The 72,089-nt window shown below is 39.6% G+C and overlaps 4 protein-coding genes across 5 annotated transcripts; 2 read left to right on the plus strand and 2 right to left on the minus strand.

Annotated features, from left to right (window-relative positions):
* The first annotated feature begins 18,039 nt into the window (after positions 1-18,039).
* On the plus strand, positions 18,040-31,755 carry LOC121874536. Its single transcript, XM_042378703.1, has 6 exons — positions 18,040-18,222; positions 23,612-23,674; positions 25,324-25,422; positions 26,137-26,265; positions 26,796-28,432; positions 28,845-31,755. The coding sequence occupies exons 1-6, from the start codon at positions 18,162-18,164 to the stop codon at positions 30,381-30,383; spliced, it is 3,528 nt and encodes a 1,175-aa protein (XP_042234637.1). The 5' UTR covers positions 18,040-18,161; the 3' UTR covers positions 30,384-31,755.
* A 7,916-nt stretch (positions 31,756-39,671) lies between these two features.
* On the plus strand, positions 39,672-48,102 carry LOC121874537 (glutathione peroxidase 7-like). The gene is made up of 4 exons (XM_042378704.1): positions 39,672-39,967; positions 41,942-42,026; positions 45,580-45,759; positions 46,219-48,102. Exons 1-4 carry the CDS (start codon positions 39,836-39,838, stop codon positions 46,425-46,427), a joined length of 606 nt encoding a protein of 201 aa, XP_042234638.1. The 5' UTR covers positions 39,672-39,835; the 3' UTR covers positions 46,428-48,102.
* Positions 48,103-54,295: 6,193 nt separating this feature from the next.
* On the minus strand, positions 54,296-59,995 carry LOC121874538. The gene is made up of 2 exons (XM_042378706.1): positions 59,824-59,995; positions 54,296-56,405 (listed from the first exon to the last, which is right to left on the minus strand). The coding sequence occupies exon 2, from the start codon at positions 56,237-56,239 to the stop codon at positions 54,722-54,724; it is 1,518 nt and encodes a 505-aa protein (XP_042234640.1). The 5' UTR covers positions 56,240-56,405; positions 59,824-59,995; the 3' UTR covers positions 54,296-54,721.
* Positions 59,996-64,230: 4,235 nt separating this feature from the next.
* On the minus strand, positions 64,231-72,062 carry LOC121874539 (wax ester synthase/diacylglycerol acyltransferase 5-like). 2 transcript variants are annotated; one of them, XM_042378707.1, is made up of 9 exons: positions 72,043-72,062; positions 68,794-70,079; positions 68,474-68,608; positions 67,628-67,736; positions 67,021-67,148; positions 66,486-66,639; positions 65,843-65,987; positions 65,460-65,623; positions 64,231-64,871 (listed from the first exon to the last, which is right to left on the minus strand). In XM_042378707.1, exons 2-9 carry the CDS (start codon positions 69,726-69,728, stop codon positions 64,794-64,796), a joined length of 1,848 nt encoding a protein of 615 aa, XP_042234641.1. In that variant the 5' UTR covers positions 69,729-70,079; positions 72,043-72,062; the 3' UTR covers positions 64,231-64,793. The 2 variants fall into 2 exon arrangements, with proteins under 2 accessions (XP_042234641.1, XP_042234642.1); XM_042378708.1 differs by lacking the exon at positions 72,043-72,062 and having other exon boundaries at positions 68,794-71,342.
* Positions 72,063-72,089: the final 27 nt, after the last annotated feature.

Genomic DNA, 72,089 nt, shown 5'->3' on the forward strand with positions numbered 1-72,089 from the left:
AACCTGGACAAAAGTCTACAGGTCATTGTAATGTTTGTCCAATTGCTCTTCCAACACTGGTGATCTCGCTTTTATCTTATACACCATAAGCTCATTATCCACTGTGCTAGACAAGGAAATACGTATCAAACCGCGTATTAGTTTATGTCAAAGTAATGAAAAGGAAAACTAATCAGAGACGTGACCGATCGCCCAAGCGGCTAACGAGCAGATCAGCGGCGAAGAGGATAAAAGTAAAAGTAAAAAGTAAGAAGAAAAGATCAGAAACGTAGAAAGTGGAAATACATTCACGGGATATCAAACACTTTAGCTTTCGTGAAATTATTATCATTATTATTATTATTATTATTATTTTGCTCACGTTAATCAGGGTAACTTTTGGGTAAAATCGTCAGGTTAGTCTTACTAGAAACACCAGGTAAGAAGTGCTGGGTGACGGGAAAATACTAAGTGGGACTTGTGACCAGAAATATTAAGTTTGGAGAGACATCAAGCACAAAGGATAAATGACCATGAACTGACCAGACTGTCCAGGTCCAGGCAGCCAACACCCAACATCCGGGAAGTAACTAACGGTAACCCTCCCACACAGAGTCTTGCTGGTGACTCACACTCTCCGGCTTAACAACCAACTGAATGACTAACCATGAACTAGCTACGTGATGACCTGACAGACTTACTGATTAGATGCGACATACATATTTTACACAGTTGCACCTGTAAACTGACTCGCTGATAACTAACTGGCGTCTTGATATCTTAACATTTAGACTAATGTTGATCTTATTATCTTAGTACATTAATAATTATTAATGTAGAGTACTAAGATTTAACAAGTGAGATCTTCCCATGCGTGATCTAGCGCAGTAAATACACTAATCACGTTATAATTACTGATTCATCACAACTGATTTTTTTTATATAAATAGAACATCTGATAATATTACTGAAACAGAGACTGACTGGTGACTTAAAAGGTAAATGTAGAGTAAATATAAGATGTAATGAACAAAATTCAAAAGGAATACTGACGAACACGTTGGCAGATGTTTTCATATTTTGCCCGAGTGTTTCTTTAATTTAAAGTAAAATGTGATAAAAGACGAAACAAAATAAATGAAAAACCGAAATAGAATAAATTACGCCTACGAAGGGAGAAGGAAAACAGAATTGAAAACTAAAAAATGAACACGCAAACTGCAGATCAATCTGACAAATCCACACAAGTACAGCAGAACTCAAAATGGTTAATATACACAAAACAGGAGAAATTACGTGTCCAGCACAGAAATACATATACACAACATATCAATAACAACTCATATTCATTTCTTATTTAAATCGAATGATTATTTAAGTTGATAATTTCATTGTACTTTAAGAAGAAATCGAATATTGGTATTCTTGTTTACCCATCAACCAGACGGTTCCCAGGCTCATTAACTGTTTCAAACGTAAGACAAGAAAGCAAATTTATCTTATCTTGAGAATGATAACCCACAGTAAGTGTATATATGTTTTACGAGTACTGAAAGCATCAAGAAATGGTGATTTGGGCATGGTTTTGACATTTTAGAAAATAGTCTGGAAGTGTGTAAAAATAACACTGTTTATTGCCTCAAAATAGAATTAATCCAACTTCAGAAACGGGTACCTGATATTACTATCGTTGTCTGAACTTTCTTCTCTCTCTCTCTCTCTCTCTCTCTCTGGATCCTGTCTACCGTGAAGGACCATTTACAATCAACAATGTTAAGATCTCTACAACACCATGCAACATACAGTATGTCTCCACGTCGCCATATCTGTTTTCTGCTGCTCATGAACCCCACGAAGTCATCGTTGTTGTTTACAAACCTTTCCTGAATCATGCACAATGAGCAGATCCATTAATCTAGCTCCTTGGCTGTACACTGCAAGACTCAGTATCCACTTCCGGATCTTCTAGTTTTACTTTCTTTATCGTTGACAGTATAAAAAAAAATAGTCAAACTGGTCTTGAAGTGAGGTACGACAGTATACTGAAGCTCTGGTGGAAATGTGAATGTCTACAGTAATAACCTAACTTCATCAGTCATCACTTACACTCACCGACTCTAATCCACATAAACTCATAACAAATTGACTGATATGGCGCTTTTTAATATTCCTGTGAGATACGTTACATTTCTCAAAAATAAATGAATCATTCAACAGTAAGCAACAATATAACAAAATTTTTGGATAATACAGTATACGCTGAATGCGTTGGCAGATATTCCTCCCCATCCCAGGGTACAATTTCTGTAAACGAATAAACACGCCAATAAATACTTCATACTCGGAGTAATTTTTGACACATGGAGGATCTGAATATAACTGCGTCAATGACAAAATAAAAATAGTGACAACCATGGTGACGTCAGGCTGTGGCGTACCTCGGCTAAATTACTTGACCGATAAAAGTTGCTCGGCGGGATCGACTTCCGCTCCAACAAGCAGAAAGGGAAAGTTACTCTGGCGTAGTTTCCCTTGGCTTTATTGCCTACCTGTAAAACGGCTATAGGTTAATTTGTTTATTGGGCTCTTTTATTAATAACGGCTAGCTCTCTTTCACTACTGCTCAATTTAATTTATTTGACATGTGGATTTAGAGCCAAATGTCACCATCATCAATACTTTGTTGCATTGCTATATTACCATCGAGCTAAAGACACTGAGAAAGTTGTCCCAATCATCATACTTAAAACAATACATGTCAGCCATCATTTCCTTAGTCACTCATTATTATTATGTCCTCATTAGTGTAAGTTTAATTAATAACACTATCGCATCTAATTAAAGTTAATGCATTACACTAAAAGATGTTACAATGTATTACTACGCTTCAACGCCTAATATCTTTACGTGTGCAATGTTGTTCCAATGTATTTCTGTGCTTTAAAAACTATAGTCTTTAATTTCATACTCTAAATACATCCATACTTTACACATCAGCTTAAACAATTCAGGGAAACAAATAAGTTTAAAAAAAAGGTACCTGTATGGTATTTGCATCGACTACAGACCTAAAGACCTTATCATCCTAAATATTGGAAAGAAAAACGTAATATTTACAGTCAGGACTTCCTAGTTATGCGGTCATACACTTTGTTGTATAATGAAATCTTTTACATACAACAAACTACTTTAGCAATTTTGAATGGTATACCTTGAACCAACAACCTAACGATAACTAGTTTACATACTTTACTTCAAACTACTTAACGATTCTTAAATAGCTTACACATTGTTAACCTCAAACTACAGTACTTAGTGATCCTAATATTCTTTACTTAAGCACAAGTTACTTAATGACCTAGGTTAATTCACTAAAGATCTCTTAACGATACTGGATAGTTTACTTCATACAACTTAACAACCTAACTTACCGACTTTTTGTGTAGTGTACTTAACTAAACTGCCTAAAAACCCTTGCACAGTATATACATCAAAGTACCACATTACGCTTTGATAGTTTACCCTTAAAAAAAAGACTTAAACGACCTTTGAGTAGTTCACCTCGAACAAAATACTATACTGAACAACCTTGGACCACGTTCCAAATTAAACTTGGGTAGTTTACCTTCAACAGATGATCGGTACTCGGTGGTTTACATATGACAAACACACGAAAAATGTTGATTAGTTACCCTGAGCAAACTACCTCACGACCCTGGACCGTTGAGCCACAGACCATTAATTTGTTGTGCACTAAACTGTATATGCTTCATAATTATTTAGTCATTAATGTGGAGTTCCGTCCATCGGTCTTTCTCTAGCCATCTTGTTTGTCTTCCTCTCTATCTATCTGTTTATCCACAGTAATATACACAGTATCTACTTGTACCATCTATCTTTTTATATCTCTCTGCTTATCTCTTTATCTAGCTATCCTTCTATCAGTCTCTCCATAAAACCATATTTGCATATTCATCTACTATACTATAGGACTAGGCGTGTGCCTGTCTGTCTGTTCTGGGCAGCAGAAACGGCACAATCGTTTTTCATCAAACTTGGTGGAAAAATCTCAAAAAATTCGTAGAGTGGAACAAACCTGGTCCCATGTCGATGGTTTCTTTAGGAAGGCATTAATTAACCATTTTATTTACGATGGAAAACGATGCAAGTCTAAGGACTTGGCGCACCCTCATTCACTGTGCGCTGGCCAAGCTTGAGCGTTCAAACTTTCACTGGGCACGAAGGTGCCCGCGATCACTTGTTTTATCTATTCAACTACAGAATCTTCCTTTTCATCACTCTAACTCTAATTGCTTATCTATCTATCTATCTATCATGTCCCAACTAAATGAGAAGAAAGTTGAAGATAGAAGAAAATGAGAAGTGAGAGAAGCCCCTCCAAAAGAATCAATTATTACTCACGTTATCCGTTCAAAGTAAAAAGATAAGAGAAAAAGTAAAATATATATATTAAATAATTTTCTTTTGATTTAAGAAATACACAATGACATCCACAATAACAGACTTGATAATAATGCAAATATAATGAACTGTCTTTGCTAAATGGTCATGAATTTTCAATACAATCATTAACTGATATACTGTGTGTGTGTGTGTAAGCTTCCACAACATTGCCCAAGTACCTCACAAAATAACTATGGGTCCAAATTCCCACTTTAGCGGAACCCACCTCCCCTCCCCCCCCCACCCAGCTACGTAAGGTATTTAACAATAAACTTTCAATGCAACTCAAGCTGATTCTGTTCACATTATTAACTGGTGTAATACTCTCTCCTGGGAAAATTGCTTGGAGGGATTTTGTTCACTGGAAAATTGGTTATCTAATGTTTTTTTGTTTTTTTGTTTTTTGCCCAGTTCTAAATTGCCTGAAAGGATTTTGTCCAGTATGAAAATAGTCTAATGACATTTTGTCCAGTCAGAAGTTTCTATAATATGATATAGTTTGAAGGAAAATAGTCAGACGGGGTCATGTGTGAGCGCCCTTACATAAAAAAAGAAGGCGCCAGACCGCAAGGCGAGGACTTGATCACTAGGCTACCACCACACGAAGTGACAGTCACGCGCCCAAACAAAACATTCACTAGCACTGCTGCCCTATACTTTCACTGTCACTCTTCTGTTGATTTCCAGTGCACCATTAATGTCATTATCATTTCTTTATGCATCACTCAATGAAAAAATGCTCGTCATTATCCTTTATACATTACATTCAGTTAAAATCGTCCAATTCACTTAATCAAAATATCATCTTCTAATTATTTATCCCATCGTCACTTTCAATTAAAATCATCCATTTAATTATTAACCCTTAAATACATCACTTTTAATTAAGAACAAAATAAATTAATCATGACCCCTTTATACATCATCTTCGTTATATGGAACTAATAAGATTATACCTTTGTTCAATACCAGTACTGTACAATATTAAAGACAGGTAGTAAGGAATATAGTAAGTGGAGGTTACACTGGTCCTTCAATAACAAGGACATTAATGTATATACAAACAAACAACAAGAACTGATTCGTAAAAAGACAAGATTAATTAACATTTTACACACACCAACTACATGTATATAAACGTTGCGTAATAAAAGCTATTCAAACTAAAATTACATAACCCAACCAACCTATTTAATTCCTAATAAAAGTAATAATTAAAGACGTGTTTACCTTTTCTTATCTTCATCAAGTTCTAAACAAATCGTTTAGCGTTAAAGCACGACATACACATCACATCGTCTTTGTACATACCTATAATGAGGACAGGTTGCAAAAAAACAGAAGTTACAGTAACATTTACAAGTGCTTAAAACAAGTTTATCAACCTTACTATGAACTTACAATACATATTTATTAATAAGAATCAACAATTTGAATATAGTTTCAGAGCCTTTATAATTAATATTACATAACAGAACTGGCAAGCAATGTAAGGTGTTAGGTCACACCATTATGTACACGTGGAGAGTTTGACTTGTTATCTCTTTACCTTTCAGTCATCTCAACGGTGAAAGATGCCTTCAGCTGCCCCGATCCAGGGATGGCACTTCCGATCTGCAGGGTAGAAAACGCTGCCTCTACTACCAACACGAGAGAGAAAAAACTAGTAATATCGCTCTGTACAATCCTTTCAATACGAGTGAGTTACCGAGCAGAAGTTGTAAGCACTGCACACTAGCGAGCGTCACGTCACGGAAGAACGGGTGAACACTCTCGCTGTCTGTATACAAACTGAGGAGTCTTCAGGCCCGTGCGGCCCCGACACCTCGCCAGGTCCTCCTCCTTACCCAACCAACAAATTCACCCTGCAAACTACAATTCAAGAGATTCGCGAAAGAAAAAACAAAGCATAGCGGACGATATCTCTGTTTATGTACTCTAATAGTTTACTTATCGTAGGATTACAAATAAAGAATTTCAGATACACCCAGATGGTACTTTAACTGCTAAGAGAAAACATTTCTTCTACGCCTGGCAGCAGAGGTGAGAGAATCATGTGCGGGAACCCTGCTTTCACTGGCGCCAACCTGAAGGTCGGCTGATAAATTTCTGCTCGACGATGCGTGCGTTACGGCCGCTTGGGTTAACCGGAGAAAGGACTCCTCGAGAAAAATGCCTTTTGGAAGCGTTATATTTGGAAATTAGAAAATTATCAAACTTGTTTGAGGTGATAGTCAGGGGAGGCACCCGCTGACTGCACGGTACTGTAGATACTGAGCCTTGTTGAATTATCTTATCCCACCGTTCAGTCCTACCCCCTTCAGGTTACGCCTTCTTCCTCCTCTCACTCCTCTCTTAATCATTTTCCTCTTCGCCACTTGTCATCTTAATAGGCGGTCAGGTGGTAAATCAGTTCTCTGTTACCCACTGTTGGTATGTTCTGTACTAGGCGTGTACTGTACCTGAGCATGTGCCCGTTTTGGTCAAGTCTGAACTTGAGTTCACACTTGGTGCTGTCATAACATTCGCAAATAGTTTGTCCCACGAGTTCACGACCTTCAGTGAGAAGTTGCTTCTGGTTTTCTATGCTGGTAACTTCCTTACCCAGAGACAATGACTTAGTGGAACAACCATCAACTAATTTCCTTCCTTACCCTCCTAATCTGAGTTCCTTAAGCAGCCAGTCCTCACTGTTGGAGTTTGTCGTATTGGAAGCTCACAACGCTGCGGGAATCATCTCAAAATAAAATCTACGGTTTTGTCTACTCTCTCTCTCTCTCTCTCTCTCTCTCTCTCTCTCTCTTCATCCTTTGTACATCATACTGCAATTTATCATGATTAAACACTTTAACACACACACACACACACACACACACACACACGAATATAATCGCGTTAATTTACATATGCTGTGTTCTGAAGGAGCTCGTTATAGGGAAGCTAGACAGATGAGAGAGAGAGATTAAGAGAGATAGACAGGTTTATAAACAGATCAAGAGAGAGAGAGAGAGAGAGAGATAATTGGGGGATATTAATGTAACATATAGACAAACGGACAAATAGAGAGATATATAAAAATAAGAGATCGCGAGAGAGAGAGAGAGAAAGAGACAGAGAAGGGGAAGGAGTTTTAGAAATACGACAGAAGGCGAGTAATAAAACAAGATTATGAAAAGAGAGAAAAAGAGACAGGGAAAGGGGAGGAAAGGGCAAGAGAGAGAGAGAGAGAGAGAGAGAGAGAGAGAGAGAGAGAGAGAGAGAGAGAGAGAGAGAGAGAGAGAGAGAGAGAGACCATAATAAGATTTCCAAAATATGAGATAAGACTTCCAAATTATTTATTACTTGGAAACTCATTACAAAACAAACCTTCCTGGTAGACATCACAAAGAAGAAGACTTGTCACCTGGGTTAGGATTCACAATGTTACTTATGATGATTATTTCTTGCAACTGGAGGTAGAAGAATGCAGTTTATCTTTGTGTTTCAGCTAAAGTCAGTCAGTTACGAAGCTCTCTGAATCCTTATCTATAGTATTTCCAGTTCATCTTGAGAGTGTTGAAGTCAAGGAAGTGTATCATCATCACCACTATCACCATCACTACCACTATCACCAGCACCATCACCACCATTACTACTATCAACCAACACCACTGCTATTATCATCAACATAACTATCACTCCCATCAACAACACCACTACCACCATCTGCAACACCATCACCATCATTATTACCAATACCACCACCATCCTCACCAACATCACCATCAACACCACACCACTACCGACACCTTCAACCACCACCACCACCCTCAACCACAACTACTACCACCACCACCATCACCATCTTCCGGGAAGCAAAAGAACCTATCAATCACACAAGCACGTCAAGGTTTCGCGTTTTTATTCACTTTTTTTTTGGTGGTCATGAAGCGAGCGACCGTGACCCTATCTGCTGACACCAACGCTGGTACACCACCACTCCTCAATCACCTCCAAGACAGGTGGACCAGCTAATGAGGCGTTGATTGGATATCTTTACCTGTCGTCTCTTGGTGTTGTTTATCGGTTAATCACTTCGTCAGTTAAGAATTAGCAGAAGAATCTGACTAGTTATCTTGATTAGGGGCTGGGGGGGGGGTCGACGAGGTAGTAAAGGTACTGTCACTAATTGGCCTCGATGTTTTACAAGGCTACGAGTGAAAGGATTAATTCAGATGTTGATTGAATGCAACATCTGTGAGGTCTAGATCACACCAGGTGTAACAAGGTACGGGAGGAAATGGTGATGGAGGGTGGTACAGGTGGTGATGGTGATGGAGGGTGGTACAGGTGGTGGTGGTGATGGAGGGTGGTACAGGTGGTGGTGGTGGTGATGGTGATGGAGGGTGGTACAGGTGGGTGATGTGATGGTGATGGAGGGTGGTACAGGTGGTGGTGGTGTGATGGTGATGGAGGGTGGTACAGGTGGTGATGGTGATGGAGGGTGGTGCAGGTGGTGATGGTGATGGAGGGTGGTACAGGTGGTGGTGGTGATGGTGATGGAGGGTGGTACAGGTGGTGGTGGTGATGGTGGGATGGAGGGTGGTACAGGTGGTGATGGTGATGGAGGGTGGTACAGGTGGTGGTGGTGATGGTGATGAGGGTGGTACAGGTGGTGGTGGTGGTGGAGGGTGGTACAGGTGGTGGTGATGGTGATGGAGGGTGGTACAGGTGGTGGTGGTGTTGATGGAGGTGGTACAGGTGGTGGTGGTGGTGTTGTTGATGGAGGTGGTACAGGTGGTGGTGGTGGTGGTGTGTTGTTGATGGAGGGTGGTACAGGTGGTGGTGGTGTTGATGAAGGGGTACAGGTGGTGGTGGTGGTGTTGATGGAGGGGTGGTACAGGTGGTGGTGGTGTTGATGGAGATGGGTACAGGTGGTGGTGGTGGTGGTGGTGGTGTGATGGAGGGTGGTACAGGTGGTGGTGGTGGTGGTGTTGATGGAGGGTGTACAGGTGGTGGTGGTGGTATTGATGGAGGGTGGTACAGGTGGTGGTGGTGGTGTTGATGGAGATGGTACAGGTGGTGGTGGTGATGTTGATGGAGACAGGTGGTGGTATGGAGGGGTGGTACAGGTGGTGGTGGTGGTGTTGGATGGACAGGTGGTGGTGGTGGTGTTGATGGAGGGTGGTACAGGTGGTGGTGGTGGTGTTGATGGAGGGTGGTACAGGTGGTGGTGGTGGTGTTGATGGAGGGCAGGTGGTGGTGGTGGTGTTGATGGAGGGTGGTACAGGTGGTGGTGGTGGTGTGATGGATGGAGGGTGGTACAGGTGGTGGTGGTGGTGTTGATGGAGGGTGGTACAGGTGGTGGTGGTGGTGTTGATGGAGGGTGGTACAGGTGGTGGTGGTGGAAGGTAATTATCTAAAGGAACTTGATGCCAATGCTCCATCGAACAATTTAATTAACTCTTCTCTTGATAAAATTAGGGTCTTTGAGCAAGACAATATTTATCAAAATGAGGAGTCTGATGTGCTCTCAGAGGAGGGAAATGCTACCTTAGTTTCATCTAGTGTGGTCTCTCCTTGTACTGAGAAAATAGCTGCATATATAGCTGGTTTTGTTTCTGTGAAATTTAAGAAATATTTGAAGTGTGAAGCGTGTTGTTGTGTACCATTTACCCCAAATGTTGATGAAACTCTTGCATTAATCACTACGAAAAACAAAGGGAATCTATCAATTCCAACTAAAGATGAAATTGCTATATGTTGCTTATGCGAAAAGATATTCAGAGAAAAAATATTGCTTGCCAGTAAAAATACCCCTATGCAAAACTGTCAACATAAGATTGCCACAAAATGTTAATTTATGTATTTTCAGAGTTCCCGAATAAAACTATATTCCCAGGCTTGGCCATACACATGTCAGCAGTGATCCTCTCAACAATCATCGTGTATTGCTAATCAAAGCAGTAGCTGAGACCCATCTACATGTGAGATACACATACTGTATGCAGGCAAACAGTTCACAGCACGAAACGTATCTCTTAAAGCTGTCAAAAGTAGAACTAGCATGATTGAGTTAATGTTGTTCAGCGGAATCTAATGATCAATCTGCAAGGTCAAAATGCAAAGAATTCCCCTGTGCTAAGGGTACCAGGTTCGTGCCATGATGAGGATAATTGATGCTAATGATTAGTGTTGTTCATTGAAATGTAGTTTTATTGTACTATTGTATATAACCAATGATTGAAAATAAAATAATGGCTTCACTTAATCACACAGGGATGCTATGGATGAGTGTAAACAGTGCAAACCAGTGTCAATGAGGGTCACTCAGCCTCCTGGCGCGCGACCAGCCAACACAAAGATGACCGACGTGGGGGAGAATTGGCTTCAGGGAGCGCGCGGCATGCCGCCTACACCCCTTATACCTCCATGGTCAGAGGTCATTGGTCAATATCTGGGGCTACAGGGTGGCATTTTCTAATTAATAAAATATGATGGAGGAGATTAACCGACCTGTCCTCCCTGGCCACGCTGTTTTACTCTCGTCCAACACGACCACCAATCACTCAGTCGTTTGGATGACATTTATTAGCCTAGTAATATGACAACAAAGAACTATTTTCCTATTGGTGAAATTTTTTTTTCTTCAGAATTTGTCAGCTGTAAGAATTTGATCTCGTGAACAGTGTTTAATAAATCTAAAACTTGAAGGACGTAAATTTTCTTCACTTTGACCTCTTATAAGATCTCGGGTGTACAGAGAAGGCGTAATCAACGGCAGTTAATAACTTTGGTTATTTTATTCAGCCAAAACATAAAACAACTTAAATTTGATGAATGTAAAGGGTTTTCATGCAATATTGAAGAAAATCTCTATATTATTATTATTATTATTTACCCGACCCTCCACAAAGAGAAACACGTAGATGTCTCTACCGTGTTCGTTCTTGCCTCGGGTCGTCCCAAGGCAAGCAGCGGACCAGCCAGTTAACAACCTGCCCGAGGTGAAGGGTACAGGCCAAAATTATGGGGTACAGTACTTTCTTGCTATTGTAGCCGTGGGGCATCAGCATATGACAAAAAAAGATGGTAGACGAACTTGAGTTTAGTCCTTGACGGTGTTGAGGTCGGTGTGGAGAGAGAGAGAGAGAGAGAATTTAGCTGCATTACAGACGATTAAATCATGCTCCCTTTCTTCAGTATCGTCGGGGCAGAATGCACAATATGACTATCGTGTGTAAGTGACGGTAAAGATATAAACACAAGGATGGCCATAACTCGTTTGTTTTACTTAATGTTTTGAAACGATAACTATGGAAGAGGAGCATTGAATGAAAATACAATGTAAAGATACGAGATAAATGTACAATAAGAGATTTAATAGCAAAATTATCTTAAGATGACATACTAAAAAAAAGTATTTTAATTTTATTTCCCTCTCAATAGCACACAGCGGTATTTCAATGCTGAATCTGCGTTAAAACTTTATTACTGTGTCGATTCTATATTGAACACCTCTCAAAATTCATAGTTATTTATGAAGGGAAATACAACTTAAGATTTTTCCCATAATTTAAATCAGGTAAGAGCGTATCTTTTGTTTATTCTTATAAATTAAGATACCTATTAAATATAATTATACAGGAATATCATCAACACTAACTTACCAAGTATAATCTAATCTACAGGTAGTTACACTTGTTTTTAAGGTAGCGAAGGAATTTTTTAATTAAATATGTCAGATTTATCATATATGCTCTTACTTCCATATGACTATAACAATAATAACCTTGTCGCTAGTGTGTAGAGAGTTGACACAAGCAGACAATAGTTTTGTACAGCACCTCAGAAGCACGACACCTACGAGAGCAACTGTCTTGATGTTACTTCCTGGAGAACATTTAAAATCTACAACAGATGTTGAGTTGCGCCCAAATTACCCCAATGTATATATTTTCATTCTCTCTTACATTTCTTTAAGATGTCAAGCACCGCCAACACGAAGGGACATAACTACAAGCTCGCAAAGTTATCATGCAGAACGAACATAAGGAAATACAGTGCTTCTTCACACAGGGGCTGGTAACCCTATGGAGCAGTCTACCAGCCCAAGCTGTGGAATCAATAACAGTACTGGGCTTCAAAATAGCCCTTGACAAAATTATCAAGAACACTGGAGGGATCCTACAAGGCCACTGCCCTCCTTCCCTCGGCATGGCCATCTCTAATGGGTGACCATTAGGTAAACACAGTACATAAGGTGTTCTTCACTTTCGATAAAACACCAGACAAGTATTAAGTCAAGATGTCTTGTTCACCGATAGAGACCATGATTATGTATTGTTGACGTCACGGAAGCAAATGAACAATTGCAAATATAGGTGAAAAGCCCTCGTGTCGAATAACCTACAGTGAATATAATACCTATTGTCTGTGCAATAGTCAAGAGGTGCCAGTTTGCTTACAAATATTAGCTCGTAGTTTTTCCCTCTTAATCGGAGACGTAAGAGTGCATTTAATTGAGTCACTTAAGCTACGACAGAGATAGATAGACAGACAGTGGAATAATAAATGTATATATGGAAATATAGACAAAGCTGATAACATGGATTTAAGGTCGTTCATCAGATAAACAGCGAGAGGGAGGTTAAGACGACCTTCTGGGGTCAACTGACGGAGGTTGGTACTGTGGCTCTCGTGATCTAGGCTGTCAAAACCTATCATCTGGGAATCCACTAAGATGAGTCAGCTAAGAGAAGGGCAAGGATAGAGAAATTTTCTAAATTACATGCTAAAACTTTTTAGATTTCCTATATGCCGTGTTGGCGATCAGGAAGTTATCATTTGTGATTAAAAAAAAATAAGACCCAGGGTTTTCAGGGTTTAGAAAAGTTAAACGGAAGGACTGAGAAATTCCTGATTGTATCTAGTCCTGTGGTTGATAGTGTATGATAAGTACCAAGGGAGCCTCTTGTATACATGAAGGTAACTTACAAATGTGTTTTAATTTATTAAAGAATCGTTTTTACTTCAGTCATTCAATGAAAGCTTGCTGCTCTCACTGAAGAAACACACACATACTTACACTTCATGCATATGAGCTATATCTCAGTCGCCTGTAACGTCGAATGTATAAGATATTGTGACTATCAGGCCCAAGAAATCGTATATAAGTGGTGTCAGTAAATGCATTTTTTTAAACCACTAAAGCTAAACACTTGACCTATAAAAATTAAATGTAATAGAAAATTTTAATTTTCCCTGAATGGTTAGACACTCCCAGTTTGATCAAATTTATCTACTTACACGAACGAGCTCGCAAATTCTATTTGTTTTTATTACATAAATTTCGTGTGATCATGAGACAGACGAATAGCTGTATGCTACGTAGCAGTCAACTGGGTACCAGTTTATGACCCAATTTGTTAAAAGGTTTTAATTAATTAATTAAAACTTATTATTTTTATCATTATTATTTTTATTTTTATTCATATAATTACCATATCTACATAGCTGATTATTTCACAGCATAAGAACGTAAACAACTCCAGTATCTAACAACTAATATTGGGAACAAGATCTTCAAATCAATTATATATGCAGTAGCCAACAGATCCTCTGTAGACTGTCAGCCAGAGGAACGACACTCAAAAAGTATCACAAGGTTACGCCCTAAGATCTCTGCAGCCTTACCCGTCTCCGGGAATTATTGGGTTCAGTATGGAGGACGGCCTACAGCTTCCTTGTTGCACTAGCCTCCACTACTCTCCCCTTGTGTATATAACCCCACCAATCCTTAAACTCAAGCAATCAAAAGCGTGCTTACAAATGGACGTTGGATGAAGGACCAGGCACACTTTAATAAACAATCCGTGTTCTCGATTTTTCTCTTAGTAAGTGACCAACACCCCTTCCCAGCGCCACCTTGTATTTTCTCATTTGATTTCATGCGAATCTCAAGCACGACCCTGGGCAACCTAAAACCACAGAATCCGGACAAGTTCGGAAGGGTTTCAGCACTGGCTATTTCCTGAAAATTTCTTTCTTTAGTGTAGTGTAAATATTATTGTGATCAACTGAACAATTTCATGAATTACGAGTATAATAAGACCTCTGCTACAATAAATATTCTAAATGATCACTTATCTCAAACTCATTTAAAACCACTTGTTGTAATAATCAATATTAAATAGGGTTTGTGTGAACGGAACCCAACTTCCTCGGCGAAGAGAATTTTTTTTTCGGTATGTGATATCTGAGGTATAGAAAGGCCAGCCCTAGGTCCACCTAATCATGTACTACTTTCCTCAAATCTAATTTTCGTAATGAAATTTCCTTTGGAAATTTTCACTTTATGAATTTTAACTATTCCCGGATCAACTGAAGATTAACCTCGTTTATTCCACCTGATTAAACACCCTGACATTCTATCAGGGTTAGATTAGGCAATATTCGGTTAGGTCAGATTTGGTTAGGTTTGGTTTGGTTAGCATAATGGCATTTAATCATCAGGTGATTAAGTGGAAGATTAATCTTCAGGTAATCCACTTCCTCTACCCGTTCTAAATTCTTTGTTTATCTATCCTGCATCCTATTGTTTTCCTCGCCTTTCCATGTAATACCTTATTATATACACAGTATACTTATTCCCCTGTGATTTCTGCATTTATTCTTACTGTCAGCATACAGAGCATGCCCAGTACTTGCCAACAGTTCGTAACAAAGACGTGGCATATAACCCAAGCAGCTAACGAGCGACCACTGTCGAAGAGGATAAAAGTAAAAGTAAAAAAGTAAAAAAGTTTGACTATAATCATTCAAAGTAAAACTTAGAAATCCATGTAAAATTTATTAGAAACGTCCGTAACTAGGCGAGTTTACCTTAAATTGTTCATCGTTTTCTTTTATCATATAGTAGACAGCTGGAGCTGGCTCAGGAACATTTGCTCGTAGAGTTCGAAGCCTCGGCTGGAACTTCGGTGGCCATTGCTTCACATCTGCAAACAATGTGAAAACTTCCTGTAGGCAGAGTAAAATGTGATTTTTAAAAATTATGAATCATATGAAGAATTTCCCCCCCCCCCCACCCCAGGCTGATCTTCATATGAACGAGTCTGGGGAGGATATTCTTCCATGATCACTGGGGACACAACAGGTGGCCAAGACCTCACCAGTAGGTTAGGTTAGGTTAGGTTCTTCATTTATACCTGCAGGAATTTATGTGGCGTGACCGATTTTATAATAATGCTTATGAGAATCTGTGTACTCATATTTCTCTTCAGTACCCTATGTGATGACAAGTTTAATAAACTATTCTGCATATGTTGTATTTTCTCATCCTGATTTAACTAATATATTAAATAAAAAACTTCAGTAACAAAAAGTAAAGAAGGAAAACAATGCATCACTGAAATAAAGGGTGGGGGGATATTCTGCACATGGGAACTTGTGGGGGGGAGATTCTTCAGTTGGCAACATTGAGGGGGGGGGGGATTCTTCATATGATCAAATATTATTTACAGGTGCTTGCAATGGACACAAGTACTGGGGCTTGAGAAACTTAAAGGAAAGAGCCCAGAAAAATAAGCAAAAATACCAGATTATGCAGCCATCATTTTTCCGAAGGAAATTACACTGCAAGGAAGGCAGCTTCTAGGCTTTGTAAAAATGCATGTCCAGATATTAACCTCGGTTTGTATTATAATATGTACAGTATGTGAACTATCAAATATTGCAAATGAATATGTTTGCACATGTATATGTCTATAGATTTTATTTTATTCACATTTATATATTTATATATTTTGCGGGAAATAAGCCATAAAACTATTTATGTATATCCTTCACTCCCAAAATACTGACTGCTACTTATGATTCGAAAAAACAATGTAATATTTTATATTCTAAAGCATAGAAAATGAATTGGCATTCAGTTGACTTAAATGAATACATTAAATAGGACATTTATATGATTCACACATAAAATATGCAAAAATGTTCCAAACATGAAAAAAAATTAAAGGGAGTAACCAGTAACTTATTACAGTATAACATAGCAAAGTGAACGACTAATTTATACATTTTATATGTATTATATGGAGAAAATATAAAATTGGTTATATAAACATATCTGAAGCATATTACATATAAAAAATTAACACGTTAGCAACCGTTAAAATGATGCTCCGTATAGTGATGGGCCAGCTGAATAGATGACGCTGTCAAGGATTAATTTCGCACATCTTTTTAATAGTAGGGATAGTCGCTGTAGTGGAATTCTCCCCTACAAACGCTGTTTGTCGCTACCTAGCCGACCCCACCAATTCCCCAGTGTATGCCTCGTGGTCTAGGTCAACCAGCGCCGCCATACACCACGGAGCGGGGGTCAACTGCTAAGCCACGCCTACCCCCGCTATTTAAGACCTGACCTCGTGGTGATCTGCCTCTCCTTCTACCTACACCAACCAGCCAGCAACACCTCCTCCGCCTGCCTGGCGGTCCTCTCTCCCGCTGGCGAGCATGGCGACCCACAAGCTGTCCTCTGAGCGTCCTCACCAACCAGCTCTCTCTACATCACGCTTGTAACCATGCTGCCTTCCCAGCACCAAGCTGCATTGTACATCCAATACAACATGTATATAGAGAGCACATTGTGAGTTTCCTTTCTCCATCCCATCCTGAGTGTGAACCAAACAATTTCATACCCCACATCGCTTTCCTATCTTTCGTAAAGTTTTCGCTGCTGGGTAGACAAGAGGCAAATGGCGAAAAGAAACTTGCCCTTAGTCTCACCCTGCCCGGGGATCGAACCCGGGATCACTCGTTTACGAGGCCTGCAAAGTGTGACCAAGTCTCAGGTTGCTGATCTGACTTTCTGCTGCCTCATTTACACACACTTGCAGGGTTTCAATTGTTTCTCTTCCCATTGACAACACAACATACATACAGTATATTGTTTCTCGCTCTTGATCTTTTTTAAATTTTTGTATTTCTTTATGGTTCTTAATTATTATTATTATTATTATTATTATTATTATTATTACATTTTCGTCCCCCAGGCCCCGATGTGGGTCAGTGACCTGTGCCCGGGTGGGCTAATCCCCCCCCCCCAAAAAAAACAACTTTCTGGTGTCTGCTGAGTGTCCACGCATCTGATCCATATAATAGTTCTTGCCATATAAAGCCTTTCAGCAGCCTTTTCCTCAAATTAAAATTAATGTCCCTTTTCATTACGTCTTTTTAGATTATTGTGTTGTTTTTGCTTGCCCTAGTCTCGTTTTGATTTCTTTGCCATCACAGCAAATATTACTTCCCAAATACACAAAAATTTTCGTTTGTTTAAGAACCCTGTTGCTTACCCAAAATTTTAGTATATTTCCAATTAGGAAACAACCATTATTTTCGTCTTTACAATTACAACATTAACTCTTAAACCACATTTTCACCCCTTTCCACTAATTTGTTAAATACATTTTATATTGACTTTTCACTATATTACTTGTGATAAGACGTTGACTAAATAATATAAATTTATGTGTACTACTTCACATGAGTGACTCGGAGGCTTCGAAAATAAGTTCAAATCAATGATTCGAAATCAAGTTCGAACTAATGTTGTGATGGGCGCCTGAGAGCAGTGCTGTAGCAGTAAACAAGTTACAGAACAGTGTTCCCAGTAATCAAATCGCATTATGATTGACATTTATATACTAAAATAAGTAAATTCTAACAATTTAATGTGCATGGAACACACTATCATGGCCGAGGAAGACTTTGTCCATTTCGATGAGGGAAATGGTGAGTGGACACTTGTTTTGGATTCTTTAATATTCAGTGCCGGATTAACCATGAGGCACTGGCCTCGGCCCCAAATCCAAACATTCTTGAAGTTGAAGCGTATAAAACATGAACTTCGTTCAACCTAGCAAAGTCTCAATTTTCTGTCTCGTATGAACATTAAATGTGTTATTTTGCAGAAGCTTAATATTGATGAAATCATTGATAAATTTGGGTATATTTTGTTCTTGTTATTTATATATACCTTGAGGGGAGGGGGCCCCAAGTTGATCTGTGCCTCAGGCCCCTATTAAGCTTAATCCGGCCCTGTTAATATTGAACTGACATATTACTGTACATGTTACAGCTGCATTCTTTTTTTATTTACATTTACTTACGAATTACTGAATCATTGTAAATTGAAAGTAGTTGAATTGGTAATGGGGTATTCTTAGGTTGCCACTTAAATAATAGCTTGTTTTCTTTTATATTTTCACCAAGACGTTAGTTACTGTATATTGTACAGGTTTCAAATCTGGTGGAAGAGCAAGGAATTCATTATTTTAGGATTTTAACCCCCACCAGAAAGGGGAGGTCTGGGGAGTGCGAAGTTCCCTCACTTCAGATATAGTTCTTGGGTTCTGTGGCAAGGTTAGGTTAGGTTAGGTTAGGTTAGGTTAGGTTACATTACATTACATTAGGTTAGGTTACATTACATTAGGTTAGGTTACATTACATTAGGTTAGGTTACATTACATTAGGTTAGGTTACATTACATTAGGTTAGGTTACATTACATTAGGTTAGGTTAGGTTGGATATCTAAATACAGGGATGATTCACAGTAAAATTTTACTGTAAGGAAAAACACTAATCTGAATTTACTAAACTTTAGATGCAGCATAAAGGCTGGTAATATTTTGAAGGGTAATACAGAACTGAAATGGCTACCACCAGAAGTTGTTCTATTTCCTTCTTTTTTTTCGCATTTTCTTATTATAGTAAGCATTTTAAAAGAGGCAACAAGTTTTTAAATAAATTAAAAGTAGTTCTTTTTTTATTATTTTTTCTCTTTCTACAACAATAAATTATCTATTGTGGGCAAGGCATGATGGATGAGGGAAATTGCAGAGCAAAACACGGTGATAAACTGAGCATGACACTAATATTATGTTTCTACTTGCTTTTTCCGTAAATAAATTAATTATTTACCATAAACTCTCCTCCGAAAAATCAGCTTAGTCAGCGCATGTTGTCATCTGCTTAGTTTGTTTACAACCGACCATCTCGGTCCAAGCATACTTTCATGTCCACAAAAAAAGAGAAAAAATCACCATGACGCTTCAACAGAGTTGCTTTCATTGGTACCAGATATCAAAATAAGTACGTACTTTCTATTTAATATGGTGGGGGTCCAATGCGAGGAGCCCCCTGGCTAGGAAGTTAGGTAAAGTTAGGTAGGTTTCTTTGGTTGGTTAGGCCAGGTTCTATTAGGTAATAGTAAATGTTGCCTCTTTTAAAATACTTACAACTTGGTATAATGATAAGAACATCTGTGAAAAGAATTTACGAAATTGAACAACACCCTCTGGTGTTAGCCATCTCCTCCAGGATTACCTTTTGAAGTTGCCTTGCATGGAACTTTATATTGTTTGTTATATAGGAAGATAGAGAAAAAGAATTCTCTATAGTGTTTCCGTTATAATTATATAGTTTTGAGTTAATGTGACTTTTCTGTTTCACTTTAACACAATACAAATTAGCTGGATTATCCTTTGTTTACTTATTACTCAGCCAATCAGCAGAAGTCTGGATGTCATGTGATTCTCGTGAGCAAATCAGCAGAATTTTGGATGTCACATGATATTCGTGAGCCAATCAGCGTAAGTTTGGATGTCACGTGATACTCGTGAGCATGCACAAGCTCTGGAATTTGAATTGGGTAGTTGCAAGGCAGCATCTGTCTGTGAAGGTTGCTCCTTGGTGGATTGGCGCATAATTCAGCGAGTGTTGGGAATGAAGCTGCAGCTGTTGACATTTTAACAGGTCACAGTGTTCTCCGTTCTATAGTCAATTGTCTGAGGTGTGATTCAGATTGTCAGTATCGTGATGATTGGCATACTTGGTATTGCAGTAACAGACAGAAAGCTCTATAACTGGTCATTTCCAATGTAAATGAAGGTAAATTTTTTTAAAACATGATGAAATATCATTCTGCCAAATTCTAAAATAGATATACTAGGCCTCACCATTTCCTCTAATATGTCATGGAAGCCACACATCCTCAACATTGCTAAAGCTGCCTCCCAAAAGCTGGGAATGCTGTACAGATGCCATAGCTACTTCACTCCTGAGCAGTTGCTTCAAGTATATAAGGGATTCATTCGTCCTAACTGCTCTCATATCTGGGGTGGCTCTTCTTCTGTCCAACTGTTAGATAGGGTGGAATCAAAAGCATTTTGTCTTATCAACTCTCCTCCTTTAGTTGAAAATCTTTCTTCCCTTTCTCTTCCCCGCAATGTTGCTTCACTCTCTCTCTTTTACAGGTACTTTAACGGGCAGTGTTCGGTGGATTTGGCATCCTGTGCACCGCCGGTAAGACCATGAGCTCGTAACACACGTCTTGCCCGAGGTGCCCACCGTTTCTCTGTGGATGTCGGTCACATTAGAATAACCCATTATAGTACATCCTTCTTTCCTCACACAGCCAAACTGAGGAATTCTCTGCCTTCTTCTATGTTTCCACACTCATACAATCTGTCTCACTTTAAAAAGCTGGTTTTCCAGTACCTTTGTGGTGTAGATTAGCATACCCTTTTTCTTTTCTATTTTTAATATCTTTTAACTCTTATTTTTTGCCCCCCATTGTGGGTCGATGACCTGTGCCCGGGTGGGTTATTCCCCGTAAAAATAAATAAATAAAAATAAAAATATTCCATAGTATTTTCTTTGCGTGGCAACTTCAAAATATTTACCTAAAGGCTTCCTGACTCACTCGTAGAATAAAGAAACAATATCAGGGAATTTTTTTAGAATTTTACCTTAATTCTCTTCACCACTGATCGGCTCATTAGCCACTTGGGTGATCGGTCATGTGTCTGTTAGGCGCTGTTGGCAAGTACTGGGCATGCACTGGCACCTGAATGTATCAGAACCTGCTCCAGTGCTTGTCAAGTCTGGTCTTGAAAAAGGTCACACTCAGTGCTGTCACAACATTCTCTGTCAGATTGTTCCAAGAGTTCACAACTCTCACTCCAAAAAAGTTACCCCTCACAGTTTTCTGGACTTGCGGCTTCTTCAATCTTGAGCTGTGACCCCTTGTGGGGCGAGCGTCAACCGACTCCAAGTAAGGACACTCGACTGAGTAGTGCCCCTTGAGATGCTTATATACCTCAATTAGGTCTCCCCTTGCCCATCTGTAGTATAAGCTAGGCAATTTCAGCCGCTCTAATCTCTCAGGGTAGCTGAGGTGCTGAAGTGCAGGCACAAGTCTGGTGGCCCTCCTTTGGACATTTACAATCAACTGACAGTCTCTAGCATATCTCGGGGACCAGACAGGGTGACAGTACTCCATACGGGGAAGCACCTCACTCCTGAAGATCATTACGAGAGATGGATCGTCTAGATATCTGAACGACCTTCTTATACGACCTAATAATTTAGTTGCCTGATTCACTTTCTTCTTGCAATGGCCTGAGAACCTCAGCTCATTATCAACATACAGTAGGCTCTCGCCAATAACGACTTCCACAATAACGTTTTCGACAATAACGGTAAGTTACAATAGACACCCATTTTCAATAATAACGTCTGGATTCTCTTGAATAATGGAAATTTCGCGGGAAGCTTCCGAGCGCATCAATGATAGCGTTTGTTTGCCGCCATGTTGATGACGTAGTTGTCCGCTCCGCCTCGCTCTCGCACACGCTCAGTGGAATACAGCGCTGTGCCCACGTGTGAGATTTTCACCTCTATAACCAGTGGTTGTTTGGGTCGGTGATCAATAATAGCTTCCGCATTTTTGCCTATAGGGGCTAGGGGAGGTGTTGGAGGGAGTGATTTGCCACCTGAATGACTGGGAACTTTTAAAGTGAGGAAATTGAACTGTCCTGAGTCTACAGTGCAAAATATTAAGAGGAACTTAGAGGAGACCAAGAAGAGTAGTGCGCTGGCTAAAAATATTTCGGTACTGTTGGAAATGCGAGGCGAGCTATGAATGATAAAGGTAATAGAAACAGGTTGTTAGTGATAACAGAGCATTTTCTTGTGAAATGGTTAGCCTGTAGAATGAAAGACAGTGCAAGTGTTAGCGGCCCTCAGATACGGAACAATCATCGCACCAAGCACCTCAAAAACTCCCCCAAGCTAAGTGTTATATTACTCAACCTCTTTATTTTGATGATTGAATAGCAATTCTTTTTATTTCAGCTAACAAAAAGTGTTAGGAGGGCTTCAAGGGAAAAAATGGGTGAAATTCTTGTGGCGGCGGCACCAATAAACCCTTTTTACATGTACATGTATTTTAATGTCACACAAATAACGTTTTCGCTAATAACGGTGTTTTTCAGGCACCTATTAAACGTTATTGGTGTGAGCCTACTGTACACACCTAGGTCCTTTTCACATGCAGTCTCACTTAGTGCAGTTTCTTTGTCCCATTGGGACATATGATACGCCTCCTTACCGTTGGTACATCCCTGGTGCAGCCTCTTACACTTCTTGACATTGAATCTTAGCAGCTTTTTCTTTGACCATCCTTGAAGCTCACAGAGATCCTTCTGGAGCACTTCACAGTCTACTTGGTTCTTAATTTCTCAAAATAACTTGGCATCATCTGCAAACATTTGTATGGAGGAATGTACGTCAGGCATGTCATTTATGAAGCAAACAAACAACAGCGGGCCCAATACACTGCCCTGTGGTACCCCACTTGTGACGGGTACACATGATGATTTCATGTCATTAATCACCACACACTGTTTGAGGTCATGGAGAAAGTCTCCAATCCATCCTTGCACATTTCCCCGAATCCTGTATATCTTTTACATCCCTCAAAACTGGAAAAACTCCCCCATCCCTAGAATTTTCCGGTTACTGGGTAAATTTTCTCAGAATTTTCCAGAAACTGTGCCCCTCGGAAAATTGTTCCCAAAGCCGGAATTTTCCAGAAAATTCCGGCTTTGGGGAAGATTTTCCAAGAAATTCTAATTTGCAGCCATCGCAGAGTTCTGGTTAAGAGGGATTATGGCTAACAGAGATATTACTGAGCCATGCAGAGTGAACATCCACACAAACAAACACTGTGCTTTATGTACTGTATTATATCAGATGAACAATTTTGGTTTAATTTGTTTTTGTATTCATTTATGGTTAAATGTTTGGTGCTTTTTCTTACATACATTATATTTTCAGTATTTGACGGTGAGAGGTTACCTGTATCTGCAGTTCATACTCTAGATGGAGAGTCACTTGTTGGTGAGTCATGAACAAGTCAGTTGTTACTAAGTCTCGTGAAACCCACACAGTTGACTCTTGACAGAACAATTCAGTTGATTACCAGCCACTAATTTATACAATTTTTTTTTTTTTTATGGAACAATGGGTTCCAGTAGAAAGTCAGATTAAAATTTCTAGTAAATGCTCTAAGCCAAGCAGCTACTGTGCTTACAGAATTCCTTGCTGGAAATTCTAGAGCTTTAATCACACTCACATATGTCAGCTAGGGCTAATTTTGTTTGTCCAACCTTCCTTGCTACACCCATTGGCTTTAACTGGAGTACAGTAGGTGAAGTACAGTCTCGTTCAAGATTCTTCGAACACTGCTGAAGACAGCTGGCAATTCAAGGCCGTTTGTTTACGTATTATAGTACACAAACGGCCTTGAGTTGCCTTCAGCAGTGTTTGAAGAATCTTGAACGAGACTGTACAAAGGTTGCCCTCTGTAGGCAGTAGGCTTTTTATAAACTGTGCCTACACAATCAACAAACACATCATGGCAAGGTTACTATTTACCATCTTAATTGCAGGTCACTCTGCCATTAGACAATTCATTTCATGGGTGACAATCATCAGGAGTGACTGCTTCAGACTGTTGAGAGGAATATACAGTACTGTAACTCAGTCTTTTATTAGAAGTAACTGAGAAAAAGATAAAAGAATCATTTATTGACAGGAACAGGAAGTTAGCAGAAACTTTTATTTGGGGGGATTTTGGAAAGCTGTGTTAATCAGACTGCTCTTAGCTGGCCCATCACCACTCTTATTACACATCACATCAATGTGTTTAAGCATGATTGTATAATACTACATGAAGTTGGAAATAACAAAAAAACACGAGGTCGGAAAAACATGGTAAGTGTAAACAAGTGCTGAGCAGTAGGAATGAGTTAGAGGCAGTGTGCAGAGCCCTCTCATGGCACGAATTTGCACTATGCCACTGCCTGCCAAATTCAAAACAGCTCTGCCACGCCTCTCCCAATCATCGGATCTCGGGGTTATCAACAAAACTAGCGAGGTATTTCCCCTATATGTAATCGTCGGTTTTTGGGGTATACAGGTACCCGTATACAGATCTTTGAATGCTGTAAAGACTTGTCATGTGTGAGTGTGGTTTGATATAATAATGGGATGTGCCTCTGCTTTGTAGTATCACTATGGCTGTTCATTATATTATAGACAACAGTACTGTACATGCAATGAGTGGGGGAATGATCCCTTTTACATTAATTTCTGTTTTAGTGTTAATGTGTTTTCTTTTTTATTCCAATACTCCATTTGCTTAGTACCTTGCTGAATACTGTATTTCTAATCTTTAATATATTGGTGTGTGATGCTGAGGTGATGTATGAAGAGAAATAGTTTAGGGCATGTTGCAGAAGGGAACATAATAGCAGCAGCATGAAGGAAAAAATGACCCTTTAGAGGGTATGGGGTTCTTTCAGCTGAATAAAATTGTCTGGCATTTGCCAGAATGACATACCTTTGTGAATTAAGGAGAAATTTGTGTTGCTCTTCAGGTTTATCATATTTTGCAGTAGCAGGCCTGTTCTGTAATATTAGTGAAGAAAAAAAAGTTAAATAGAAATTAATTATCTTCTTGTACAATTCATGTTCATGTCTTACAGTGATGAAGTATGAGAAAGACAGCTTTGAAGAGACTCCCATCAAGACAGAGGCTGTGGGGGAAATTTTACTACCACCCCCTACTGATGTTATTACACCTGGTGAGGCTCTCTCTCTCCTATAAATATTATGGTAACAGACAAAACAAACCAACCTCACTGAAATCCTAGAATCGTATAATACAGTACCTTCATTAATCTTAGTACTAACAACCATATCTTCATAAGAGTAATAATAATAATGGTAATATTTATTCAGTTAAATCATCATACAAGTTTACAATTTGTTCGGTATTCACAGTACAGTATATAGAATATGCAGGTATACAGCTCAGCATGCATATAGACAATACAAGTACTGTATACAGTTCAGCATGCATATAGACAATGCAGGTGTATTCAGTTAGGCATGCGTATAGACAATGCCTATTAGCTTTATACTTTATTGACAGATCTTCTTCAATCTCAAGGTGAAAGTTTCCTATTGGAAGAATACAACTCACTATTGTAGCTTTTGTAGTTTCAAGCTTACTGGTATGTTCCTTGGGTATGAGGCATCTCTCTCTGCTGAATAAAATCGTCTGGCGATACCCAAATAAAATATTATAAGTGGCGTCCAGCAGTGAAGGGGTTAAAAAAGAAATTCAAACTGATCGTGAGTGAATCACGCATGTAGAAGCTGAGCATATTTATTTACAAATATTTAGATTGTTTTCAATTGTCCATTTTAATTCCTGTAGCTGCAGTGTTACAAATCTTTAAACTGTTGCAAAATTAAGATGTTACTAAACAAACAACTTTTATTGACTTTGATAGGTGACCACACTGAGGTGAATGCCATAACTGAGGAGAGTATACTGGTGAGCAGCACTCCTGACCTGGCTAAGCTGCCCACACTAGAAGTCACCATAAACCATACAGGAAGCTCTCATGCCCATAACACTGGTAAGCTTAGTTCAGTACATTATAACTATTAATCCCCAAAAATTACCTGTATTACTTTTGCTGGTAATCTCAACCTCAGTTACTTGTAGGCAAACAAGCATACAGTACAATCCTTCAAGAATTTTGAGCTCTATTGCATGACTCTGTGACTCAGTTGGTAGTGTTCTTGACTCCCAACCTATCAGACACATGGTCAAGCATGGTTGGTGGGACATAATTCTACAATAGTTTATGCTAATTTGCCCACCAGCCACATCAGTGATCTGGGTTAAGCACCCTACTTGCTGTGCCACAAATTATGTGATATGGTATAAAGAATGTAAGCTTTTTTAATTGATGCATCTTGGACTCTTGATTGAATTTAGAGGTAGCTTCCATTTTTCAGCAAGTTTATACACTTAATCCCTTTTATTGGAGCCTTGTATGCATTAAAAGGCAATACTGTAGTATATAATATTGGCAAGACTTAAATTTTTATTGACATTATTTGTATTGATTGTAGGAATTGTCTTTTCTCTTTGATATGACAGAAAGCAGAAGAGTTGCAGTTTACAAACATGCATTATCTGGGGAACAAATTGTCCTAAGTGAAGAAGAAAAACATCCAAAGGCTCCTCAAGAACTTAATGAAATGCTGGTGTTAGATGATGGCAATAGTGTTGTTAGTTTACAAAAGTCAGTTGTTGATGAGTACCGAAGAAAGACAAAGTACTATGGCCCATTGAAGGCAGCTGTTGAAAGAGTTAAAGTGGTGCAGGAGGGCAAAGAGAGAGAAGTGCTGAGGACTAAATTAATGCAAGTGAAATTTGTGTCAAAGGATGCCTCTGGACAAGATCTCAAAGGGAAAGAGCTTTTGCAAGCAGTAGCAAAAATCCCTGGACTCATTCCATCTTGTGATCCTCCAGTCAACCATGAGGAAGAAAGTGGAAATGGTGTTGTCAGTGAGAGTGAGGATATTAATAAAGGAGACATGGTATTGATCAGTTTTGGTGATGATGATAACATTAGTATTAGCAAGAAAGCTATAGAACAATATAGAAAACTTTCTCAGGTAACAAAACCACTTGGAGTTCAGCGAGAGAAAACTTTTAAAATTCAAGATAATGAAAGGATTCCTATTACCATTGTACGGTTGTTTCCCAGTGAGAATGTTGTACCTGCTTCATCACCTGTCTGCATAAAAGTAGAAACTCCTCAGGAAGAAAAAATACCAAAGGTAAGAAGAGGGCGACCACGAGGACGAGGAAGAGGGGCAACAAGAGGTAGGAGGAGACAGCAACCCAAGTTCCTGCAGGAGTACACGGCTTTGCAAAGAGGTCTTAAACCAAAAGTAAAAGAAGAACCCGAGTCTGATCATTTAGAAGATACACCTAAGAGTGAGTCTGAGGATGGTGGCATCAGTACCTTTGGTTATGAAAGTGGTGTGATTGTTCAAATGAGTCCTAGTTATAATGCTTCTGAGACTGACATGGATGATTTTGACAACTGTGATAATATTAATGGAGAAGACATATTGCCATTTCAGCTTAATTCAGCCCCTGTCGATATGAGTTCAAAGCTCACATCAAATGAAATTTGGAAATATCTTACTGAATATGCCTCAAAATGTAACAGAGTTCAAGGTTTGATAACACAATTTAATAATGAAAGCTGGTTAGAGGTTAAGAGAATGTCAGATTTTTTTCATGTAGATGGTGAAGTAATGACGGATGTGTCATTTAAAGCTGTGTACCGGAATGATCCTTCTCCTGTTACTTATTTCCTCCGAGGATTTAGTAGATTAATAAGAACGGGGGAGTTGTCCACGGCAAATGACATCAACCACCTATTTAAATGTTTGTCTCATGACCGAAAATTGTGCCTTGGTTTAAAACCTTCTCCTTACCAGCCAGATGTAGAAACAAATGAACAAGTAAGGCTCTATTTCAAACAAAAGGGCCAATTTGTGTCAACACCATTTGAAAGTCTCTTTTCCAAAGCCTGCCGAGGAATAATAACCATTAGAGGTAATTCAAGTTCTACCACTTTCACCCGAGGCTCCAAGAGCATACTGGGTGTGCATGCCCTGTGTAGTGCTTGTGCCATGCTGGGCAAGAAGATGAATCAACTGATGAAGGCTTCCCAGAAAAATGGTGCTAATGTCAGAATTAACAGTTCAATTGAAAAGGTGGGTTACATTGTATATTGTACATTTGCATGCATTCACATATACATTTGCAGCTCTTTCCTACTGACATAAGGTAGCAAATGGTATTTGGTATTCAGCTGCGGAGCAATAAAAGAAATCATCCTGAACCTCGTATTTATGCTTGTGAGTTAGTGTACGTATTAGCAATTAAGTTGATTATATAATTGTAACTTCCATTAAAGAGTATGTAACATGACTCATAAATTCATTGAAATAGTACAGTACAGTGTATTTAATTATGAGGATTTTCATCTTATACTGGTCATAGAACATAGAGAAGTGGTACCTGTATATACTGTATTCTGTACTAACACACTTCTTTGCAATCAAATACTGTAGTGGTCCTGATATCTTATACTGTACTTAGTAAATTTTTACATTTTTGTTTCAGTTAACTGAAGATAAGTATAACAAGCAACTCTTTCGGCAGCCAATCAAGAATAAAGGAGCACCCTTGAGCAGCAGTGCTATACGGCAGATCTTTACTCAAAGTGTTGCAGAGGTTCTATCTGCACGAGTTCCAACTGGTCTTTCTAATACCCAAGATGAAACCGACTTGGATGAAGAAGTCCGAGTAAGAGGTAAACGGAAAAAAGGCAGAAAGAGACCCAGTGAGGAAGGTGAAGAAGAGGAGGACACGAGACCAAGTGTTGGTGTTTCAGAGGAAGAATTTTTACAGATGATTGATCTACGTCCCCCAAATCCTGGTATTATAGCAAGATCATTAGTAAAGCGGTGTAATGTATGCCAATTTCGTGCTCCTACAATGTTAGCCCTATTTTCTCACATGCAGGGACATATGGGTACACTAAAGGAGAAGTGTAGTGATTGCCAAGTTCAGTTATCCAGCAAAGAAGCACTTGAAACTCATCGAAAGCAAATGCACACTCAACGTTCTCCCATGTGTATTATATGTCAGTTGGACTTTACCACAAAAGATCAGCTGTTTGATCACATGAATAAGCATCGTGATCACCATCCATTTGAGTGTCCATTTTGTGATCATAAGCTAACTAATATGGATGCATACAAAAAACATGTAAGATTAACACACAAAATTAAATCTGTTAGAGAGTTGAAATTATCTTGCAAAACTTGTAATATACACTTTTACACTCGGGATCACCTACTCTTACACCGTGTGAACCAAAATCATGAAGATATAGATATGTTTAATTGTAAAGCTTGTAGCTCCTCTAGTGTTACAGCTAATGAATTTCGGAGTCACGTTTTAGAACATACAGAAGAAGAAAGAGAGGCAGCAAATATAGCAATCTGTTCACAGTGTTACAAAGTTTTCTTTTCAACATTTAAACTAAAATTCCATATGGAAACAAAGCATAATCAAGGGAAAAAAGAACCAGAGCCAGTTCAAGTTGAACCTCATACTAGTGAACCACCAAAGAAGAAAAAGAATAAGGGACCATACTTAAGGTACTTAAGGGCCAATGAAAAATACGAGTGCCACAAATGCAGACGAAGATTCAAAATTCGGGAAACATTGGAAAATCATGTAAAATTCTCTCATGGTGAAAAGAAAGTAACAAAGGCAGACTTTGAGTGTAATCAGTGTGGTCGCAAGTTCAATGCCCTTCGACGACTGGCCAATCACACAAAAATTCATTCGGGTAATAGACCTGTTTTCCAGTGTGAAGAGTGTGGTCAGATTTATGGCAAAAAGATTCAAGTGCTAGAACACATCCGTACTGATCATGCTGAGCAGGTACAGCGCCACCAACAACGACAGGAGCTTCTGCAATCTAGTCAACCAACTGATTCTTTAGGAGACATTCAGGAGCAGCCACAACACCCAGTCATTGAAGGAGTAGCTTCAGCCTCTTGGAGTCCTATCAAGAGTCCTTTCAAAGTTCCTACAGTAGAACAAACTCAAGAGGCAGTGTATAGTCTGCTGCAGTTAACAGACTTCTAATTGGTAGATACCGGTACAGTACTTTGATTCCTGTAGATAACAGCCAATCATAAAACTATTGAATCGTGTTTGTGATGTCAGTGTATGTAGATGATAAATGAGAATTTTATCAATTGCCATGATACAGGGTGATTGGAATTATGAAGAACTTAAAACTCTCCCTTTACAGGTATTTGTTCATTCACTCTTGTCTAATTACTGTCACGTGTTATTTTAAGATGTTCATATTTCACAGTTAAGCTCTCGATATGCATTTATTTTATTCTTGTTACTTCACACAATGGAGCATCACACATCAAGGACAAAAAAGTGAAGTGTAGAAAAGTTTGTAACATCTGGAGAGGACGGGTTTGAAAAATTGCTTGAAAGATGTACGTACAAGCAATGAATTGATTATATACAGAATAGCAGGGAAAATAAGAGATCATGTATGTTAGACATTAGAAATTATAGTGTTTGAAGCATTCATATAACAAAAAACTTATTCACTATGTAAACTTCAGCATAAACTAATTACAGTAATATCCCGACTGTGACCCTATTTGCCGTCGCAATAAACGGAGTAATAGCATTGGTTCCAGGTGGTGTATCAGTCTCATAATATGTAGACGACTTGGCCATTTAGTATGCAGCTTCCCACATGTTGGACCACACAAACATGGTTTCTGAATTTCTCCCTTGAAGACCATTGCCATGCATTTCTGCTGCCTCTGAGGTGTTCACCCAGATCTTGATCTACAGTTCTCTGGTCGTCGTGTGCGGTGTGTCACAGAGACCTGTTTCCTGGGCATTATCTTTGACAACCAGCTTATATGGCAGCCACATATTCGTTACCTAAACGTCTTGCCAACGTGCTCTCATGTTATTGAGAGTCTTGGGGCACACGTCATGGGTGTGAGGTGTACTCGTCAGCCACTGAGGCTAGACTTAATATACTCCACACTATTCATCATGCTGGGGTGCACTTGGCGACCGGTGCCTTCAGGTCCTCGCCAATCCCAAGTCTACTAGTTGATGCTGATGAGCCAACCCTTGATCTTCCACGTCAGTATCTCCAGGTCCAGTGTTGGTTTTGCCTCCACCGCCTTCTGCAGTCTATAACCAACACTTGTGTCGTTGGTGAGACTATGTCCCCAGATTAAGAATCCAATCAAGCCTTCCACAACCTTTTGGCTTCAGGGTAAGGGAGGTTGTGAGTATTCTTTGCTTCCTCCTGTTCACATATGCCAAATGCAGTTCCTTAGTGCTGCTCCATGGATTCTCCCAGAAGTTCAAGTTTGTTAGTACAGTGGATACCTGTACTGTACAATATTGTATCATAAATGACAATCATGGTAGAATGTGTGGGATAAGCAGCATGTCAGTGGGATGCAGTGGGTGGGAGGGAGGGAGGCGGAGGCCGTGGATATTATACGGATCATCCCATGGCTGAAACTAATCCATCTATTCATCACTGAAATTATGATTTAGGTGGTGATAATAGAAGTAGTGGTGATGGTGGGGGTGGTGATGCATCTATCAGTTTTTTTGGTAACATTGCATCTGCAGCACTGCCAGAGGCTATTGAACAGCTGATATCTACTCACAAAATTGAATGTAAATGTAAATAAGCAATGTTGTATCCCTTCAACATTACATTACATAATTTTTTTAAATGTGGAGTGAGAAAGCAGAAAGGTGGGGGTGATTAGAGAAGTGGAGTGGTAAAAACCATGCATCGGGTGTGTTGCCAAGTGCTCCTCAACAGCTGATCTACGACCTGCCACTGCGCACACTTGTGCTTCAGTTAACCACACAATTTTATGTCATACAACAAGATCTACACGTAATATGAAATTTTAAAACACATTGACTAACCAACTGTAGTCATAGGTGCTCACTAAAGTGAATATAAACAACGAGAGTTGCTCTCGGCATGTTGTGAGTGTTCAGACTTGTGACTTACTTTATGGCTTTTCATGTCTCTTCCCCCCCCCCCCAGTAAAACTTAGAGCTCCAAGATGCAAGCCTTCTACCAGATATCACTAACCAGGATATTACTGTACTGAATTAATTGATTTAATATTATTTATTTGTAATTTGGAAATTCCAAAATCAGATATCTGTGAATTTAAGAAAACTTGTACATTTTGAAAATATTAAAGAGAGAAACAAATCAACCTGAGCTTGCACAAGTGACCCACTATATAAGCATCATGCACTCTTCAAAAGTACCTGGCAGGTTTCACATAAGACAGTGCTTACTCTTTGATTTTGTGGTCTTGTACTTTGGAAAATGTTTAGCAAACATCAAGGATCTTTATTTAGAACTCAAGATATGTTTAAAATGGAGTATTTACCATTAACCTAAATACATTCTCAACTCAGTTTGTAAGGGAAGTTTTAGTTATAAAAGAAAGTGCTATTTGTTTCACGGAGATAAACATTCAACATTGTTTATAAATTCACATATAGCTCTGGTTTTAATTTAAATATATAACTATCTTGTTATAATAATGTAGAAAGTGTTTAAGCTAAAAGAATAAGGTGAAATAGGCATGTGAAGTGCCATGGTCCTGTAATAACTATTATTGACAACATACAACACAAACTAACCAAAACTGTAACTAAACTAATACTGTATTATATGATCATTAGGATAAATTACCCGGTAGGTTTGCTTTGGCTGGTCAGGTTTATCTGTTGTATTATATGGTTACACTTGCCTTGTCTACAGGGCTGTGGCACTTTTAAAATGCTTGTTTTATCATTTATTTTTGTACAGTTTTGTTCTTTTTACTTTGTGCTGCTGGCAAGGTGATTTGTTTCTTCTCAGTAATAAAAAATACTGTATGTGAGTTTGTAATGGAGTTCCACTTAAAGTTGTCCACCACCAGGCTGAATCATTATTTACCTTGGGAACTTTAATATAGAAATGGTTTGTGGTGTCAAGGAGGAGGTGCTTAAGGGTAGAATGACCTTGCTGAGAAAAAAAAAATCATTCTTTTGGTCCCAACAGTGCTGAGTTTTCATAGTTATACTGTACTACTATTGTATACATGTACAGTACTGTACTGTATTTATTCCCTAATTAACGTACTGTATGTTTCCTAGTTAAACATAGTAAACAACCAAATACTGTACTTCTGTGCTCAATATTTGCATAATGAATATCCACAGTCAAAATTTAGGATCATTAATTTAATATATGCAATGCTCCCTTTATCTGTGGTCAGTCAAGTAGACACTAAAACCTTCCAAAAGGACCAAGGTGAGCAAACCTTGTGTCAACTCACTAATCCAGTGCTGTGGGTTAGTCCCAGACTGTCTTACTTGTAGATTAAGTATGGTATGACTTATTTCACAACTATGTTAATTGTTATTAGCAGTTATAAGGAACGTTGTTATAGAACAATGGAAGTGTGGGAGTCATTGCCTGCCTCTCACTCGGTCTTTTGCATATAATCGTGCTGTCCATACACTGTCCTTGTGTCACCTCTACTCAGCTATAATGTGTACATTCACTCACTTAGTAGATTTGTGATACTTTCAGTGCTATTGTGATGGCTTCCATGAATTGGGCAGGGGGGAGATGAGTACAGTACTCACACATGTAGGTTCTCAAGGGCCCTTTCTCCAATTTTAGAATGCAGTGATTACATTTTCAGGCTAATCTTCCTCTCGGTTAGTCTGGAATTGTGGAGGTTTACACTATTGTACTGTATTATGATTATGTACTTGGTTTCAAAAATAAAAAGTTATTCCAAGATGGCCAGCCTAGAACTTAAAATTTAAGTTACATTAGTCAATTATTTACAGATTCACCTATCATCAGGCTACCCAGAACATATGAAGCATTGCAAGTAGCAACTTGCTACTTGGTTGTCATTTTGAGGCGATACATTCCTATTTCTTCAAGTTGCTATGGGATAAGGTGACAGTTAAGAAATTAAGAAAGAAATTATAGGTGTAAAGTTTACCTGTGACTGAAAATTAAGAATTTAACAAATCCTGAAATCAGGTTTTCACTTGCTTTCATAATGGACTCCAGATGGATAACTGTTACAATGGAGGTACCCTACTAAGGGCGAAAACTGTACTGTACCAAGCTTTGCTGCCAAGCATAATCATGTACAGTACTCTCTGATCTATGGTATTCATTTGTTGACATCAACCAATGAAATATCAACATTAGAGGTTATCAAACTGGCACTCAGTATACGCTTTTCGGGTTTATTATGTGCTCCTTTATGGATGGTGATATGAGCAAATTGGAATCCTTCGGAGAATTTGAAAACCGGCTATCCAGTGACATCACTTAGGATTTGGGTCATTTGCAGTGATTTGAATTATTTCCTGTAAGTCTGATCCACCCCTCCTCATTTTTTTGTCTTCTCCATTGTGACACTCTTAAGGCTCTATGTACCCCCCAGAAGGGATCCTAGACACATGCCTTGGTGTTTGTCATTACTGTACTTCCTTTGAGTCATAATGAGTTTTTGCTGACACACTCTTGCAACTGATCTTTCTCACAAAATTTGCCATCTCTGATTGGTCATAAAATACTTTATACTCTGTAACAGCTTTTTCATCATCATGATCATCATCATACTTATTAGCTGGAACAGACATACGTTTGAGGCAGTGCCAAGAGTCAGCAGTGTGTCAGCTACCACAACTGCAGCACCTGGGGTCAACAACATGGCCCACACCACCCCCATTCAGGTGATCTCTGATTTTCGGAACACAGACGGTGGACTTATGGTTACGTGAGCAGAAGTGACATCTGGGGTATTGGGGATTACTGGCCACTGCGCCGTTAGGCTATTTCGGCCGAAGCTGATTGGTTGTCGACTAATTTGATTTGGACTTCTTCCGTTTCTTGTTCCTTCTTTTACTTTTCACTTTCCATTCTTCTTCTTGGTCTTGCTCCGGAAGATTTTCGTACACTTCTATAAACGGTGTTAATTGTAGTCTTATAATATCGGATTCAATTTTGGCTTCTTCTTTTTTCGCGGTCTTCTTGCGGTCTGGAACTCGCTGCTGATTGGCTGAGGCGAGGATGGCAGGTGGCCAATCAGCGAGTGGTTCAGGAGTGGAGGCTGTGATATGGAACTCGCTGCCGATTGGCTGAGGCGAGGACGGCAGGTGGCCAATCAGCGAGTGGTTCAGGAGTGGAGGTTGTGATATGGAACTCGCTGCTGATTGGCTGAGACTAGAACGGCGGAGCGGTTGTAGTGAGAGCAAGCCACTACTCCCTGCTTAGTCCTTATACAAAAATCATTATTCCTGTTCATATAACTCTGACAACCCAAACCCTAACAGCCAAACTACAAATTAATCAAAATAAAATAGTGGGGCTTTGATTTAGATATGGAGGTAAGTCTTTTCCCAAAGGATCATATCGGTCACAAAAGTCTTGCAAATAACATTATACACATGTGACAGGTAGAGTAAAACAGTTGGTGTATAAGATTGTCGGTGGTTTGTATCCAGGATATCTTGCATCAAACTTGGTCACCATTTGGGATCTAAATCAGCAATTGCCTAAGGGGCAATTAACTTTGCATGTTCCACTTTTTTAATATTGTTCATAGAGATGGGACCGTTCAGACAAGATAAATTTCATGACTTACGAAACATTTTCAGGGGCTTAAAGTATTTCTGTAGTTGACAAATTACAAGGGAAAGATAGTCGATAACAGGTCAGAATATAATACAAACAGTTCTATAACTACTGTGATAAATTTCCCGGTTAGTATTGATAGTGAGCTACATGAGATGTGCGAGGATGTACGAACAATGAGGTGCACACGTGTCGTGTAGGTGTGGTTAGGGTAATTTGGACAGGTGCAATGGTACACCAAGGTAAATGTACTGGGTACACAGAGGATAACAGTACTGTATTTCACACAATGAATTGTAGAAGCGTCGTTTGGTATTGAAATAGCTCACACTCGGTACCGTCACAACACTCTGGTACATAGATTATTTCCAAGAGTTCAATTCTCATTTCGAAAAAGTTTGCCCTCAGTTTTCTGGACTAGTGGCTTCTTCAACCTGTGGGGCGGGCGTCTGCCAGCTCCAGGTATGGACATTCGATTGAGTAATGCCCTCTGAGATGTTTATAAACCTCAATTAGGTTACCTCTTGCCCGTCTATTGGATAAGCTAGGCAATTGTAGGCGTACTAATCTGTCTGGGTAATTGAGGTGCCGTAGTCTGGTGGTCCTCCGTGGTCCATTTTCAATCAACTGATAGTCTCTAGCATATCTCGGGGACCAGACAGTAAGTCTCTAGCATATCTCGGGGACCAGACAGTACTCAGACGTTACGAAGGATATCTGAACAACCTTCTTATAAGACCTATTAATTTAGTTGGGTAAATATTTGTCCATTGGCTGTCCTCTTGTTTTGATACAAGAATAGGTTTCTGTGGTGTGTTTGTTTTACTCGAATCTGACCTTCATTTCTTGTGCAAATTGGCTGTTTTTGCAACACAACAAAAGAACGCTTTCATGTGTAACAAACCGCTAATTTGCACAAAAGTGGCGGTCAGGATTGAGTAAAAGTTAAAACACACCATAAAACCAAAAACAAAACAAAAAACAAATCAAACCAAACTTAACCTAACCTATAATACATATAACCTAGCCCTGTTTTCTGGAGCTTACCTGCTACTGTGGTGGAGGGTACAGCGGGACGATCTGGAGAAGGATGTGGTGGAGGATGGTAATTTTTGTCTTTTTTTAAAACTAAACAATTTCCACGCTTAGAACACAGTCTTGATGTTGGTAGTACACCGAGATCTTGTAATATTTGTATTGTTTCACTGTCGTTCTCATAAACTCGTTGAATAATACATAGATATGGGAGAGAGCACTTATAACACGCCATCACGAAAGCCTTCAAAATTTGAAAGTGCGCGGTGAAAAGCTGGTTAAAAATGATTGGACAGCCAAATCACATGACACGATACTTAAAGGTCACGAAGAGGCGAATACAGAAATATACGCGCAGAAATTATTTAGATACTCCGTTAATATTGATTTGCACAAGAAATTATATGAAGTCGTATGTTTCGTTTTTTCTAGTCTTTGTAATATTGAAAATTGGAAACCTGCGGACAGCCAATGGACGAATATTAGCCTTTAGTTGCTTGATTTACCTTCTCGCAATTACCCGAGAACTTTAGTTCATTGTCAACATACACACCCAGGCCCTTTTCGTATTCGGTATCTATTAATGCAGTCTTTCTCAGAACACAATGTGGGCCAGAAGCTGGAAGATTGTTCGTATCCTCCAGTGAACATTGAGGATAAGAATTTGTTCGATGCCGCCTTGTCCTGGTCAAAATCTGCATAACTACCATCTTCAAGCCTCACATCCGATACGCCTACTCTATTTCTTAATTTTGATTTTGGGTTTGACTGGACCTCGCTTGCAATCCGCCTCTGGAACTTTTTGTTGTCTTGGCTTACGATTTCTACTTATCATTGTTAGATTTGTCTCACAGTCAGGTCAGGTTAGGCGATGTGTCAAACTCTGTGAGGTAACGTAATGTGTACGGATATAAGGAGTTTTTGTAGTGACAGTAATACCAGCCCTCCACTGAGGAAGGTGATATATAAAAATAAATAAATAAATAATCATAACATCTGTGTAGTTTCGTGCGTAGTGGAGAGTTGGGTTTTCGAACTTCTCGGGTTCGTCGGTTGACTTAAGAGCAACCGGCTATTCAGTCTTACTTTTATCCTCTTCGCCACTGATCGGCTTGTTAGCCGCTTGGGCGATCGGTCACGACTCTTTTCCTTTATATTCTTCACCAAAGGTCGGCTCGCTAGCCGCCCGGGCGATCGGTCACGTCTCTGTCACGCACTGTTGGCAAATACTGGGCATGCACCGGCTCCTGAATGTACCTGAACCCGCTCCAGTGTTGGTCAAGTCTTCTCTTGAAAGAGCTCACACTCGGTGCCGTCACAACACTTTCTGGTAGATTGTTCCAAGAGTTTACAACCCTCACTCCGAAAAAGTTTGCCCTCACGGTTTTCCGGACTTGCGGCTTCTTCAATCTTGAGCTGTGACCCCTTGTGGGGCGAGCGTCCGCCAGCTCCAAGTAAGGACACTCAACTGAGTAGTGCCCCCTGAGATGCTTATAAACCTCAACTAGGTCCCCCCTTGCCCGTCTGTAGTATAAGCTAGGCAAGTTCAGGCGCTCCAATCTCGCAGGGTAGCTGAGATGCCGAAGTGCAGGCACCAGCTTGGTGGCCCTCCTTTGAACATTTTCAACCAACTGACAGTCCCTAGCATATCTCGGGGACCAGATGGGGTGACAGTACTCCAGATGGGGAAGCACTTCACTCCTGAAGATCGTCACGAGGGACGGACCGTCTAGATATCTGAACGACCTTCTTATAAGACCCAATAATTTATTTGCCTGATTACCTTCTTCTCACAATGGCCCGAGAACTTCAGCTCATTGTCAACATACACACCTAGGTCCTTCTCACACACAGTCTCAACTGGTACATTTTCTTCATCCCGTTGGGACATATGGTACGTTAATTATGTCGTTAATAGAACCCGTCCATTTAAACTGTACAGAAAAACCTTGACTTTCAATTTTGCATCTCAAGAGATTCCAACCTTCGAATTTGTTGCTAGGTAAGAATGTGTCAATGTCCTTCGCTTAACGTCTTGTGGCACTCCCTCACACTATACGGGTAACATGATCACTAATACACAAGCTAATTTGAGAGGGGCGATCATAACTGATGTAGGGAATGGCATATGGTGATGCTCCAAGTATTACAGAATCATTTAGAGGTGAAAGAAAGAAAGATATAGAGAAACTCTCTCGTCACGTACGGCGGCATTAAAAATTATAGTTACCATTTTCAATTGAATACGTTATTTCCCTCTATATTTGTGACTGTTTGATTGGTTGAATAAAATTATACATAAAATAAGTTTAAATCACTCGAAACAAGGTAGATTAATTGAAACTGATATTTATGAGAATATTAATCCAACGTACCAAACATATAGAATTGCATTTCTTTTTACTCTGTGGCATCCTTCACCATCTGGAAGTTCAGTCAACTCCCAAATGTTCCTATTTACTATACCTACAAAACAAAAATATTTACCTCCATTAAAGATTATTCACTTTCAGAAATTTGTAACATTTAGATTTTAAATAATAATATGAATTAGATCATGTCTAATTTTAAAAGGTTATGCCTGCATGGGGACGTGTAAAAATACATTTTATAAAACTTAAAGTATTAAGCAGGGAATCGGACAAACAGATAGGGTAAACAACACGGCTCAGAGTGTACAGGGTAACAGACAGACAGACACCCACACACGCTGTCAGAGCTCGCCTAGGAAAAGGGCAGCAATCAGACAGAAAAGCTCTTGGTTCCCTGAGTTATCACAGCCCTATAAAATTCAAGAAAAAGTTCAGCAAGGATGTCTAGAATTATTATTTTAAGCGTGTCTCTTGTACTTGCCCTGGGAAGTTGTAAGGGAGAAGACTTTTACAGTTACAAGGTCCAGGATCACTTAGGAAACGACGTGTCTCTGGAAAAATACCGTGGCAAGGTAAGTTGTAGTGGATGTAGGTGCCCACGAGAAGGTTAATCAGGCAACTAAATTATTAAGTCTTATAAGAAGGTCGTTCAGATATCTAGACGGTCCGTCCCTCGTAACGATCTTCAAGAGCGAGGTGCTTCCCCGTCTAGAGTACTGTCACCCCGTCTGGTCCCCGAGATATGCTAGGGACTGTCAGTTGGTTGAAAATGTCCAAAGGAGGGCCACCAGACTGGTGCCTGCACTTCGGCACTTCAGCTACCCTAAGAGATTAAAACGCCTGCAATTGCCTAGCTTATATTACAGATGGGCAAGGGGGGGACCTAAGTGACGTGTATAAACATCTCAAAGGGCAGTACTCAGTTGAGTACCCTTACCTGGAGCTGGCGGATGCTTGCCTCACAAGGAGTTACAGCTCAAGGTTGAAGAAGCTGCAAGCCCATAAAACTGTGAGGGGTAACTTTTTCGGAGTGAGAGTTGTGAACTCTTTGAACAATCTGCTAGAGAGTGTTGTGACGACACCGAGTGTGAGCTCTTTCAAGACCAGACTTTACTGGAGCACTGGAGCAGGTTCAGATACATTCAGGAGCCAGTGCATGCCCAGTACTTGCCAACAGTGTGTAACAGAGACGTGACCGATTGTCCAAGCGGCTAGCAAGCCGATCAGTGCTGAAGAGGATAAAAATAAAGATATTGGGCAATACCCTACCATTCTTGTACACCGAAACTATCATAGTAGTTTTAGATTTGATTGATTGATACGTTTATTGAGATACAAAAAACATTAATACATCTCAAAGGGATGAAGTGACATAAGTCATCCCCATCCCAGTCCAGGAATGTAGTTTTAGATGTTACTCCGGAAGGTAAAGGCAGTGGATATTATGCCATGACCGGCTAAGTTCCTACTAGCGCTATTTTACCATGAGTGCACTGTGATTGGCTAATCGTCCATCACCGGCGAACAATGCGAGAACTACATTTGACCATGACTGCCAGCATTTGGCGTTCATTTAGCCTTGAATCAATCGTTGTGTAGCTGTAAACATACCTAACCATATTTCTGTTGTGCATGGAAATTTATCATTATAAAAGAGGCAACATTTACTAGAACCTAATAGAACCTGACCTAACCAACCAAAGAAACCTACCTAACATTATTTAACTTCCTAGCCAGGGGGGAACCCCCTTCATATAAAACAGAGCGCACTCACAGAAACATAGCATTAGAAGGATCATAACCGGTCACGGCAAAATAGACACTACGTAAGGTAGATGTGGAGGAAACGGTTATCTCCTGAAGGAACTTACAGAATTGCACCAAAATTTCTAATGATACAATTTGTATGGTACTAAATTTGAAGGCTAATATGGAGGACTTCACAGCCGCTTCCCCCGTCTCAGTAAGTTTGCCCACAGCAGGTGTTAAGTTATGATAGGTTAGGTTAAGTTAATACAGGTATTCGTCCGTTGGTTGTCCGCAGGTCCTTGCCAGGTTTTCCTGAGGTTATACTTCTCATTTAGAGTCACTTGTCTCCTTTCCTCTTCCATCTCGTTGGTTAGGTAGGTTGGTTCCTTTGGTATGAGAATAGTTTTTTTTGTGTGTGTGTGTTTTATTCACATCTGACCTCCATTTTTTGGCAAATTAATGTTTTCTGTTAAAAATATAATGTAATTTTTTTTTTACACTGAGTGTGAGCTTATTCAAGAACCAGACTTGACCAACATTGGTGCAGGTACAGATATATTCTGGAACAGGTACTTGCTCAGTACTTGCCACCAGCACGTAACAGAGACAGGATCGACCGTCCATGCAGCTAACAGGCTGATCAGTGGAGTAGAGGATAAAATAAAGTTATACATACTGTATAGCCTGACCCAACCTATTCTAATATAGTTAGGTTGATTGATTTGTTTTTAGTCATAATTGGTTATGCACTATAGCTTTTTAGAAAAACTTTACTTAAACAACAAATATTCTTGCAGGTGACACTTGTTGTGAATGTGGCCAGTCGATGTGGGTACACAGAAGGAACCTATCAAGCCCTAAAGAAGTTACATGATATTCTGAGTAAGTGAATTTGGTGTTGATATTGTTATACAGGCTGAACCGTCCAGTACTGTACCCTGTGGTCTGACATGATTTGTGATTGGCTGTCTTTGCATTTGTTTGCAAAACTGCTTGGAGAGGGTAGCGTCCCAGTTCCCTGAACCTCTTCAAATATATTACATATGTTTCTTTCAGGGTTGTGTTTTGTGTTCTCTGCTTTAAAAGCCATCACTTATTGTTTAATAGGGTTTGAAGAGACCAGCATGTAATGGAAGTTATGGTAACACCAGTACTACATAAGTTGCACCTAGCTTACATGAAGTTTAATATAGGACTGTATTCCCTCCAAGCACACATTACTGTATTAAAAAAAAATACTAATATACTGTATTTCATAAATTACTATTTTCAATACAAATCCACCGGATATTAAGATACTATACAGTATTGAGTATAAATCTATACTGTACACTATTGATAATTAGAGTGTTATGTTTATCTTAAGATGCATCGTGTACAATGAAAGACAAAAGCTGTGTCGTGAAATTTGGTGAAAACATATGCCGAAGGGGTAAACTTTTGTTGCGCTCTGCCTTGTGGTGGGGGGCTCTCATAATGTTTCACGAGTTATATTTAATCTTTGGACAAAACCGCGACATGACTTTTGTCTTTGAATGTACATACACAGTGGGCTTACATAAGGTACACACACTAATATTCCCTCCAAGCATAATTAATTTTAAAAATGATTGGTTATACTGTACACTTGTACAGGTATTTCTTAAATTTCTATTATTAGTGCAAACACACCAAGGGCCGCATACTCAAAAGTGATTTATGGGACTGTGTCTCTTTGTTTACCCCGTAACTGGAGTTACAGTCTCCGATTAGTATGCTCAAAACATATATTTGTCAGTGGACTCCGTAAGCGAGTCCTGATTCGAGTCGTAACTTAGGATACTCTTTAGCTGCTACTCTTTATGCTCAACATGGATATAATTGAGTGGCTATTTCCTAAGTTGCATAGAAAAACAAATAAAATGTCATAATAAGCTTATTAGACTTGTTTGATCATCGAATAATGAAGAAAATGTTTTTGTCCATCCAGCGTGCTAAAATAAAATATTACAGTTTGTTTTTTTAGTGAAGATTTTTATGAGAAGAAAGGGGCTTGAGGTGTGTTCTGTTTGTCACAGAATGGAAGACGCAGCTTTTGTCTTCTTACAACTTTTCAAGTAATTTGTACCAAAATAGAAGATTTGTATTGTCCAAATTTATGGTTCAAATATTTTTTATGACTTGAGTAACTTGCAGATAGACCTCATTAATGTGGTATAACCGTAGATATCCGTCAGTAATGAAAGCCAAATATGAGGTCAAGTGAACATTTTTGCCTTGACTCCACCTTCTTGGTATGGCTAGGACCAAGTTATACCAAGCTACTCTGCCAAGTATCCAAGAAGTACCCATGACTCATAGTTAAATAATACCTAACCCAATCTAAGTTCATCAAACCTAATAAAAAAGGGGGTAAAAATTAACAGTGGTATTGCATTTTTTTTCTTAGAAAAAGAATTATGGTCATAGGTTTTTTTATCCGATACATTCAGTAGTTATTTTTTTTTCCACTGCAAATTTAGTGAAATGTATCTTACCCTAACAAACCCTGACCTTATCTAATCTTACCTTACCTTACCTTACCTTACCTTACCTTACCTTACCTTACCTTAAATAACCTAACCTAAGAAAGCTAAAATGCAGATGACAAACAATTAAATTCTCTAGAAAATTTCAATTTCTTTTTTAAAAAATACATTTGCAAAGATAACAAACTTTTTATAATCATTTCTCCAACATATCTATAAATCTGTTGATCATATATAAACGAAACTTAGGATGCCACTATTATGCACTTTAACCTTTGATTATCTCTGCAAATGGATTATAAAAAAGGAAAGGTAAATTTAGGTTAGGTTAGTTAAGGCATGTTAAGGTTAGTTAGGTTAGGTTATGGTAAGGTAAGGTAAGGTAAGGTAAGGTAAGGTAAGGTAAAGATTAGATTAAGTAAAGGTTTGGGTAGGTAAAGGTTAGGTAAGGTTAGGTTAGGGTTATGTAATGTAATGTGTTAGTTACTTAGGGTAAAGTACATTTCACTAATTTTGTGTCATAAGAAGTACTGATTGTATTAAACCAAAAACCTATGAAAAATGCTTTTGCAAGAAAAAATGTGATGCCACTGCTATGCAATTTTACCTCTCTCTCTCTCCTGTATAGGATTATTTTGATCATTGGTTAACCCTTGTCCTCAAGTATTACTCAAACATAATTCCATCTTCACTAATGACACTTGAAGTATGTCTAGCAACTATCACGCGTCGATCTCAGCTGATTTCTTCCCTTGTGATTGGTTGATTTTGTTAACTGAGCCTAACTATTGCCAACTAGCTCATGCACTGCCATCTACCTTCGGACAAGAGAACTGAATTTACAGTGTAAACACTAAAGTCACAGACTGCTTATGGAACAATAATTAAATTTTGAGTTTGAGAAATTTATGGACTGTTACGGTACCGTATTCTGCTACTGCACTGTGAATCGATGAGGCGTTTTGAGTATGCCGCCCCAGATATATAAATATAAATCTCACTTGTAGGCAGGTTTGTCTTCGTGATGGGCTGACTGTTACTGTATTACAGTACTGTATTTACTGTTTTGTACATTTGTGTTATTTTTAGGAAAATGATCATATTTTATGTTGCCAAAACATATTTGCTACTACCACGTTGGAAACACTGCTTCTTGTCCGATCAGTGAAGTTCAGAAATATTGGGTCTGGTTAGTACTTTGATGGGTGACTGCCTGGCAAGAACACCAGATGCTGCTGGCATAAAGACTGACTGGAACAAACCTCTCATGGCTTTGTCAGTTGTCCATGGTCAAATTGACTGGATATCAATTATTATTATTATTATTACCTATTTTGAATTTTTATTTAATTTATTGATAAAGGAGAGTTTTTTTTTTTTTTTTTTACTCACCAGACTTTGGATGACTATCTGTGGTTTGGAATTTTTATGGTCCAGCACTGGTTAGGCCCTGAGGGTGCTGGATTAGAGGGCTCACCGTACTTAAGCTTTGTTGTATAATTATATTCACACATCCATTTCTGATTGTATAAAAGTAGTTGGTATCATAGCAAGATGGGAGTGGCTTTATAACATACCTCTATATGTAGAGTACTGTATTGTTTTTGTTCATACCTTCTGAACTGCTCATTGCTTGATATTTTTACACATCAATGTTAACAGAATTTTTATTTTCATTGTCTTTTGACTGATATGTAAATACAAATTTGCACTTGTAGTATTGTACCTCCACTCTCTGATATTAATTATGTATTCTAGATTTAAAAAGTATCTTTATGAATAGGGCCAATGAATTTCAAAATGAACACTGACTCCTGTTGTCACAGTATCGTTGTCAAAATCCTTTGTTCGTTGTGTCATATTGTCTAACACAAACGCATAAAGATACTTTTTTGAGTGAGTGTACTAACATTTTTTTTTTTTTTCAGGCTTTGGGGATTATTTTTCTGTTCTTGCCTTCCCCTGCAACCAGTTTGGTGATCAAGAACCACTCAACATGCCTGAGATCATTGAGTTTGTTACTAATGAGTTCGATGTCGAGTTCCCAGTTTTCAACAAAATCAAAGTGATAGGGGAGCATGCTGACCCTGCTTTCAAAAGACTTACTGGTATGTTGTACAATTTTGTTTACAATGTTAGGAATTTCCATTTTAACAGAATAGGGCCTAGATATAGAGGAACAAGTACAGTACACTATTGGGAAAATATTTATATATGATAAATTCCCTTGATTCTTCTACGCCCTTTCTCATTGTTACGGTATGCTGGTTATCTGCCCTCAAGAGCAACACTGATGCTTTCTCATTTACTGTCAGTCATTCTTTCATGGTGCATTTCCTGAGTTATTTTATAATAGCAATATAAATCTCATGATATGGAGGCAGGTTACTTGTTTGTACAGTTCTGTAATTGTCTTGGAGGATTTGGAAAATTTACAGAAGAATATCAACTTTGGTTCCAACAAAGGTAAGTATAATCCACATAATATTAAATTTAATTTGGTGGGTATTTTTATGTAATCAGAATTTTTAGGATTTCTTTGTACTGGAGTATGATGTTTTCAACAGAGGAATCATCAGTAGTGCCAGACTGGAACTTCTACAAATATCTGGTGGATGAGACAGGCCATGTTGTTGCAGCTTGGGGGACACGTACTACCATAGAGGATATTATCCAGGCAGCTGTTGAAAAAGCCAAGGCAGCAACCAAATCCAGCAGTAACCAGACTGAAAAATCAGTCACTACAGATTCAGAAGCTGTAAAAGATGAACTGTAAAGGCCAAAGATTGATGTTTTGTAGCTGATAAATTGTTGTTAGTTACACTGTATATTGTTGAGTATATCAGGTAATGAGAGAGACTGTTAAGTCTGGTGAATTATTTATATGTTTATATGATTACTCTGACTTGATGATCTTACAGTTTGCTTGAGATTCAATATTAGTTGATACAATATCAAATATTCCACTCAGAGCTTCCAAACTACTGTATATGTTTAGCTTTGCTTAAAACTGATCCATCATCTACCATTGTCAATAACTTGTGTTAGAATAAAGCTATTGATATGGTTTTATAGATACAGATTTCTGTACAGTATGTAATTCTAATTACTACTGTGTAATAATTTTTCAATCATTCCCACATATTACATGCCACTTATCGGTGCCATTACTGTGAATAAGAACTGATCATTAGATAGCATTTTATTAAATACATAGTGTGCATTTTTTTATGGTTAATCTGGTATTGGTTGACCAAGACATATTTTTTAATTAAAGAAATTATTATTTTCATAATAGATGACAGTACAGTATATGATTAAGAAATACTGTCTATAGTATTTTATAAATTGAAAAATTTTAGGAATGCAGAAGATAACCAAAAGAGAAAACCAAAAGTCATAGTTAGTTCAATCATCTTTATGAATGAGGGTTTTAGATTTCTTTGTGAATGTAAGTTGTTTCTTTTTAGTTCAAACAGTTATTTAAGGTTATTGGAGGCACTGTGACACCTGCAGGATCTTGACCAAACATTTTATCATCCAAGTATTGCCAGACTTGTGTTGAAGATCCCAGCAGCATATTGATGAAACATATTGCAAGTTGGTTTGGTTTTACATTACAAGTACTGTAGTTGCTTGTATACATTAATGTGTGAAAAATAGGTTCCTTCAGAAAGTACACAAAAAGGGAAACATTAAGCCAAGAAAAGTTTGAGAATGGTGTAAGATGCAACAAAAAGAAATAGAAAGTATATACTGTACTGTATTCTGAAGATTAAATTTTAATTTCAAAATGTAGGTAAGTGGTCAGCAGTGTAAACATGGCTATAAATGTATGGCTGTAAGTAGGACTCACTATCCATAATTATGTCCTCTCCTATTTATTACTACATCCCATTTGCATTCAGTGTCCCCATTCTAGTGCTATCCTCCTGAAGAACTACTGAGCTCTCCTGCCATATTACATCTCTTATTGTCTCCACAAATAAAGGTCCTCTGGTTAGTGAACACCAAATCTAGGTATGTCCTTAGAGACTGATGTCATTCTTGTTCACCAACTGACATTGGTGTACTCCCTCCCGTGTTTTCAGCTACATCACCTACTCTGCTGTGCCTCACAATCTTAGGATTCTGAAAGATATTTAACTATATTTAAACCACTTTTGAGAAAATGTCAATTTGATTGCAAGTACAATGAGGTGCCTCTCAGACCCTGATGTATATGAGGAAAGTGTGTTTCTCCCTTCATGAAGGATAGTACAGGTGCTCCTCTACTTAAAGCGAGTTACGTTCCTGAGGCTTGTTTGCAAATCCAGTTGTAACTCCAACTTCACTCTTGTAGATACCAAACTCATTGTAAAAAATGAAAAGATTATGGATATTTAGTACAGCTATACCTTTTAATACAGCCTTAAAACCTGGCTCACTCTTTTCTTAGGTAATGTTTGTTCTATTGAATTTTTGTCAAAATAATCCAGTCTCATCCACATTAAACACCTGTTCTGGCAGGTAACCCCCCTCAGTGATGATGTTTGTATCTCTGAAAGTTCGTAAGTAGAGGAGCACCTGTACTGCAGTGTAATACAGTTTAAATGGTTTCTATATTATTTTTGGAAAGTGTCATTTACTTTCACAAATATAGGGAAAAAATAGTGTAAATGGTGCTGCATCTATATTAACAGTTCTTAAGTGTTGGTATTGCTTCCTGTTAACATTGCTCTTTCTTGTCACTTTTTATGTTTCTTACACTACTCCCTCCTTTAATTTTCTTCATCCGTTTGAGGTTTCTGTACTGCATGATTCGCCCCACACAAACGTAGGAGAGGGATGAAGATAACAGATTGATAATCTTATACCGTACACAAGGTATTGCCCGCAGGGGTAATATGTTTTTTTTCTTTTCTTCTTCATCATAGAATACATCAGACTCTTACCTGATTTGAAGCACAATACCTATTGACTAATTGTACAAAGATTATTTAAATAAATTTTTTAATTTTTGGGTGATCAAACTTGTATTAAATTTTTTCAGGATATGAATCTCATTGCCAGTATTTTCAAATTTACCTAAGGTTCTCAATATTGTATGGTAATTTGAATAATTTTATGCATATTTTATAATTGCAGGCTTGTTCATGTTTAAAGTTTTCATAATTCAGTTCATGGACAATACCTGTGATTTGTTTATTTTATTTTTCTTCCCATACAAGCTAAAATAGTTGTTGCATCACATTTTGAGACAAGCACTAATGTGAAGCATTTGTGAATTTACTAAACAGTACAGTAGTTACAATTTATTCATCATTGCATAACACATATTACTATTGTTTTAACTATTTTGTCCCATGACCTATGATCTGCTACTTTGAATTGCTTTAAAACAAAGTCCATGGTAGAGTTGCAGATTATTTTAAAACGTTGAAAGCCTATCACCAAGACAAGTTATGATTTTTTAATGTGTGTCAATATTGAAAAATACAGAATTTTTTAAATTAACACATGAATATCATTTATATTTTTATACTTTTTATGATAATGTTAATTAAAATATTGTGCAGCTGTTAATGATAATGTTAAATACTTAATTGTGCAGCTGTGTAATCATTCTTATGTACTGAATACTTAATTTGTATTAGGTAACAAACTGTGTACTGTTGCAGTCAAGAAACATGGTACTGTGTACTGTAGTAATAGCACAAAAATTATGACAATTCAAAAGGTATACTGTATGAAAAATCTGACTAGTAAAGTTTATACACTATTAAAGCAAATGTTTCAATTTATTAGAATGTGTGGATTTGTATAATGGTAGCTTTTGTTCACTGGCTGTTTACAAATACTTTACCAAGAGTCTTATCTTGGCACCATTAACCCTTTTGCTGCAGAGAACGGTACAAAAGTTAAAAAAAATCATTCACTTTTGTGTTCTCGTGTTTGGTCAATAAATTTTGAACATCCTGCAACTACCAGAAAGGGGGCTAAATTTGATTTCTACATAGTTGAATGCCATACATTGGTCTTTTGTATGAAAATCTTCTGGTGATCAGTGACCCTGTATTGTGTAACCATAATACTTTACTCAAACATGTGCCCTCTGTGTTTTTATTATGTATCTTCAGTGTATTATATATTTGTGTACTAATGCAAGTAAAAATACAATAGAAAGGGTAAGAAAAACAGTACATGAGGAATTAGTGCACGTGAGAGTTTATACTGTATTATAGATTTGGCAGTGTGTACATCCTTCTGGCTCACTGACACAATTTTATCACCTCTCATTAATGCATGTGTTAAATTAATGAGAATATTTTTTTTAAGATGTACTGCACAGAGGAAGGGTGTCAGGTAATAAGTAATGTACACTGCAGTGAAAGGGTCAAATGATACTGTAATTCATGCTTTTCTGCAGTGTGTGAATGTGTACATTCAACTATGAAAATCAGTGTCATGGGTCAGGTAAATTTCTTATGTCTATTTTTATAATCTAATCAGCGATTGAGCTTGTCAGGAGAAAGTGAAATGGGCAACAAATACACACGCTGTTAACGTAATTCTCACAACATCAGCAGGATTTCTAGACAAGGACCCTCTATGGGTATATGTTGAGATCTTGGAGATAAGAGTGTGACATATTCTTTTCAGGAGATTAATGACTTTCTTAAATAGACAACTGACAATAACTAAACTACAAACATCAGATTCTCTGATGTTTGGGCATCAAAATAATCTAACTTCAGTCGCAATTGGAAACTCATGGCTATCCCCAAGGGCGATATCACGGGATGTCATTCGTACAGCAGACTCAACACTCACTTGACAAGTGTTACGAACAATAAAGACAGTTGAAGCTTTCAACATCACTCACAAAGGACCTTGAATGCTTTATCTGTAATCAGACATATTTAAGTTGACTCAAAACAATGGTGTTCTCTCTCCATTCAAATTTACTTTATAGAGAGGTTGGTTTCAGGAAGTCAGTGAAAATGGACGGCACCTTAGCTAGCGAAAATGCATTTCTTCCTAGGGATAACTCACCAGTTATCTACAGGTTTTGAGAGCGTGGAGCATAATATGAATAATCAGGTTTCAAACAGACCAGCCATCCCAGTGTGACCATGACACGTGTATCAAAATTAATATTACATTATACAAATATTTGTATTTTTGTACAAGCACATTCATCTTATTTGTGCCCAGGTTGGTAGTTCATTATTGGACTGCTTCAATTATCACCTCAAATCACGAAGTAAAGTGTGTCTACTTAAATGTTCTACAGCTGATCTGAGTGATTGGAAATTCCACCAGTATGTTTTTTGGAGATTGTTAATAAAAAGCAAGAACAGAATGTAGTATGTTAATAAATCCACTTGAGGAGCTGTGATAAGGTGTGCTGTTGTGATACAAGGTGATCAACACTTCTGCAATACAGCACGTCCTCGTTTAATCTTGCCCCTGATACGCGTTGTTTCGCTATAACGTCGCTATTCTTTAGGTACCCATGATTCGGATAACGTCCTGGCGATTCAGCATACGTCATCTACAGACCCGCGCGCATCACCTCTCTCTGTCTTGGTCTCGCTCTCACCTCTTGAGGCGTCCGGCGTCCCCAGCGTGGCAGTCACTTCACAGCATTCGTTTGTGTTTAAGTGTTTTTGCTCTTAATACTGTCTCTATTCGAAATGGCTTCCAAGCACCCATCAAGTGTTACTGATGCTAGTGTTGTGAATAAGCAACGTAAGACCATTAGCCTTGCTACGAAAATGGAGGTTTTAAACCAAGAGGAGGAGCAACCCCCTCCTCCTCACTACCCACCACACACTCGCTCCACCACCTTCGCCCATCAGTGAGTACAATACAAAATGATTGTTTATTGATATATACTATTTTCTATAAAAATGCCATTGAATTTCTGTATATGCAATGTATTTTATGGGGCAAAGGGAGGCTGGGAGAAGTAACGCCTGTATTTTATTTATTTATTATGGGAAAATTTATTCCGTTAACGTCACTGTTTTCAGGAACGGAACCATGACGTTAAGCGAGGACTTACTGTATACAAAGTACTCACCATTATAGCTAAGGTATAGAACAAAGACTAATTATAGAAAGGTGACCCTCACAAGGGCCCAGTTGGATGTGCAAATGTTGTAGAACACTGAACGTGAATTCTGATCTTTAGTACCTCTATATTGTTTTCTTTTTAACATGCAAGATATTTTTAGATGATAACACAAAAGCATAAGTTTTATTATTGGTTTATAATAATGTAGGTAGGACCACCGAGACCTACCATATGAGACCAAGACAGACCAATTGTAATTTAGCATGTATGTACTGTATATGCCTGTGCATTAACCAAATTTTTAGGATGACCTTTTCTAAAAAAATTAGGGTCCTGTTTCCTACAAATTAATATTTTTAAGAGGGGTAAAACCCATGACTGATAGAGAGGGTCAGTGTTATTTTAAAATGAAATGTTAATCAACTACAGTACAGGTACTGTAGTATGGATATGTGTGTGTACCAACCAAACAATTTATGTACAGGGTATTTTAATTTTTCATTATACAGGTATATAAATATGAGTACATTACTTTAATTAAACACAATTGGTAATTTTTTAAAACATTCAGGGTAGTACGTCTGAAGAGTACAGTACTGTAGTCCCAAACATCGGGTTACCTTTTTTAAGTAACCTGATAAATTAATTCATCAAACTTGAATAGCAGCCAGTACATTTGGGTGTTTTTAGCAACTGTAATGCTGCAACATGAAGTTGGTAATTCTGAGCCTTGAGTATATAACCTATTTGGATATTTGACCCTTGACTTTTGAATACTGTACTATGATGACCAAAATAAATGCGGTATGTGACAAATGGGGTTCTGCAAATTTAGATTTGCAGAAAGTTTATAAAATTTTTATAGTTCTTAAGTTCTGGATGGAAGGGAGTAAACTACATAGGAGAAGAGGAAAGCCGAATTATATGATAACCTGCTTTTGCAAGCAGGGGACAAATAGTTAATATAAGAAGACTAAATTTGGGAAAAGTGTATTGTATGGTGAAGTGGTCATAGTTTAAATCAATATCTAAAATCTTTCAATTTTTTGCCCTTCATATTTCTTTTAAGAACCAGATGGCTTTTCTTTCATGCATTCTTGTTCATATGAATATTTTTCCAAAGCTCTAGTGCCACTATACAGATCAGCTGAGTGAAACTGCATGCATAAAATTTGAGCAATGAGAATACTACATGTACACAGTAATACAAAAAAAGTCATTATATGGATTTTATTTATAAAGCAAATCAAAATCAGACATAAGTTGTCATGCTGAATTGTTAACAATCTGAATACTGTACTGGTATACAGAGTACTTGTATTGTACTGTATCTTACGACTTGACAATTTTTAAAAAAAAAACTTTGAAATTATGACAATAAGAAAACATATTCTTAATGTTAGTTGAAAAGTAATGATGGAAATGGACTGAGATTAAACAGAAAAAGAAAATATTGTATGGTGAGGTAACAGTTACTCAACAGGATTTGTTTTGTATTCCACACAATTTTCACTTCATATAAAAGCCATAAAAACAATCCTGCTATACACATGGTGATTGTAGATGAAGGTTGTACAGTGAATTTTTTAAATAATACACCTACAAAATTGTCAATATAAAAAAAGAAGTTGGTCTGACCATCATATGAAAATTCAAATACATTTTGATGTTTAGTCAGGAAACATCAATGACATACCTTCACTTTCACTATGCCTTTGTAAAACTCCTGCTGTACAACTGACAAGAAAAAGTCCCATTCTGCCACTTTCATGACATACATATTGTACTCTAAGCTTGTTGCATAGAATACAGTACCCACAAAATTATCAGTGCATTTACACCGATCAAAATTTATGAAAACTGTACAGTAAGAAATAGTACTGACCTCATAATGCTTGCTTAGGATAATATCTAGAAATAGTTTGAGCAATACTCTGATATGTAAAAGTAATTTATATAGGCATGCTTACGTGTACACAGTAAAAAAAATTATCCCACAGGGGGGAGGTCTGCTGTTTCCGTAATGATCCATACATCACCTGATGTGCCGGGAGGGTTGGTATGTGTACAGTATTCATATTCAGTTAGACCATCAACTATATATATGGCAGGATATGGCATTAGCAACAGATATGTGATGACACCCTAAGGCAAGGACAGCAGGGTTACCACCATAATACAGGACCAACACGCATATTCCACTATCCATCGTCCGTGGTGTTGTATTGTTTTACATAATCCGTGTGGCACCTTTTTTTACTGTGTGTGCCTAAATACTGTACTGTACTGTACTGTATAAACCTAACAGTACAGTACAGAGAAAAGTAAAAATGGTATAAAAATAGAAGTACAGCTGATGAAGAGGACAGAAGTGAAAAGTAAAGTATCTAATTACAGTCAGTCCTCGATTCTGACGGGGTTAGGGACCGACGACCAGGTCGAAAATAATATAGAAAATCTAAAATGGGTGTCTTTTTCTTCTCGGCACCACGAGAACTCTCACTTTTAAGCTTGCCAGCCATTTAAAAGGGAAATACAAACGAAAATTTTGTCAGTACTCAGCGCGATCACTAACGTAGGGACTCGAAAATACGTAATTTGAAAAATATTTTATCACTGCTGCGGTCGTATGTCCGGGTGGTCGTAAGTCGAGGAGTACCTGTAGTATTAAATCAATAACTTGTCTAAGAAATTTTCAGAACAGAACTTAATACTTTAATGCAAAACAAGTCCATGCACAAGCATATTAATTAGTTCTGACACTGAATCTAGTAATTAAATAATACTGCACTGGTAGAGGAGGAAATACCCAAGGCCAGTACAGTACATCACATACAGAGAGGAAAAGGTAGATACAGTAAGCTGTATCTTCTTACTTCAGAAAAACACCTACAGATGAAGTGGCAAATATTTTAATTTGTCTAAACCATTAACTCGTTTTTCAGGCAACTGGTACAGTATTTAAATTATCTTTTTGTAAATAATCTGTAAAAAAAAATCTACCTCGGTTAAACTGATAACTGAATTTCTTCTAATACTGATTCTACTCTATACACAAGCTCCTTTATATATTTATCGATTATATTATCATTTTTACTAAAAACAAGAAAATTGCTCTTGCACTGACTATATATTTCTCGGGGACAACGCTTCTTGTAATGGTTCATCTGTACAATAGATGTGTTCATCACCTTGTATGTTTTCATGTTAGAGTACAAAGTCTCCAATGTGTAGTGATTAAAGACAGTTCGAGAGTTCCTGGTTGATACAAAACTTTTGACAGAATGTCCAAAGATGCTAAAATTGGCACTCCGAATTGTATGATGTGGCATGTGGAAATATTTAGGAACACTTGGATTATGTGTAGAGTTAAAGGCTTCAAAGAAATATGCATTTGGTGCAGAAAATGACGCAAATTTTTTCATAACCTTAGAATTCTTTTTCTGGAATTCAAGGAACATCTCAGGCCAAGTATAGGACTTTACAGGTATAATGACTTCATCTATATCTAAAGGTATAACATATTTAAACAAATATATATTTCTATACAAACAGTCATTATACGGGACAAGCTCATTTCTCCTTTTCTGCCACAGTGCTCTTTTTAAGTATGTAGTACGCAGCTTTGGCTCATTTGGTTGGTCTCCTGGTAAGGTAAGAGAGATGACCTTCACCTTCCCTTTCTTTTCATAATAATCAAAAACTTTACCTACATTTTTGTGAATGGTATATTTGTATATAAACACTTGATCTGCACCAAGAATAAAGAGTAGTTCTAACCACTCTATTAGTTTTATCGATATGTCTTCATCAAAATCCATTCCCTTGACACAAACTGCAAATTTCTTTCCTCCTCCATTTTGCCATTCAGCAAAACCTTTTTTTTGAATAGGTAGCTTTGTAGTAATATCACCACATGGTTGAGAAGACACAGAAACAAAATCTGGGTACAGATGGCTATCACGCATACTTAATGGTACAGGACAAGTGAATAAGTAAGTGTGATAGGTATCTGGGTCTGGGTTGCGATTCCAATGTTGCATCCAAACTTCAGATGTGTCTGCTTTTACTACGACTGGATCCTGAAACTCCATATACCACATGCTACAAAAATAAGATTCCTCTTTTTGTATCTTACCCTGGGTCATTCCTATTATTCTAACATAGTGATAACGAGCTTGAAAGTCAATATATCGAGCATCATAAAAGGAGTGATACAAGTAAATCTGTCTATCTTCCACTTTCTGCCAATGAATGTTATTCCATTGTACCATGATTGATGAAGCATTAGATGAAGAACAATTATAGACCTTTAATGTATAAAACTGAGACCCAATTGCTGTCCCAACAACGACCTGGTATTGTTCGGACTGTTTTAGTCTGGCTTCCTTATATGTAACTGGTCTTGGTGTTATAGGCTCCACAGAATCAAGGAGCAATGTATAAAACAATATTGTGACAGTTGTCAAGGCCACTACCACTACCATACCAGCTAATAAAAGTTTCATTTTGATACTTAAATGCATCTCTGGCAATATCTATCAATTCACTCAATAAAACACAGAATTCTGCCTCCAAATGCTGGGACATTGGAGACTCCAATTTTCTCTGTGCTCTTGACATGATGGCATTATCTCGAAGAGTTGCAGTGATGATGGTGACGAATGTAGAAAATGTTGATCAACTTCCAAGCTGGAACAAAAAGGGAATACTAATGTTATCATATATATTAAGTACATATCCCCTGATTTACGATCTCTCTATTTACGATATTTTTCTTAAATGATGGTCATGTATTAAGACCACCACCTATTTATAAAAAAATAATTTGCATGAACAAGGGTCATCGTCTGCCCAAAATCGCTGATGTGCAAAATATGGAACGCACCTCTCTTTTACTTTTACTTTTATCCTCTTCACCACTGATCAGCTCTTTAGCCGCTTGGGCGATCGGTCACGTCTCCATTACACACTGTTGGCAAGTACTGGGCATGCACCGGCTCCTGAATGTACCTGAACCCGCTCCAGTGTTGGTCAAGTCGTGTCTTGAAAGAGCTCACACTTGGTGCCATCACAACACTTTCTGGCAGATTGTTCCAAGAGTTCACAACTCTCACTCCAAAAAAGTTTGCCCTCACAGTTTTCTGGACTTGCGGCTTCTTCAATCTTGAGCTGTGACCCTTTGTGGGGCGAGCGTCCGTCAGCTCCAAGTAAGGACACTCGACTAAGTAGTGCTCCTTGAGATGCTTATACACCTCAATTAGATCGCCCCTTGCCCGTCTGCAGTATAAGCTAGGGAAGTTCAGGCACTCCAATCTCTCAAGGTAGCTGAGGTGCCGAAATGCAGGCACCAGTCTGGTGGCAGTCCCTAGCATATCTCGGGGACCAGACTGGGTGACAGTACTCCAGATGGGGAAGCACTTCACTCTTGAAGATCGTTACGAGGGACGGACCGTCTAGATATCTGAACGACCTTCTTATAAGACCCAATAATTAAATTGCCTGATTTACCTTCTTCTTGCAATGGCCCGAGAACTTCAGCTCATTGTCAACATACACACCTAGGTCCTTCTCACATTGTCTCAATTAGTGCAGTTTCCTCATCAGGTTGGGACATATGATACGCCTACTTACCGTTGGTACGCCCCAGGTGCATCCTCTTACACTTCGTGACATTGAATCTCAGCAGCCATTTCTTCGACCATTCTTGGAGCCCACAGAGGTCCTTCTGCAGCTCTTCACAGTCCGCTTGGTTCTTGATTTCCCGAAATAACTTGGCGTCATCGGCAAACATTTGTATGGAGAAGTGTACGTCAGGCATCTCATTTATGAAACGAACAAACAACAGCGGGCCCAATACACTGCCCTGTGGTACCCCGCTTGTGACAGGTCCGGATGATGATTTCGTGCCATTAATCACCACACACTGTTTGTAGTCATGAAGAAAGTCTGCTACTCACGCTAGGACATTTCCCCGAATTCCGTACCCTTCCAGTTTGATTTTCAACCTTTCGTGGGGTACACTGTCGAAAGCCTTGGCAAAATATAGGTAAATATTGTCGATATTACCACCCCATTCCAGAATATGGGTCCAAACATCCAATACCTTGAGCAATTGTGTTAAGCAGGAGCGCCCCGACATAAAACCGTGTTGGCAATCCTTTAAAAGGTTGTTTCGTAGTAGATGTTCCATTGCGGCATCTCTGATAATACTCTCAAGTACTTTACTTATTATGCTGGTCAGGCTCACCGGTCTATAGTTGTTCGTGGAGTGACGATCGCCCTTCTTGAAGATAGGACCCACATAAGCCACTTTCCATTCACTGGGGACCATTTGTTCATACAGGCATTTACAAAACAGGATCATCAGGGGATCGGCAAGCTCGTTGCACAACTCTCTTAGCACTCTAGGATGCACCATGTCAGGGAGGGACTCTTATGGACCTTTAGCCTGGACAGTTTATTTCTAATACCCTCTTCTGTGAACACAATGTGGGTCAGTGCTGTGTCGAACCGTCTGTCCTCAAACGCAGGAAGGTTAATGGCATCCTCTCTTGTGAACACCGAGGAAAAGAAGCTGTTCAATGCCTCAGCTTTATCCTGGTTAGAATCTGGGTAACTACCATCCTCAAGCCGCAAGTCTCATACTCCTACTCGTGTTTTTAATTTTGACTTTGCATAGCTGTAAAATGCCTTTGGGTTTGACTTGACCTCGCTTGCAACCAGCCTCTGCAACTCCTTTTCAGCCCTTCTACACTCTATCTTTACTTGGTGTCTGGCTCTTGCATACATCCTCCTGTCCTGCTCATCGTTTGGCCCAACCCAAGTCTTGAATTTCTGGGTTTTCTTCTTAACTCTGTCGACCACCACGTGGTTCATGTGTAGGGATCCCCTAATATTCCTAGAGGCATTGGGTTTGGTCTTGGGTACATATTTATCGATCAAATGGGTCACTTTACTAGTTATGATATTCAGCGTAGTGTCTGCGTTCTTGTGCCTTACTGCGTCAGGCCAGTTGATACCTCTCATGTCTTCCCTCATCCCGTTGTAATTTCCCTTGTATATTTGCACCTTGGCCTGACCTTATCCTGAACTAGGTAACAGTTAAATTTGAATGACAACACTATATGGTGACTGGTGCCAACTGGGGCAAGGTGTTCCAGTTTGGCCACCATACCCTCCTCGTTTGTTATGATGAGGTCAAGTGACTTGGGGTGTTTGCTCCCCTATGTAATGTGTCGGGTCTAACATGTTGGAACAGAAAATTATCTCTCAGAGTTTCTACAAAAAGAGTAGCAGGGTTATTCAAGTCATTTGGGGTGAACTCGTTTCTCCAGTTTACCTGTGTGCTGCCAAGTAGCCAGCCAGTGCACTTACCTAACCAATTGCCTATCCCCTGGTATATTTAAGTCATTTGCGAGGAAACGTTAGACAAAAAAAAGAATGTTTTAAAATTGTCTAAACCATCGTTAAGACACACTGTAGAACTACAAAATAATTTACCTCTCTTTCTCCCTATATAAACAGAAATATGAAATTCCTTGTTCGACCTAAACTGAATCCTGACCGAATTTTCATTTAATATGTTTGCTTTAATAGACTGTAAACCCAATGGGGAAGCAAAGAAAAAACAACTAAATCTCACTTAGAAAATTGTAAACAGACTGTGGCCTATTTACCAAAAAATATGGGGCCCAAGCCAAAACCATACCTTAATCCCAATTTCCTGATATACAAAATCTGGTAATTATTTGTGACTTCACAGCTGCTGATTTTTCATAAAAAAAACGAATTTAAAAACAACAATTTCACTATATTTCATAGTGGACACTCTTCATTATGGCAAATGTGTTAGTGTTTATTAAAAGGTTAAGTTAACCTAACCTAACCAAACCTTAACATAACCAAACCTTAACCTATCCTTAGCCTAACCTAGCATAACTTAACACCTACTGAGATAGGGGAAGTGGTTGTGAAGTTCTCCATATTAGCCCAAAATCTAAAATAATCAGTCTTATGTCCGCAAGAATGGTAAATTATCAACTAAATTATACAAAATTTATATCAGGATTGGGAGGAGGCACCTGAATACAGTACTTAATATACCAACCATTGTAGGTTTTCCTTGACTTAACAAATATTCAGGTTTATGATAAAGATGTGGGGTATATTCGTAAGTAGCCGGAGTCTTTGTTTCCGAGGTACAGAATGTGAGGGAAGACGTCCCTAGGCCGGAACTTCAACTGGCTGTAGAAAGTAAACATCCGCCGCTCCCACCATTACATGACCCGCCTCCCAAGTCCCAATCCCTGACAACCGACTTTAGTTTAATTAAAAGATTATGGTTATATACCATTCACAAGTTTTAGATCGAGTAGATTAAAAAGAAAACTTAATACGCATGTGGGGTTCAGGATGTTTGTGTTCACACTCAGGATGGGATGGAGAAAGGAAACTCACAATGTGCTCTCTGTATACATGTTGTATTGGATGTACAATGCAGCTTGGTGCTGGGAAGGCAGCATGGTTACAAGCGTGATGTAGAGAGAGCTGGTTGGTGAGGGTGCTCAGAGGAGGACAGCTTGTGGGTCGCCATGCTCGCCGGCGGGAGCGAGGACCGCCAGGCAGGCAGAGGAGGAGGTGTTGCTTGCTGGTTGGTGGAGGTAGAAAGAGACAGGTCACCACGAGGTCAGGTCTTAACTAGCGGGGGGTAGGCGTGGCTTAGTAGTTGACCCCCGCTCCGTGATGTATGGCGGCACTGGTTGACCTAGACCACGAGGCACACACTGTGGAATTCGTGGGGTCGGCTACGCAGCGACAAACAGCGTTTGTAGGGGAGAAATCCACTACATGCACTTCGAAAATCCTGGAAAAATAATCCCTTTGCTGTGTAAAACTAAAGCGATTCAAATTTGGGAAGCAACCGAACTATTGTACTCGAAAACCTTTTTTTTTTTTTACTTACTTCCACCAGCACAATGGTCTTTATATCCTTATCTCGCTTTTCAGCGTCTTAACCAAAGGCCGTAAAGGTCTCAACGGTATAGTGGAGATGATCCTTGAAACTATATATGTATATGCCATCGAACCTTAGAGGCCGATACCGCCCTCTTTTTTTCCTAACGCATAAAAATACTGAATTATTCGAAAATATAAGCAAAATTGTTACATAGCGTGGCACTGAATTATTTCGCAAACATTCCGAATTATATCACTGCAGATCATTTTCCTGAAATCATCTTTGATAAACATCAACACAACGTGTCACCGTCACGAGTGTGTACCCATAACCACGTATATTACGTACTGTACACAATCATTGTGCTATTGGTGCTTCCTTCAAGTTACTTGGCGATTCGTGTGTATCCACCCACACCTTAAATAACGGTGTGGGTACTCGTGAACGTGTTGATTTAAGTATGTGGAAGAATTACCTTACATAATTTGTTTTAGCTTATATTGCAGACGGGTAACTAATTGAGGTGTATATACATCTCGAGGGCACTTCTCAGTTCTCAGTCGAGTGTCCATACCTGGAGCTGGCTTACGCCCGTCGCTGAACTTCTTCAAATTCGCTGAAAAAAAGGTACATTTACGGAAAACAAAATAATATGTATTTTGTAAAAGTATTATAATTCTCCAGAGATTCCAAGAGTTCTTGAGGGACGGTGGTATTTCAGAATCCAAGTGGATCATATGTTACCCAACCCTCTTAGTGAACGGGAAGAAGTGAATCATATGTTACCCAACCCTTATAGTGAACGGGAAGAAGTGGATCATATGTTACCCAACCCTCTTAGTGAACGGGAAGAAGTGAATCATATGTTACCCAACCCTTATAGTGAACGGGAAGAAGTGGATCATATGTTACCCAACCCTTATAGTGAACGGGAAGAAGTGAATCATGAGTTACCCATCCCTTATAGTGAACGGGAAGAAGTGGATCATATGTTACCCAACCCTTGTAGTGAACGGGAACAGGTTGATCATGTGTTACCCAACCCTTGTATTACGGGAACAACAAGTGGCTCATGTTTTACCCAATCCTTATAGCGAACGGGAACAATTAGTGAATCTTAGGGGTGGTAAACATAGCAAGTCAGGCTCACGACACTTCGGTCTGTCCGAGACGTCTGACTCCGATATATTATACTGCCAGACGCATGTCTGTCTTATTACAGACGTGTGCCCATAGATGCTCCTGTCCTCCCTATCGTCACACAAAGGCCACTTCAGTCTCTACCTACCCCTTCGCCGGCAAGTGTTGCCTGCGATGGGGGGGGGGGGGAGGGGTCGACGTAAACGACTCAGAAGAGGCGTCCCCTCTCATGGATACAGACATTTCTGATACGTATAGTCATACTGCAACCCACACCCTGCAAGAGTCAGACCTCAGTGGTAGTGGCAGTAACAGTAATGTTTCTATGGGAAACACTTGCCGGAGTGGCAACACCAATGCCAAGGGCAGCAAGCTTCCCCTCGCCACCCGCCCCTCTGCCAACCAACCAAGTAAGCTGAATCTACACTTCCCCAAGGACTCACTGAAAACCATCGAGGAACGGTTTAATTGGGCAACAAAGTATTGGAGACAATACGGTCTCACCATTCAATTCCGAAAAGGTAAGAACCGTAACTTTATCAATTTGTCAGAATCCTGAGGTCTATGAAACACCTAGTACTGTTGGGTTTGACGAGGTTGTCCTCGTGCCTCCTCCTGCTGACGCAGCAGAATGTTGCCACATCCTAGTTAAACAGTTCCCCCTATAGACTGAAGTCGAAGATGCTCGTAACTTTAATCCACTTATACTCAGTATATGTCGACACTACCGAGGGAAGACTCCACAAGCAGCTGTCATAGTTAAATGGAAGGGGAGGGAGTGTCCAACCACTGTTGAGGCTCACCCAGTCCTCCTTCCACTGTATGCAGAACCATATCATCCCGGGCCTGCTTTTTGTGTCATCTGCTCCCATTGGGGTCACACCTTCACCGCCTGCTGCCGACGTGATCGTCCCAGATGTTGCTTCTGTTCACGTAACCATCACTCCTCCGTCTGTGCCCAGAAAATCAAAGACCACCACAATGGGGGTGGTGTGGGCTTTGTTGTTGACCCCGGTGTTCTAATTGTGGTGGCTGGCACAATGCTGACTCACGGCAATGCCCCAAACGTCCGCCTGTCCTCGGAGAAAAGCCTCCCCGAAGGCTGCGTCAACCTCAACCTCCCCCACAGCCTACCGGGCCCCCTCCCTCTCCAACGCTTCCTTCAACAACACATGCCCCTGCCTGGCCTCACCTGGCTGCAACACAGCAGTCCCGGCCGTCTCCTAACTCAACTACTACTGGGCCTCCTCCCCGTCTCTACTCTGATGCTGTCAGGCCTTGTGTTCCCACAGCTGCCCCCCTTCCCCCCACAACCCCCCTCCGGTGACACGACACAGATCATATCCCTCTTCCATGAATTTACCAACCGTGTTGAAAAACTCTTTGATACACTCTGTATCGCTATCTCCAACCTACACAGACTACCCCTGCCTCCTGCTGCTACCCAGTCACCCCCCTCTTCTGGTTTGACACCTACCGAGCCTGCCCCGGTGTGCCCTGCTGCCCCCCCCCCCCCCCGTGCCACGTCCCGCCCCATCACCACGACAGGTGGTGCCTCATTCTGTCCACCCACTGCAAGCCGCACCTGCTCATGTCTCTGCGCTGTCTCCACCAGGGCCCTCTATTGGACCCGAGGACACCACCCCCGGCTACCCGTCTCCCACCGGCATGCCGGCACCTGGGGCCCATCCACTCCAGTTCTCTGCATCAATGGACCACCATGAGGACATGCACATGGACTACGTATCTACGTCAAGAAGGATGTCACCTACCAACCTCTCGACGTCCCCCTTGAAGCCGACACTACCGATGTACACGCCATCACAATCACACTACAAGGTATGTCCCTCAATATTGTCAATGCCTATGTGCCTCTCTCCACCTTTACTGTACCAGTCCTACCACAACATATCACCTCCACCCCCACCCTCCTTGTGGGGGACCTCAATGCCCAACACCCCAGTCTGTGCTCCCAGGGGCCCTACCCAAACTCCCGGGGTAAGTCCTGTTTTTCTTACCTACAAACCACTGATGACCCTGTTACCAACACCTCTTCCCTCCCTGAGCAGATATCCCTCCTCCTAGAGACATTAGTAGGGACCTGCCACGCTTTGCCACAAACAGATAAATTGTACCGGGAATTTTCTCCCCACACACTCATCATTCTGTCACCTTATGTAACTTGCTGACAAAACCCATGACCCTTCAGGCTTTTACGCCCTTAATGCACGAGTCATAAAGGCAAACATGAACTATGCATACTTCCCAGATGGGCGCTGTAAACGCTTTTGCTCTTCACCTTGCACAGAATGTAAGGAGGTGCCCAATAAACTAGCCCCCTCGGGGGCAAATAAAAATATAAATATATTATACTGCTTTTGATTTACTCAGACAAGTGCTGGTGGAAACTCACAAACAGTGGAACTGACAATAAAAGATGTTTGTAGAAATTAAGATGTCTACTTATATTTATGCATATTATTTATATAGTGTATATCTTACAAATAATGTTATCTTTGTCCTATAATTACATTTATTAATGATTACCGTCTATCCTAATTACTATACTTTAGTTAATGCATTAGTTATGAAAAATGTTTAGAGCAGTTCCTCTACATATCTGTATATCTGTCCATACGTCTTTTCTGTATTCTTAGTGAGTGTTGCTAATTACTTTCTAAACACAACGTTCAGTCACCTCAGAAGTATCCGAATATGTGACTCATTGTTCAGTACTGTAGACGTAGAACCACCACCGCGGTCACTACGATTGTTTCACTCAGAATCAGGGATTCAACAGGCTGCAGCAAGGCCAGAAAGGGTCACACTGAGATAGGAAGGTGGGAAGATGAGGGTCAGAGTTCCACACAAGGCCAATCAGGACCAGAAAAGGCCACAGAAAATCAGGGCATTACAAAAGGCCAGACTAGCGTGAGAGGCCACGCAGGGCTTGGAGGGAGGAAGCGCTTGTAGTAAGACGGTCACTCCTGCCTGGCCAGCACCAGGCGGTGATGGAGGCGATAGAGCTCCTCCTCCATGTCCTCCAGCAGCTTCTGCGCCTGCGTAATGAGAACAACACAAAATACTTTACATTTTGGAAATCATCCTCCCACGATATTTTAAATAAACTAAAAAAGGACCAAGGTCTTTCTAAAAAAGAGGAAACAGGTAAGAAGTAAACATTGAAGTCATGTTTTAAGTTTAGATTTAGTTATATACCGATAGCGGAGGAAAGTATTTAAAAATCACAGTTTTTTGTCAAAGAAAATTTGAATCTATAAAGAAGAAATGACTCGTTTGTTAATCACGAAACTATGTAAACCACCATAAAACTAAAGGTTTTATTGGATTTAATATCAAGGAAATAGATGTCGTTTACGGGTTTCTGAGGAGAAAGGGCAATAGCGAAGATGCTCCTGAGTGCCTGACCCTGCTGGCCGAGGTCCATCGAGGTGAGATAGAAGGAAGGGGAGGAGAAAGTAACTGGTGGAGATTAAAACGAAGAGGATTAAGAAGAACACGAAGAAAAAAAGAAGAAATAATGATGACGAAGACAGAGGAAGAAAAAGACAGAACTCGTATCTTTACCACCATACGTAGAAAGAAATTCAGAGTAATATTCTTCAGTGAGAATTTAAAGTCCTTACTTCATCACGGGAGTGGACGAGGGCGGTGTCCACGTTGAGGCCGACTTTCACGACGCCCATGTAGCTGGCGAAAGAGACGCCCACACCTACAGGAGCTCGGTTTGGTATCCAGAAGAGCATGTCCTCCACCTTATCCCCCCAGACGCTGATCTCTTGCTGGGGCCCTGACGGACAAATGGAGGAAGACGTTTTATTTGTGGTTGGTTGGGTGTAAGGAAGAGGTGGAAAGGAGGAGGAGAACGGGGTAAGGAAGGGTGTGGGGAGAAGTAGAGTGGTAAGGTATCAAATATGGTGGACAAAAGGAGTGAAGGAAATTGGATATCAATTATGCTCACAAGGATGGTGAACGAAAAAACCAAGAAAGAAAATAGACATTAACTCACCGGGAACATTGCTGGCCGCTACGGTGACACCCCGACCTGACAGGAGGAGTTGGGCCACGGGTGCTGGAAGGACCTCACTCACTGCCCTCACCACCCAGAATACCGAGCCCAGGGTGGGATCTCTCTTCATCCCGTCCATCAAACTCTGTGGGGCGGGGCAAATAAATGGATGAATGGATGCATGAACAGGTTTATGGATGGATGCATGGGCAGGTGGATGGATGGATGTATGGACAGGTGGATGGATGGATGAATGGACAGGTGGATGGATGGATGCATGGACAGGTGGATGGATGGATGCATGGACAGGTGGATGGATGGATGCATGGACAGGTGGATGGATGGATGCATGGACAGGTGGATGGATGGATGCATGGACAGGTGGATGGATGGATGCATGGACAGGTGGATGGATGGATGCATGGACAGGTGGATGGATGGATGCATGGGCAGGTGGATGGATGGATGAATGGATGCATGGACAGGTGGATGGATGGATGCATGTAATAGGTGTGTGAATCATTAGATGTAGGGATGCTTGGATGGGTCGATATATGTGTGTATGAGAAGGTGGAAGGATGGACGGGTCGATAATAGATATGGACAGACTCACGGATGGCTGTCAGTCAGGTTGTGGGCGTACCTTAGTGGCAGCCAGCCTGGCAATGGGCGTGTGGGTTTGAGCAGAGGGGAGCTTGACAGTGGCGACGGAGAACCTGTTGGTGAGGGTGAGGGGCGCCCGCAGGTCATGGAAGCTCACAGGTACCACAGCTGTCACTTGGTTCACCTCCTCTGATCTGATGAGACATACATAAATATGCCTTGGGCATGAACACATAGGCCTACATACAGTATAAACATAATACCCGGAACGTTTATTGAAGTTTAAGGAAAGTGTGTATAACGATGTTCTTCCCGTACATACAGGACATGCAGGGTTTATCATTTAAAACACAACCCAAAAAACAATCACCAATTACTCTACAAATACAAAATCAGAAGACATATTCTCCCCAGTTTTGTGTAATGAACTCTCACATCCTTTTCCGCGTTATTCATTCAAAACAACCGTGGTCTCCTCCTCTCTTCAAATACTGTACAACATCTCTCTCTCTCTCTCTCTCTCTCTCTCTCTCTCTCTCCGATTTTAATTTCCTCTTGCTCTTATCTTCAGGTACCTGCGAGAGAAGTGGCGAGAGAGGGAGGCGGCGAGGCACGACAAGAGGACATCGTTAACTGTGGCCTGAGCAGCCAGCTTCACCTGCTTCAGCACCAGTAGTGGCAGACCTCGCGATGCCGTCATCACCTACAGGACACGACTACAGGTTAGAGGTCAAATTCTATGTTTTGGAGGTTAGGTCAAGGTCACAAGTTATGGACAGGGATAGGGGTCATACTCAGAATCCAGACGTCAAGATTTATGGGTAGGAATGGAGGTCACGGGCTGGGGTCACAGGTAGGGGTCAAAGGTTACGTTAACATTTACTTCCACTTATGACTAATTCCTACTATAGTAATACAGTGTTTCCCCCGTTGGTAGTTGAAGGTACGACTTACAGTGGGTCTGGATCAGTGATTACAGGTATGGGTTACTGTGACGTTAAATCACTGTTAGTAGAGTGTCATATATATGTGGTCAGCACCTGTAACCAATTTTTTCCGTACGGGTTACAGTAGGGGAAGAATGGAGGGGAAGAGAGAAAAGGATAAATATGGGAGTGGAAGGGATGGAAGGAAAGGAAAAGAAATGAGTATATATATAGGATGAGAGGGGAGCCTACTGACCTTCCTCCCTGAGAGGTGGTGACCATGAAGGGCGTTGTGATCAAAGTTGACCACCACCTGCAGAAGTCCCAGTGGCAGCACCAGCGCCGAGCACACCATCATGACCGCCCTGCAATGAAGCACAACTAAGTCAACAGAGAAAGGAGGAATAAGTTGAAGCTTACACCCTTTAAGTGCAATTCACCAGTTAAAGTAACATAAACAAACAAAATCGACGAATAGACACTTGTCATCCGAAGTGGACATTTCTTCATCTCAAACGACATTTTTCATTATTTTAGTATCAACTGCGATTGGCTAAAAGGAAACAAGTTGATTGGTATCTTGTAGTTTACTTTCATTGATGTTATACATTTTAAAAGATGTGGTCATAATGAGTCTTAGGTATGAATACTAGTGATAATGACAATGGCTCTAATTTTCCTACTCCGGAAGAAGATTTCCTTTCGGGAAGCTCCAGACTAGTGTACTATTGGCTACAAATGGTATATGATCTCGGCTGGATTAAAACAAACCATCTCTCAGCTGTCTGACTTTATTGGGATCGGATCGCTTACCAAACTTTGGTCCTTTTCTCCTAAAAATCAGACTTGATTCAGAAATAGTTTGTCTGAAATGGGTGGAGAACACAGAGGGAGTGGCCTATTACCCATGAACCTTGCAGTAGATAGTTATGACCAAACATTAAAATCTTTAATTTGTAGTTTAACGCCAACTTCGTCCGATAATTAAGAGATAATATACATGTTTTCTTCTCTATTAAACTGTATGAGTACATTATTCACGCTGGGAAAGTATTGTGCACTACAGTATTACTAGAGAACCTACCCGACGAAGATGACCTACCTGAGGAAGAGGTTGGTGGGACGGGGTTCAACGGTTGGCGGGGAGAGGGGCGTGTCCACCAGCGCTTCGACACACAGACGGACGAGTGACACCCCATCACCTATGGCGTGATGAAGCCTGATGATCACGTTGTACCTGTACCGCACACACAGTATTATAACCTCTACACAGTACCAACACCGCCACACAGTATTACAACCTCTAATGCCCAGTATTTGGTCGCATTGCATAACTGAGAATCAACCGACCGCCCGACCCGCAAGTAAGTAAACTGACTAGTGGTGAAGAAGATAAAGTAAATAATGAAGGAAAAATCTTACCTGTTGTCATCCCTAATAAGGAGAATGACCTCCCAGGGAGGACGGTCAGATGAAAGCGCTGCTGTCCCTTCTTCGCTCACAAACCGGTGAACCAGTTCATCAGTTTCCATACTCCTTGTCCCAGGGCCGCTATTTGCTGTGTCACAAGGAGAGCTGCTGTGGACGTCCTCTGATTGGTGACAGGTATTTTCTGACTCATTATAAGTGTTTTGGGAGTCAAGATCGGAGTAGAATTTACGTAGATTGATCATCCTGACATGAGTTTCAATGTTGAAATCCTCGACGTCTTTCCACGAGTAGTAACCATATGTCTGGGAAAATATCTGCCGAAACTTCTTGTAACAATAGTTCCCTTGTTCGTCTGACTTATCCAAGATATTCGTCCTGATGTGTCGATAGATCTTGTCGAGGTCAGGAGCGCCAGACAATAAGAGATTGATTGTGATAAATGGTCGACTTTCTTTGGATTCAACGCCCCACACGCTGTCCATCCCTTCCGCCTTTGTCACACTTGATCCAAACTCGAGGGTGTAGATGAGTTTAGTCACGCTGGACGCCACCCAAAAGACACAGATGACTGGGAGTGCCAACGGCAGCGACACCAATAAGAGGGCGAATCCCAGAATAGTTTTTAAGAGATTGATAACAATAAAGTCATAGGCTCTGAGGTTCCACTTTCCTTGCAGTAGAGTTACGGAAGGAAAGAGTTTTCCCGACCTGTGGACGCCCGTTTGTAGCGCCAATAGTGCGAGGACTCCCAGAGATACATCCTGAAGTGGCAAGTTGAAAGAGATGTCTGCAGAGCCGAGTCCCTGAAGCCAGCCATTTTGCAGTGGCTCCTGGGCTGGGTAAATGGTGCCGTTGGCAGGCCTGGAGATGTTAGCGATGAACCAGGAGTAGATCCGCTGTTCCAGTGGGTGGACGATGCTTGACATAGTCGCTGGTGTTGGGAGACACGGTTCACAGTCACACGTAACGCAAACACCAGAGCAGTTTTACTTTCTATAAATGACTGTTCACTGTAGCTGGTACAATTGGGTTACTCTTCTTACACTGTAGCTAGACGGACTGTGTTATGGCGTCGAAGCTGCTTAACTTATTCACGTATTGTCTATTACTCTCTTATACACTTAAAGATTACAGGATCAGCTACTTGTTGGAACCGGTGAATAATTTTGTTTCATAATTATCTCACGTAATTATCTAATTTATTCACAATTAAATTGACAGTTTTATTCAATAATGCCACAAATTTAATCTCCAGTAAGGAAAGAGAGATGATGTTGCTGTAATTATTTTTGTGGAAAGAAAAAGACAAAGTTAACAAGACATGTACAGTTATGAGCCTTGAGTCACGTCCAATCATGAACTTTGAGTCACATACAGTTAGAAGGCTTGAGTCACAGTCACAAACCTAAAAATCACCTACAGTTACAAACCTTGAGTCACATACAGCAACAAACCCTGAGTCACATACAGCAACAAACCTTGAGTCACATACAGCAACAAACCTTGAGTCACATACAGCAACAAACCTTGAGTCACATACAGCAACAAACCTTGAGTCACATACAGCAACAAACCTTGAGTCACATACAGCAACAAACCTTGAGTCACATACAGCAACAAACCTTGAGTCACATACAGCAACAAACCCTGAGTCACATACAGCAACAAACCTTGAGTCACATACAGCAACAAACCTTGAGTCACATACAGCAACAAACCTTGAGTCACATACAGCAACAAACCTTGAGTCACACAGCAACAAGCAGTAATTCGAAAATGTACACATGTATACAGCATATAGGTAGGCTATATATTTTGTTTTATTTGTAAATTAGTAAATCGACAGCGGATATTTTTTTTACTTGTAAATTGGTAAATGTTGAGGGAGGATGACAGTGGTCTAAAGTCGGGTTCTAGACGGGTGGTGTGTACGAGAACCCTTACATCTACTCAAGGTTCCTCCATATTAGCCTCTGAGCCTCTCAATTCCTGGGGCTTCGTGGTGGACTCCTTTCTAGGACAACAGCAGCAAAGGGAAATACAGTAACAGCAAAAACAATTGTGGTTTTCTTGCACTAAGGAGCAACAACGGATCAGTAACTGGGGTTTTCTTGCGCTAAGGAGCAACAACGGAGCAGTAACTTGGGTTTTCTTGTATAAAGGAGCAACAACGGAACTGTAACGGGTTTTCTTGCACCAAGGAGCAACAACGGAATAGTAACTGCGGGTTTTCTTGCACTAAGGAGCAACAACGGAACAGTAACGGGTTTTCTTGCATCACCTAACCTACTAAACCGCCCTTAATGTGGCGAGATACCAAACGTTAGGGGTATACAATAATTGCACTAGGAGACCCTATAACAGCGATACTTGCCACTATAAACCGAATTGATCCACTCATCATAGTTATATAAAAAGCATTAAAAAACAGACTTGAAACCAGCGTTGTCAGATGAACACTAGAAACCAGATTTATAACAATTCTTAGCACTAGAAACCAATGTTTAAAGTGTAATACACGGTACTCGAATTAGAAACCAAACGTTTGAGGATAAGTCACGTCATTAGAAACCAAACTTATTTAAGATTATAGGTACTAGAAACCAATCTTATAAAAGGAGTGTTGTACATGAAATATTATGTTGAAAAAATGTTAGAAACCTTACTTCTAGGATATGCTAAAGTAGAAACCCGATGCATTAAGAGTATATACATTATTAAAAACCCGATATATTAAACACCTACATATGAGACACAGGAAAACTAGCATGAATAGAACATGGAATTAGAAACCTTAGATATCACTGAATAAAACGGATCAGAAACCCTGTTGGTTAAGAATATACGAAAATAGAGACGTAATTCATTAAAATTAAAGGTATATTTACGGACACTGGAGACCTAAATTATTATGGACGTATTTAAAATAGAATTAACCAATAAAGAAAATATGCAGTAGAAACCCAAATTTTTAGTAAAAATTACTTATGGAATTTAGCCTATAAATGACATACGTGGGATTAGAAACCAAATTTACCAGAGGGATAATAAGTTACACCAGGTCAAATTAGAAGGTAATAAATACATTCTTTTAAGAAAAACCTTCCATAATACAATAGTTTCTGTTAACAAATAGAAAACAAAATTGCACCAGTAATAGTCACACATTAAAATTCTTATATTGTGTCTATGTCAAGAGGGGCGCGAGACACTGACTGATACACGTCTAGTTAACACTACCTGGATGACCGGTGATCACGGGTCGAGTGGGGATGTCATGTTCAGTA

The sequence above is a fragment of the Homarus americanus genome, unplaced genomic scaffold (assembly GCF_018991925.1).
Source record: "Homarus americanus isolate GMGI-L3 unplaced genomic scaffold, GMGI_Hamer_2.0 scaffold34360, whole genome shotgun sequence".
Classification (NCBI taxonomy): domain Eukaryota; kingdom Metazoa; phylum Arthropoda; class Malacostraca; order Decapoda; family Nephropidae; genus Homarus; species Homarus americanus.

What these genes read in the sequence shown, in the direction of transcription:
- LOC121874536 (XM_042378703.1), top strand. Translation starts at nt 18,162, where the DNA reads ATGTGCATGGAACACACTATCATGGCCGAGGAAGACTTTGTCCATTTC. An exon ending in CCATTTCGATGAGGGAAATG is followed by an intron (nt 18,223 to 23,611) that starts GTGAGTGGACAC and finishes TTATATTTTCAG; the next exon opens with TATTTGACGGTGAGAGGTTA. An exon ending in AGATGGAGAGTCACTTGTTG is followed by an intron (nt 23,675 to 25,323) that starts GTGAGTCATGAA and finishes CATGTCTTACAG; the next exon opens with TGATGAAGTATGAGAAAGAC.
- LOC121874537 (XM_042378704.1), top strand. Translation starts at nt 39,836, where the DNA reads ATGTCTAGAATTATTATTTTAAGCGTGTCTCTTGTACTTGCCCTGGGA. An exon ending in TGGAAAAATACCGTGGCAAG is followed by an intron (nt 39,968 to 41,941) that starts GTAAGTTGTAGT and finishes ATATTCTTGCAG; the next exon opens with GTGACACTTGTTGTGAATGT. An exon ending in GAAGTTACATGATATTCTGA is followed by an intron (nt 42,027 to 45,579) that starts GTAAGTGAATTT and finishes TTTTTTTTTCAG; the next exon opens with GCTTTGGGGATTATTTTTCT.
- LOC121874538 (XM_042378706.1), bottom strand. Translation starts at nt 56,239, where the DNA reads ATGCATTTAAGTATCAAAATGAAACTTTTATTAGCTGGTATGGTAGTG.
- LOC121874539 (XM_042378707.1), bottom strand. Translation starts at nt 69,728, where the DNA reads ATGTCAAGCATCGTCCACCCACTGGAACAGCGGATCTACTCCTGGTTC. An exon ending in TCTCGCCACTTCTCTCGCAG is followed by an intron (nt 66,640 to 67,020) that starts GTACCTGAAGAT and finishes ATGTCTCATCAG; the next exon opens with ATCAGAGGAGGTGAACCAAG. An exon ending in AGCGGCCAGCAATGTTCCCG is followed by an intron (nt 65,624 to 65,842) that starts GTGAGTTAATGT and finishes TTTGTCCGTCAG; the next exon opens with GGCCCCAGCAAGAGATCAGC.